Source organism: Oenanthe melanoleuca, chromosome 2 (assembly GCF_029582105.1).
Source record: "Oenanthe melanoleuca isolate GR-GAL-2019-014 chromosome 2, OMel1.0, whole genome shotgun sequence".
Lineage (NCBI taxonomy): Eukaryota > Metazoa > Chordata > Aves > Passeriformes > Muscicapidae > Oenanthe > Oenanthe melanoleuca.
The window spans coordinates 121882686-121954774 of NC_079335.1; the positions used below are offsets into that span (position 1 = coordinate 121882686).

The 72089-nt window shown below is 38.3% G+C and overlaps 2 protein-coding genes across 2 annotated transcripts; one reads left to right on the forward strand and one right to left on the reverse strand.

The window, feature by feature from the left end:
* Positions 1–5226: 5226 nt before the first annotated feature.
* Positions 5227–36326, forward strand: VWDE (von Willebrand factor D and EGF domains). The gene is made up of 30 exons (XM_056484321.1): positions 5227–5383; positions 6663–6894; positions 8804–8869; positions 9615–9874; positions 11227–11316; positions 11590–11734; positions 12321–12535; positions 12844–12917; positions 14837–15110; positions 15192–15400; positions 15850–16835; positions 18019–18155; positions 20923–21078; positions 21687–21791; positions 22120–22234; positions 23519–23769; positions 23888–24107; positions 24631–24768; positions 25366–25428; positions 26889–27569; positions 27894–27989; positions 28080–28175; positions 28693–28788; positions 30046–30141; positions 30477–30572; positions 31051–31146; positions 31246–31341; positions 32609–32704; positions 33279–33382; positions 34471–36326. Exons 1-30 carry the CDS (start codon positions 5339–5341, stop codon positions 34489–34491), a joined length of 5355 nt encoding a protein of 1784 aa, XP_056340296.1. The 5' UTR covers positions 5227–5338; the 3' UTR covers positions 34492–36326.
* Positions 36327–40181: 3855 nt separating this feature from the next.
* On the reverse strand, positions 40182–46083 carry LOC130248836 (neurogenic locus notch homolog protein 1-like). Its single transcript, XM_056482860.1, has 5 exons — positions 45423–46083; positions 42782–42877; positions 42131–42235; positions 41627–41722; positions 40182–40395 (listed from the first exon to the last, which is right to left on the reverse strand). Exons 1-5 carry the CDS (start codon positions 46081–46083, stop codon positions 40286–40288), a joined length of 1068 nt encoding a protein of 355 aa, XP_056338835.1. The 3' UTR covers positions 40182–40285.
* Between the last annotated feature and the right edge of the window lie 26006 nt (positions 46084–72089).

Below are 72089 nucleotides of genomic sequence, written 5' to 3' on the forward strand. Positions count from 1 at the left end.
ACAGGACACAGGGACCGGGACACACGGAACGGGACACAGGGAACGGGACACAGGGAACGGGCCCGGCACCGGGCACAGGTGAACGCCGGCTGCTGAGGGGCGCGGCCGGGCCGGCCATCGCTGCCGCCCGGAGCACGGGCTGCGTGCCACAGTTTCACTGGAACAGTTTCACTGTTCACAGCCAGTTTCACTGGCTGAACTTTGTGCCTGCCAGAGCAGGAGCTGTCCTTGTCACAGCGCTCTTGGATGCTCGGTCTCCCACCCGCTCTTCCTGGCGCTCTTCGCCTCCGTGTTGGATCACAGGCAACCTTGGCACATCCTTACCTGGGACCTCTGCTGAACCCGCGTCTGTTTATGGTTTCACATTTCCGACAGAAAAACTACATCAATTTTAGATACAGTAACGTATTGCATAGAAAACGTTCTATAAATATAAATTTTACACTTTCCTAAAGGTTACGTAGTTATTTACTACTTTTGCAAAGCACCTCGTAGGGTGCAAACAGAAATGGTTGAAAAGTCTTTTAACTTTTAATCCATTTGTCTTTAAAGTTTATCTATAATGCATTTAACTTTGATACAAAAATTTAACTTTCATATATTTGTAAAGATGTGTTACTTTGTGCATGTTGATTCGATTTTCTTTATCGGTCCGTGCATAGGAGTCACCATGTTTCTGTTCCGTGGGATTGCAATACTGTCATTTCTGCAACGTACTTTTATAGGTCTCATCAAAGAAAATGGTATTTTTTAGGTAGTTACAGTAATTTTTATATTCTCCCTTAAAAATATTACTCTAGAAAGTTGTTCCAGGATAACTTCTTTTTCTGTTTTATTGTTTTGGAAGAGTTTAGTTCCACAAATACTTTTGTTAAATTCAGTCATAGGTCTAATTTCTGCCTTGGTATGTTGGTATGCTGCATCCTTTGCAGTCAGTAGATGGAAGAAAAAGCATGTTCATGCTCACAGTAGGCACTTACTAAAGACACTGTTGGTTTATCAGTGATCATTTGCCAAACCCCAGCCTTTGGGCAGCAGGACATATACACTCATAAGCTATTTGTGCCTGAGGAGCTGGATTGCCAGTGCTACCACTCTGCCCTTTCCTGTCTGTACTCTGCTGTGACTCCTTTTCCCTTCTCTACTCCAGTTTGTACCTGGTAGTCCTCAGTTCCTTACTGTTCCATTGGGATGGAAACGTCCTGGACAGGTGGAAAATCACTGACCCCTCTTTGCACATGGATGGAATGGAGATGTGAACAGGAAGATGAAAAGCCCTTCCTTTGTGGAACTCATTTTCCACCCCAGTGCCTCAGAGATAGTCATCAGGAGCCACTTCATATCTCTGTGGCAAATGAGCTCCTGTGTTGACTTCAGAAACCTCTTTGACATTTGGTTCAGTTGTTCAGAGGACCTATTATGTGACTCAGTTTACAGCAGCCATGATAGAAACCTCAACGTGTTGGCAGAGATTTCATCTGTATCTCTCCCAAAAGGCTCATTCTCTTAACACAAAGCTGTGTGTTTAAGATGCTGCAGTTTAGGGTCACATTTCTCAGTATCCATCAGGACCAGAGGAGTCTGGGAGGGATCAAAGACACTGCACTAATCCTGAAGACAGTCAGGAAATAGCAAATACAGAATCAAATTCTTCCTGGTGTGCAGAGACACAAATTGAAGAACAGTAGAGTGCCATGTGCAGAGTAGGGTGTTTGTGGAAAGAAGCACAGAATATGATAGGTAAACTCAAATGCTAGGGAAATAGCTGCATATTTTCCCAGGATGGACTGCTCTTCTTCAGCAGACAGTGTGTAGTGTCAGGACCTCCAAACAGAACGGGAGAGTTACAACTTTCTGTGCTTGTTATTATCTCTCCTAATAACCTATCGATAACCTTTTGTATGTATCTCCTCTAGTTTAAGTGAAAACACAGGTGCACAATCTACAAAGGAGACTGGATATCATGTCTTATTTCTCAAATATTCATTTGTGTATTTTACACTTGGAATTTCACTGTTCTATAGCAAATATTTAAAATGAAAGTTATTAAATCAGTAGTACTTTTAAAGGTCCATAAAATAATTAAAAATAATATTTCAATATATATGTAAAGGTTTTCATCAAGAACAATCATGAGTAAATGCTAAATTTTGTTAAAACTTACATGAGTTTTCTGTTTTGTGTCAGAACACGTTAGGGTATTTTGTGATTGTGGATGAAGTCAAGTCACCAGTAGCACAGAAATCTTCCCCTAATTTAATGTTCCTCACATTTCGTACAGAGATGGTGAGTCAGCCTGCCCTGTAGGTAACCTTCCTTTACACTTTAAAGCTATCAGAACCTGTTTTCAGTTCCTTATAATTTTGTCAGATTTGAATCATCGAGAAGCCTACAAGGAAGATGGAGAAACACTCTTTACAAAGTGACAGGGCAAGTGGTGGTGATTTCCAGATGAAATAAAGTAGGTTTAGATTAGATATTGGAAAAATATTCTTTACTGTGAGGTGGTGAGGCACTGGAACAGGTTGCCCAGAGAAGCTGTGGCTGCCCCATCCATGGAAATGTTCAAGGTCAGCTCTAGTGAAAGGTGTCCCTGCTTGTGTCATGGAAGTTGGAACTATATAATCTTTAAAGTCCCTTCCAGCCCAAACTACTCCATGACTCTATAAAATTGCTGGGTGTTAGACACAGGCAAAGCTTTTCTGGAGCATTTCAGCTAAGTCAGTATTCATCATTCCAAGAATAATATTTGAAAGAATGCCTATATCAAAATCTATCTTTATTTAAGGCATCCTGAATAAGGAAATCATTATTTCAGTGGAAAATGTAGCCAACTCCCTCCTAAATGCTTCTGTTTGGAGCAGATCTGTTCTGCAGGGGTAACATTTTTGCAGAGAACGTGACATTAATTTTTTGTGTGTCTCTCCATAAATATGATTTCATTTGTTTCTGCTGTTGCTGAAGTTAGACAGCATTTCAGTTACACTCAGGTTAAAGTTGCTTTTATATGTGTTATTGATGATGACAGTTATTTTCAGTTGTTTTGCAGAATAAAAAAGAATAAAATATCAACCAGTGTTACACAATATAAGATTTTCAAACAACTATGAAAAATTCTAGAAAGGAGAAAAAGATACTGTGGATTCATAAAGAACTGGATGGCCTTTTAAAGTGATATGCATAATAATAAGAAACTTACAATTTGATCTTTAGTAGGATTTATAACCCTATTACAAGTCACTATAGTCAGCTGTTTTAAAGATCTATCAAATGATGATCTAATTAAACTGTGGAGGAAAAGAAAATAAAGACTTGTCTCGTGTCTAGCCTGATTTATTAATGGAGAAGGTAACAGATATTAATTGTTTCATGAGTGATTCAGTTACAGGAAAGAAAACTAATGAGGGTGCTGTATGAAAGGGAGAATTTCAGTAAAAAATAGAGGACAGGAAGAAGCTTTCATCATGGTTCATAAACTGCTTGTGCTGTAGCTTGCTTGGAAAACATTTCAATAACACACATGACTGACCTGTGGTTCTTCAAGGGCTTTTCTCAAAATTCCAGTGAAGGGTAAGTTCCCTGTAAGGTCAAATTGTATGGACATGAACAGCCTACAGGCTACTATAAGAAACTCAGAAACACAGTGGTGGCACAGTCAATCACACTGACTTCCAGCTGCCCTTAGAGGATAGAAGATAAAGCTATTGTTACCTGCCTGGGTAGCCTAAAGCTGTATCAGATTAAATCTTCAGTCTTTGAAAGACTGTAGGATTCTCATACTGTGCTGAAAAAAATAAAGCCTATTCTTTCACTAGGGCATCTCTCCATTTAAAGGTGAGGAATTACCTGATTTTGAAACTTGTTTTATAATTGTGGTTATCTAGAATGACATAAAAAAAGTGAAGATAGTAAACTATCTTATAGTAATAACCCAAAATGTTTCTAATCAGTGACACAATTGCACCATGCAAAATATGTGACAAATACAGACAAATCTGGGATTGAAAGCTGGAGATCAAGGCATTCATATTCAAAATGTAACATTGGGCAAACTTGCTTACAGCTTCATCTTTAAATTCAATAGTAGCATAATGAAGGTAAAAATTAAGATTCACTGTATCATACAGTATAACCCAAAATTCTGTTCACAATTTGCATCAGTTGGCATCCATTTTTAGAAGCAAGATAAATAGATAGGTATACTTTTAATGTCACTTATATATAAATGTTTCCTTACTTTATTTTCCCATTCTTTCACTTCCCAAGCACATTTCTGAGCAAGAATGGCAATTCAGTATGTTGCATGTAAATGTACCATTAGCTAGAAATTTTGTTGTCACTGTCTTCGACAGAACTCATTTGACATCAGAAATTCTGGCATTCTGCTTTATTTCTAAATGAGTTTGCAGCACAAAAAAAATCCAACAAACAAACAAATAAACAAAAAAACCCCAAAAAACTGTGATAAAGCTTTCTTCAGATTCTGATCCTTCATTTTATCTATCAATCAGAAAATCTGAGAGATTTTTTGAGGCCATAGGGTCACTTAGATGTCAAAAATATGTTTGGCAGTTGTATATTCTTTATTATAATTTAATATGTCATTCATGCAAGTTGACTTAAAATGTGTAATCAAGTGTCTCCCCATTTTAATACACACTTTTGCTATGTTCTGCATGTATACATGCAAGCCTCATGCAACTATCCACTACCTCTCATCCATTTGAGGGAGTTATTAATTTCATGCTGAGGAGTTCTGTAAAGTGGTAATTATTCTGAAAAGACCTGTGGATAAACCTCACTCCTCCTGAGTAAGTTTATTATATTCTCATGTATTGGACACTCCATTTGTATTCAGGTTTCTTAAATATCAGTGGAACTAGAAAAATCAAAATCCAGGTGGAATGGATAAATGTATTCCTTCCCACTGGTTTTGCATCCAGGGTAAATGCCTATGTGGTTATTATTGTATTTATTGTCCACTAAAAGAAAGAAGGTTATGGCATAATGAATTCTATTAAATTTCAGAGTGCTAACATGCGAAGTTGTTGTTACTAAGACTTCAATATATTCTTTCATAAAATTAGTTTTGCATGATATTGCAACATATCCTTATTTTCCTTTTAAAATGCTAACAACTTTTCTAAAATACTTGCTAGGCAGTACATCTTGATTCTCAAAATACTCTTGCTCCACAGTTCTTGAATGCTCTCCTGGTGGACATCAGATCCTGCAGAGCCCATACCGAAGTGTGGATTTTGATTCATCCCACCTCCAGCACTCAGCTATTCAGGATTTAATCTGTGACCATTCCCTCACACCAGGATGGTATCGCTTCATGATTTTTGATAAGCCTGCTGAGATGCCAACCAAGTGCGTGGAGGTATTGTTACAAATCATTTCATTCTGAGAAATAGGTATTTTGGTGAAGAATTTTTCAGTAGAATAGGTATAAAAAAAGAGTATGATTATGGGAACTTCTCTAAGTACTTGATTATATTAAAATATGCTAACTGGAAAATTAAGTCTTAAGCATTGAAAATTTTACAATGAATGTGTAATAGCAGCGGATGATAAATAAAATCGATTTTAGAGCTGTACACTCAAAAGCTGTAATTGCCACTCAGTGCTAAAGAAATTTTCTCCGTGGCAGCATAGCAGGGCTATCATGTTGTAAAGCTGGAACTGTGTGATGGTCAGTGTGTTAGGAGGCCAGTGAGAGCAGTATAAAGGCTTGCAGCCACGTGAACCCAGTAATTGTCAAGCTTTTAAAGTCATCATGTCACAGAAGAGAAATTACTCCTAAAGTGATTTGAACTAACAGAGCTAATTAAATATTGGTTGCCTTATCATCTGCAAGCCTCCAAAGACTCAAGAATGACTTGAAATATTTAATACTTCAGATGTCTAGTTCTTTATTTCAGGGCTTATTTGTAGCTTTATTTTGGAGCTCTGTTATATTCTAAGGAGATACATCTTTTTAGTTTCCCCTTTTAAAAACATTTCCTTCCTTAAAAAACCTAAAAATATTATTAGAGTATTGTAGCCTCGATTTTTCTAATGAATAGAAATTTCCTTGTCACAGTCTCTTGCAAAAATAAGCTAAAATCCAATCAACTAAGTGCTTTTAAATGAGCACAAAACAGCTCAAACATACTAATGCATCCGCTACCCACATCTCATAGAAGAAATCCAGGAGTTTAGTTGAGCTTTCAGTTGATGGCAAAGGGCAGATAAAAGGTGACAGTTTTAACACCTTTATTTGATACTCAGTGTACTTATGCTCTACACTGTTTGCTGTGTTCTGAGAGCATCCATACAGGTGTTAATGGTGGAAAGTAGCTCACTAAGCCATAACACAACTGTGAGCTTTTCTGAGCAAAACACTCTGATGTGGCTTCCAGTTTAGTTCTTCAGGCACTAAATTATAGCCTGTCTTTAGAAACAAACACAAGTTCACTAGGTTAAATAAAGGACTTAAGTGTCTTTTGTGTGCATTGGTATTCAGCCTTGAGGAGGAAAGTCAGCAATCCCTCTTATACTAGCTGAACTTTGCTAAAAGCTTGTGTGAGTAATTAATTACATAGGTACCTCTCATTAAAGCACAGCAACAGTTTGATGTAGCATTAACCATCTCTTGATGTTCTCTTCTGGTGCTGAAGATGAATCACTGTGGGACTCAAGCCCCTGTCTGGTTGTCTCTGAGGGAGTCAGAGTCCATGCCTCGACCTGGTGAGATCAAGCAGTTAACAGCTTGTGCTACATGGCAGTTTTTCTTCAGCTCTTCAAAAGACTGCTGTCTTTTCCGAATCCCTGTCAGGGTGAGGAACTGTGGAGATTTCTTTGTTTACTTACTGCAGCCCACCCAAGGATGCATGGGGTATTGTGCAGAAGGTGAGAAAATGCGTGCTCTAACTCGCTAAGTGTGTGTGTTTGTAAGTGTTTTTCTGCTCTATATATGTCTGATACTTGGTGGAGTGGAAATGTCAGGAAATAGTTTTGCTAAAATTTCTTGCAATCCTTACTTTTAATATTGATATGATAGAAGAAATGGTCTGAAATAGTGGGTTCACTTTGCCTCTCTTTAATATACATGTAGCATTTGACTAATTTTCAAAGACAGAAACTTAAGAATTTAAATTTTCCTTATAATGAGGTAGAGTTATGAGACACATCCATTAATCAAAATTCAGTATACCAAAATTCAGTGTAATTCACAGCACTCAGACTGTCCAAATAGCTATTACTGAACACGCACAGAATTATGTATCAGAATAAATTTTGTCTTAAGAACTTGAGCAACTGTGTTTATATCAGTTATTATTTAGTACTGTTAGGAATATTTTTGATGTTGCTGTTATTTTTATCATCTTTCTGGTGCATATACATGTTGTTGCTAGAAGAAAATTCAGCACAGAAATGCTCTACTGTTGCACATTTTATCAGTACTATGAGAAAGGAGTAATTTTGCAATGTCTCCTATTGTCATGGGTGCTTGTGCTACAAAAGTATGTTGGTGTTTGCAGCTCAAAACTTCAATATTTCATTATTCATGACAGATGTTTCAGATAAGCAAGGCAGGGTTAAATCCTTACAGTTATAAATACTGTGAAACAGTGACATATTAGTGTAGTAGGAAATTCTCATTAACTCATATAATACACATAATACTTGCAGTATTTTTATGCATGATATGCTATATTGCTTGGAGTCATAGTCTCTGTTACTGACTACTTTAAAAAGCTTAGTAGCAAATCTATCAGTGGGCTTTCTGGCCTATCATTATACCTTTAGATCCATTTGTTAAGACATTCTCCAAGGGTTCAGCAAGAATGTGTCTGGAACAATGAAGAACTCCTGCCCAACAGGACTTGCATTTACTTTGGATCCTGGTAAATGATGAGGAAAGAAGATATAAAACCACAGCTAGACATCCAGCTAGCAAATTTTTACTACCTTAAAACTAAAGCAGGCAAAAAGTGTAACTCTTACTTGTCTCTACTGAACACTGTAAATCTGAAGCACATTTTGAGTTTAAGATGATGTTGTCATGTAAAGTACATCATACTGTTGTACTGCTTTTTGTATCTACGTTACCATGTGTACTGTATTTTCTCTTTAACACTTGACAGCTGTAAATACCTGATGCAAATTTTTAATCTGTCCTCTACATGCTAAGGAATTCAAATATTATACCACTGAAGTGTGGAACAGCAAAATCTGTTTTTCGTTCCTTTTGGTGAATGAGATTTCCAGTGTTGCTGTTGCCCTTCTGATGTAGTTTGAGTAGAGTGACTGACATTTTCATGTTTAAGTCAAGTTCCACTTACTTTTCTATAGCATTCAAAATACAAAACAATAGCAGTGCACAAGCACTTTCTTTTAGGCTTCTGTAGGGAAGGTGAATTTTTTCAAAGCAAGTCTCCACTGAATTTCGCTGTCCAAGATTACAGTTAAAGGATAAGTGTTCAGATGTGAATTTGGAGAAGCAAAATATACATTCAAGATAATAGTATAATTCCTTTTTATTCCCTAGCAACATGTATAGGTATTGGCTGAGCACATCAGCTGTAAAAGTTGTAGAGGTGGTGAAATGTTCTGTACCCTTCTTCCTAGATGATTTCCAGCACAAGACATTGTGCTCACTGCTGTCACAACTGTACATGGATCAGATTACAAGATTGTTTCTATTCTGAAAATTTGCACTTCAATTAGTGTTTTGTGACATTTGGTCCATAATCTAAGAGCACTGGTGCTTGTTCTCTATATGAGTGTGAATATACAATGTAAAAACCCTGTATAGTTGTTTCAGATGCAAGGCCACAGAGCTGTGATCCTGAGGGAATGGAAATTGGAGGAGCCTGTAGCAGTGAGTATTTTGTTTTGATTTTCAAGATTTTCTGTGCATCTGTGACCCAATAATGTCAGCATTTAGTGATATTCTGACTTGAATAAAAATGTGTTATGTTATCAACAGTATTGCTTGGTTTGTTGCAAAATGAGCAGTTTGGAGGTAATTTAATACAAACTTGGATTACAAAAGTTCCTTCTCAGACTATTTTGAGTAGTTATCAAAATGTCAAAAAGTAACTGTAGTGATGCTGAATGACAGATTACTTTGATTCTTCAGTAGTAAAATATAAGTGGAATCTACAAATCATATTGTTGGTTATTCTGTTTCTTTCTGAATAGCCTTTTTCCTTTTTTCTTTTCTTTTCCTCGCTTTCTTGATAAGTAGTGCAATTATTCTTCTGTAAGGCACATTCCTTTGCATGTTGCTCTCTTCTGCCTGGTAAAATAATTAATTGCATTTTATTCTCTTGTTTATTTTTTTGGTTTAGGTTTATTTTGTTTGATTTCCCCCCCCCTCTTTAGCACCTTCCTGTTGTCTAGAATATAATCCAAAGCTCATAAAGAGTTTTTCCTCCATTTAATAATTATTAGAAGGAAGATACATATTTTTCTTTGATTTTCCTAAGAAATTATGTAGTATTTCCACATATAAAAAGGTAAATATTATTAGTGTATTAATTGGCAAAATATGTCAGTGTCGTCATGCCCAGTACTGATTTTGTGCAGAATAAAAAGCACAGACCACACTTCTGTTTGACTAGGTAACCTGGCTCCTACATCATCTCAATCTGTGTCACCACCACTTCCATCTGTTCCTGAAGTTGTAGCAGAGATGATCAAAGGCAGCATCTACCTAAGGTGTACCTTTGGCATTCCTTTTGCAAACAGCTCTGTTGGATTCATTGTAACTTGGTCAAGACTTTCTCCTGAAGGTGTCAAAGAAGAACTTACACATGAAACAGCAGTTCATACCTTCTCACTTCTAGAACTAGATGGGATAAACGTCAGACTTGGAGACAGAGTATGTTAAAGCATTATTTTGATTTCTTTGTATATTTGTAAATATGGCTCAGTAGATGCTAACAGTTTTTAGAGAGAGGTCCAGCATCTTACTGTATAATTTTTCTTGGCAGAAACCTACTGCCTTTAGTTATTTATGCCATATGAATATGTAAATATCACAGAAATATAATTACCACTGCCTCTGAGGTTTTGAGAATGATTGTCTCAATACAGTACAGTGTGCCTTCAGGAGGTAAATTTTTATTCGAATAATGTCAATTAAGAGGATTTTTGGATGCAACTGCATCTCAGTGAGAGGCTGTAAGAGACAGAGGTTGTGAAAAGCTGTGTTGTTGATTCATTAGATATGTATTGTTTCTCTGGATGAGCTGCTGCTTACTGGTTTTGTGTTTAGGATTTATATGCCTTGCCTTCCATTGGACCAGAATGAAGACTTAGGCTCTCAAAGTAACTTTGAGAAGCCTAAGCATTGGAAAATCAAAACATCTCTTACCTATACCAAAATGCAGGTCAGTTTTTCCTGGAGAAAATAAAAACCAAAAAATCATGGTTGGTATGCATATGCATGTTCAAGCCAAAGCCAGATTTGTGGTTGGCTTCTGGACAGCAATAGCAGTTGTTACTCACCAAAAATCATTTGGGGACTTCATGAAGACTTGCCTGACAGTCTTGGCTTGGTGATAGTCAAGAGGAAAGGCACAATCACAAGCTACCTCCTGCTGTGAATCACTTTTTTTTTTCAAGATAGGAAATACTGCATGTGTGGTCAACACATCTCAAAATGTATACAGCAAAATAAAAACAAACACTGAAACAAACAGCAAGCCAAAGCAAAACCACAGTGTCTAGTAGCATGAAACTGGTTCAGTGGAGGGAAATCACACTGAATTCCTCATCTTGAAAAATTTATCCAGGTCTATAACAACAGGAAAAACATAATCTAAGATCTGATGGTCACTAAACAAAAGGCAAAAACTATGAAATGAAAAAAAAGTAGTAAATAACTTATAAGCAATGTAAAATACATTTTCATAGATATAACTGGTTGCAGAAATGCTCCAGAAAAGATTTTTTAAGTATTCATTAAATATGATTTGTATGCAGCCATTAGTTGAAGAGGTCTCTGCACAACTGGTAGAATATGCCAGGAAAAGGTCCTAGGATGCTCAGTCTATTTCTGTTTTTTTTCTTTAGCTGTATTTACCAATTACCACTAACAACTGGTACCTTCTGGTGCCACCAGAAGAGTGGGCATGATAAATCATTGAACTGACCAGAGTGGCCAAGATTGTCTTCATGTGACCACTTCATACCAAAAATGTATTCTATTATTCTGGCTTTACCTTACAGGTCTACTGTAGCAGTTCTTCTTTTTTCATGGAGAATCCAGATATACAGAGCTCTTCAGTTGAGAGCAAGGAATTTTTTGCTGGAATTAAGGTAACTTTGTAAAAACATAATGTAGTAGGAATTTTGGAGTATGGCTGTATCAATCAGTCCTCTGAAATAGAAAGCACTTAAAATGTATAAATTGTGAATCTATTATCCTTCCCCCTTTACCCACCACTTCAAGACTATGGCTGCTGTGTCTGCATCTTCTCCTCACGCTGCTGCTCCTCAGCCCATGTAAATTAGCACTCCAAGCTGATTAGGAAGCAATGCTGCAGTTTACTTACAAAGATTGCATTTTAAGTACAATTTCTTCTGTGCTAGATACATCCAGAAACATATGATATATCAGAAGATGGGAAGGAATACAGACTGACAATAGAAAGTAGCATTCCTATTCCTTGTCCTCAATTTAGCCAGCTAAAAAGTGACTGCAAAATCTCACTAACATTAAACAGTATTGATGAAGGTAAGTATTACCCTGATTTTGTTACATTTTGTATATTTAATTTTTTTAAAAAATTTTGTATATTTTTATAAATACTGTGCTAGTTTCCTTCTTCAGAGAAGTTGTTACACTGTGAAATACTTTCTAAAATGTTAAAGTATTCAGAGTTTGTATGATGCTGCAGAAAATATTAAATCATTACTTGTTGAAGTTTGCAAATGTTTAACTGTTGCATTGCAAGTATTATATATGCAGTCACAAAGTCATCATTTGTTACTCTTATAGCCTTTTTCTGTAATATTTCCTCAAGCAAAAAGAGGAGCCTTGCCTATGCAGACAACCATTTTTTTTTTACATTATCAAGCCTATCATGATTTCCATTTGTCTATCAAACCGGGGAATGCCAAAACATTGTATTGGGTGTGTATAAGAAGAGGTAGAGAGGAGGTTTTTTTGCATAACCAAACCAAACCAAGAAAAATGAATAATTATTTTAATTTCTGATAGTGTGTGTAAATAGGTTAGTATCTATATTAACAATTATAATATGGAGAATATAGTTTATTTAGAGGAGGAACTCACTAATGATGTATTTTCTTTAAAACAGGTAAAGAGCAGTTAGGTCTAAACTTGGCTCTTTCTTCTTGTCATGTGGATCTTCTCCAGAAATCCTGCAATAATGGACTCTGTGGTCAAGCTGTAATTTATTTCACTGCTGTGACAGACTTCATGCAGGATGGAGACAGGATTACCGGAATTGCAGTTGAACCTATATCCAGTGAGAATTTCCTGTGGAATGGCTACGTTCCAGAAAGCACACAGGTTGAAAATCTCCATTTTAAGATCTGTAAACTGGTGTTAGTGAAGCTTTTATTTCAGTTGTGACTTACTGATTCACACCAAGATTTATAAGTGGCTGATTTTAGTTGCTTTCTTTTTTCTTGAAGTTCTGTGTTTTTATTTGAATTTTTTTTCATTCTAATATTGATGTAAATACTAAGACTGATTAAAAGTATAATATAATATAATATAATTATTTGAATGTAAACGAATATCATAAGATATAAGTGCACTCAAGTACATTATTTATCTTAACCTGATGTTTTACAGTTCTTTTCTTTGTTTTGAAGATTACAGTTAAGGACCTACCCACTGCCTACTGCTACTCATTTACTGACCCTCATATAATTACTTTTGATGGAAGGTAATTAGTGGCTTGCTGCTCTTAAGTGTGTTGGGAGGTTTTTTGTGTGGGTTTTGGGGGGTGTGTTTTATTTATTTAATTTTATTTATTCTAAGTCGGTGCTGGTGATACAAATAAGCTGTAGTTTTCTGCATTTGCACTGTGTTTACAATTATTTTTGACAGAAAGGATAAATTTTAGTTGGTAAAAGTTTGCCAGTCATGATGAAGTTTTTAATATTTGCATTTCTAAAGGCAAGTTTTGTGGTTGTGGCAAGAGAATGAAACAAATGGGCAAGAGGAATGGTAGCTGTGGAGTCTGTTGACTACAAAACATAGAAACGTTCATATATTAAATATGAACCATGAGAAAATGATTGAGTAAACAAAACTTTTAATGCAAAAGTGTTTCCAGACAAAAGTATAGTTTCCCTATTTCTGTGTCAGTATCTGAATCCTTATAAGGATAAAATTATGAGAAGCTGTCTGCTGTCTGTGTAGCATTTTGCTGGGTTTATTAGTGGCATTGAAAGCAACTTATTTGCTACTGTCACTTGCATATCACTGGCCAAAAAGGATTTTGAAGTGAAAACAGCTTTCTTAGCCACAGCTGGTTTTGGTGTGCTTCTTTCTCTCAAGGTATTTCCAATTCACAAAGGATGTCTGAACAAACACATGCTCCACACCTGGGAGTTTTATATTCTTTATTCAGCAGAAGCACATTTCAAGTGGCAGGGTGAGAAGAAGAGGATATGTTGCCTCCAGAAAAGGATGTTCAGCCCACACATGATAACAGAAGGGAAAATAAAAGTTGTGATTGTTTCTCTGATAGAATTTTGACTACTGCTGCTACTAATAAAGTCAGTGGGTTTATCCTGATCTTGCAGTTTCTCCTTCAGTGGAAGTTTTAGGGATTTCTTAACTGGGCATTGTAACTATGGATGCATTGTGATCAATTTTTCTCATGAAGCTGTGTTTTACTGCAATGTGATCTGTCTGGAAGCATGATGCTGCAGAGAAAGGGCTTTCTTTTTAAGGATAAATTATATTGGTACTTTATTTACAAACTGAGGGAACAAATTACCTACTAAACTACGGACAATCTGATGCAGTCCCAGTAGTGCAGCCATCTGCAGTTTGTCTGCTGGCCCATTATACACAGAGCAAATTGACAGTCTACAATCAGCTGTCAAATGCCATCAAATGCCATTTATAGCCAAGAGGCTATTAAACTTACAGCAAAAGTTTGGGGGTTTTCTTTCTGGTTTTTTTGTATTTTTTTTTTTTTTTTTTTTTTTTCTGCAGAATCATTAAATTGGCTATTTTAGCCTTGCTTCAGGGGACAGATGGCTAACCCTAAGGAAAAAATGCAAGTTGCTATTTATGGTTTTCATCTTAAATATCATTGGGAATAAGCACTCCCCATCTCTATCTTAATAAAGCAGACCTTTTTAAAAGGATGTGACTTTCTAAATCATTTTGTCAAGGGTACTTGTGTGGTTTTCAGCAGCTGCCCCCACATGCACACTGCTATGCATCTTACTGCTCTTGCTGCATAGGTGTGCCATTGTAGAAACACAAAGGTTGAGAAGTACCCTCCATATGCACTGTTGAAATCAAAGAATGACAGTAGGTTCATGCTTATGTGTCCGTTCACAGCCATTGTCCACATATATTCCCCTCATTATCCTTCTCTTCTGCTGTAAAAATAAGGTGTGTGTATAGTTAGAGCTGCTCAGAGGAAGATATGATGGCGTTTGCTCAGGTTAAAACTGTATTTTGCTCTGTGGGCTGTGCTGTTTTTTCTAACTTGGGAAAATTAGTTTCATTGTCAGTGTTCACCAAATATTAGAAATCTGCTTAAAAATGAAGTTGCTGACATGTAGTGATACAGTTATTTCACAACCAAAGTGATATCATGTGCTATTCTTTTGATTCCAGAGTCTATGACAATTTTAAAACAGGAACATTTGTTCTCTATAAGAGTACATCTCGAGATTTTGAAGTTCATGTTCGTCAGTGGGACTGTGGAAGTCTCCACTACCCAGCATCCTGCAACTGTGGCTTTGTTGCTAGGGAAGGAAGTGATATAATTGCATTTGACATGTGCAGTGGTCAGCTCCATGAATCACAGCCACACTTGTCTGTAATAAACAGAGACGCAACAGGAAACAATGTCAGAATCACTGAATCCTACCTGGGAAGAAAAGTAACAGTAAGTGGTAAATAATTGCTTGCAGAATAGGTAAAACAAAAAATCATGTTTCTCATGAGGCTATCTTCAATCTCTTTTTAGGTTTTGTTTTCTTCTGGAGCTTTTGTTCGTGCTGATGTGAGCGAATGGGGAATGAGCATCACACTTAGGGCACCCAGTTCAGATTACAGACATACAGTGGGACTCTGTGGCACCTTTGATGGAAATGCAGAGAATGACTATCACACTGCAAGTGGCATGGAAATCCCAAACCATGCTAATGTTCTTTTTTCTTTTATTAAGGAATGGAGGTAACAAAGTGCTTCTGTTGATAAATCAAATGTCATAATTTTTGGTTCTACCTTTCCTCCACACTCTTAAAAACTTGTCAAAATAGTAATAAAAAAATTGCCTTAAGTTTTAAAGTTGATATTAGAATATCATAATTACATTCTATAATTAATTTAAGAGAAAGTTGAAACTGAATGGCCAAATAAGTATTTAAGCACTATGATGTAAGATTAGTTTGGTTAAGTTTGGAACAAAGTACCAAGTTATACAGAAAACATCCACTCGTCTCAATTCTTTTATAAGTTACTCTTGAGGTTTTGTGTTTTAACTGGCATTTAAATATAGCTGTGTGCTGCAGACTTATGCTGTAGAAGTATGAAACAAAAAAGAACAAAAAGAAGTTAATACTTTGATAACACGAAGAAAATAGTTCAGATCATACAGTTTCACCTTTTCCATTCCTCACTAGAATTTTACCAGGAGAGAGCTTGTTTGACAAGACACCTGCTTCGTTAACATCTTCTAGGAAGATTTTCTTCTGTGACTGTACACTTGAAGATGCCAGATTATATCAACCAGCAAACAAACTGGAGACAGTTACTCAGTCAGAACCTCCTCTGTCTTGTAAAGAAAGTGAAAATGGTAGATTTCTTTCTTTGATACCAGGACTGGATGTCACTGCTGAGTATCTTGGTCCTGCTGATCTTGTCAGGGGCTTAAAGAAACGTTCATCTACACATGAAATGGATTCATCTACACATCTGCAGAGGCAGAATAATCAAACCAAACTTCACAAAACATCACTAGTAAACTCGCATCTCTCTGCCACCTCAGTGGGAAATACTGGGACAGAAGAAGAGAGAAGTTCAAGCTTAGACATTAGGAGAAATTCTCACCATTACAGCAGTCATTTTCACAAAAGTCAATCTGCTATGAGTAGAAGGAAGCGCCAGAATTATTATGAATACCATCCAGTATTCATTTTCCAAAGTCTCAGCCAAACAGATTTAGAGGGATATAGTTATTTTTTCCCAGAGGACCATGCCGCTGACACAGATGAAAAGCTCCTTCCTTCTTGGCCCACACCTTCAGGCCTCACTGAATCTAGTGCTTTGTTCCTGTGCCAGCAGGCAATAGCTAATTCCAGCATAGGGAGATCCTGTGGTGCCCTCCTTGGCCGGAGAACAGGGGATGCCATCGATATGTGCGTTAAAGATTTGCTGCTGAAAGATGACCTCGGCTGGGCAGAAGCGTCCTTAGCTCTGCTGGAGAACGAATGTGAAAAAAGAATTTTAGAAGAAATACATTACAACCCACAGGAACTTGAAGAGTCAGTTGAGAGCCTACTTACTGCTTTAAAGTGTCCCAGTCTCTGCAGTGGTAATGGGGAATGTACAGAATGGGGCTGTGCATGTTTTCAAGGCTACAGCTCATACGACTGCAGCATACTGTCTGGTAAGTGGGGGGAAATGAGATTAACTTCAAGTATGTTCTCAATGTTTGTGCAAAGTGTATTTGTTTTGCTGCCTTTCTCTCCTGCTTTTGTACATGGACAAGGGTTCTCAATTATTTAGTTACAGTTTACTGCAGCTATAATTATTTTGCATTCAACCTTCTTGTTTCCAAGGACAAAACATGAGCTTAGTTTCTAATAGGTCAGATTAAAATAGTTGGTTTACAATGCATAGTGTAGCCCCAAGAGACTGGCAATGTTTCCACATGCTATCTCCTTCAGGGAAAATATGCCACATTCATCCCTCCCCTAGATTTGTATAGTTTTATGTGATCCTGTTTATTAACTCTAAATGGGATGATTTTGTCTTCGGTGATGTTACATCTCTGTATGCTAACTGTTAAATGGGATGGGAGCAGAACTGGTGGTGAAGGAAAAAGAAGTATAGCAAATAGTGCTGGGCAAGGGTCTTTTTCCATTTTCAGTAGATAATATATTCACTAAAAATTCAGTTGAACAATTACACTGGAAAAATATGAACAGTGCTACCAAAATCAAATCTCTTTCAAAATACGTGTTAATATTCTGGTTTGCAATGGGGTTTTTGTTTTAATCACTTATTTAAGAGCAAATAGAGAAAGAGGAAATAGAATAATAAGAAATATTTGACTTCAAGAGGAATAAAATAAAATGGTTTTACATTAGAAAAACTGTTTTTGAGTGTTCTGATCTGTCAGTTTATTTCCTGAAATAACTTCCATCTGAGGTTTCTTATTTTTTTAGTTTTTATTTTAAAATAATCTCTATATAAATTATTGCTTAACTGTCTCTTTTCCAGTTCCTATTTCTAAGACCTTAGTATCATTTCAATGTCATTCTGGAAATCTGACATAAAAACCCATAGTTGAGAAAGCAAAACATGTATTGACGAACATTTGTTATCAGTTGAAATTCCTCTGCTTCCTAATACTGAGGTTCCAAGACAAGACAGAAGCCTAGCTTTAAATTTAAAGTTTCAGTTTAATAATGTAAAATCTTTCTCTTTATGCTTCCCTTCAGCTGGGTCCAGATTATCTTGTTTCCATAGTTTTCATGGTTGGATAGAAAAATAAACATGTTGTATAATGTAAATGCATATGAATGAGTTCTCATACGAGCATTTATTGTCTAATCTCTGCTTCCAAGACCAGGCTCCAGAAATTACAGAGCTGGAGAATGCTGGGCTCTGCGATATTCGACAGTATGAGTGCACATCAGTGAGAGTGTTTGGACATGGCTTCAGGGACTCATTGAACCTGAAATGTGAAATCATCAAATTGCAAGTAGGTCTCCCTGAATGGTGACAATTACATTTTAAACTTCTTAGAGAACAAGGGACAAAATGACAAACGTATTATTCATTGATGTGGGTACAACCCAATGCTTTAGTGGAAGCTAAAAGCAAAGGCACTCAGCACTTTGCAGCAAACACTCAAGACTTTGCAAGATTGCCATTTCCTTCATGATAAGAGAAATACACAACATAATGGGAATGTTCAGCAGCTGGGAGGGAGATAACAGCATACAGCAGCTATCCATCAGAAAAGGGCAAGGGCAGCCCTATTAGTAACCACCAGTACATCGTTGTATTTTTAAGTGCTTATGGAGGTGAATTGAAGTACCACTTCTTTGAAGAAGGACAGCAAGGTTAAAGCCATTACTAGATTTCTGTCTCAAATCTAATGCTTGAAATAGTCTTTTATAAACATAATAAATCTATTAGGAAAAGATAAAGGCGTTTTTGATATGTTGTCCATTTCCCAGAGGTAGAATACCATGGCTATTTAATGATATATTTCAGGTTTGAACAGGAGATTAAAAAATGTTTCACTGTAAACTTAAGGGGTATTTGTGTAAAGAGGCTGTTGTTGCTCATTCTTGAAAAAATTGTTCAAAGCAAATGTATAAGCAATTTACAAGTTGTAGCCTGGAATAAGTGGTCAGCAATTACAAGTTTTTATGTGATGTTAGACATGAGAACAAAAAAAGCTAAAAGTAAAACTGTATTTTATTGGTGTGATGATGGAGGAGGTGAGAGCTGGCAAAAGGGGAACCATTCAAAGGGAAATTTTGTTCCTGAGACAATAGTTTTCCTTAGCTATTTCCAGCAGATGCTGAAATTATTTTGACAGATTAGACAGTGCTGGCTATAGATTTTTCTTAAACCCAACATGTATCCACTCAAGTTGGCTTGAAATGATTGTCGAGAGAAGTTTACACTCCCCTTATATTAAGGACTTTTAGACCAAGCTCACAGTAAGACAATTACTGGTAGTTCACTTATCACAGTTTGAAATGTTTCAGTTTTGACTCATGGCAAGATACTCTGAAATCTCTCTTGGTGGTGCTGTGTTTGTCTTCGAACACAAAAACTTCCTAATTAGTCACTTCTAATGATGATATTCTCACTGACAAGAGCCATTTTGCTGCTGTTAGCTGCAATTGAGGAGAAAGCTGCAGATTTTTTAATCAGAGAATACAAAAGAAAGGAAGTTTGGAGTACTGTTTTTTGTTTAGTTTTTCAGGCTAGAGACATAGTGAATTTAAGGAAATGTCAGTGGACTTGCAACAGCATAGAGCTGCACATATTTTGAAATTGAACTTAAATTACCAAAATTGTGTAAAAGAGGCATGTTGACAAAATTTAGAATTTCTTTATCTTTTCAATGTTTTACTTCTGAAATGTTAAATCAAATTGATTGTTCATGGTTTTTCTTACCCAGTTTAGAGTAGATACTTGATAGAGGTTTGGGTTGGAAATGGCCAGGAACCCATGATTACAGAGACAGAGAATTCAAAGGTAAAGGATGAGTGTATGCTTAATCTCTGCAAAACAAATACAGAGTTTTATTTCCTTCTGTTCTGCATTGAACTCAAATTTCTATGAACCTTATGAGCTGGAATGCTTATAGATCTGAAGGCTTTTTAATTGGTTTTTGAAAGGCTAAACTGTTTCTGAAAAAATTATCTGAACTTGCCTTCAGCTAGTAACAAACGGTTTCTGAAGAAGTAGGCTGTGCTACATTTCAAAGGTCACAGTATTAAATGCACTCAAAATTGCATATTTAGAAATATTTAGCTTTTATACTTACCTTTGCTGTGAATTCCTTAAATTAATATAGGGTGAAAGAAAACAGTTGGAACTGTTGGAATTTGTTGGAACAGAATTAGCATGTATGTCTTTTTAACAAAAGTGTTTCTTTTACTGTTTTAAAAAAAAAAAAAAAAAAAGCAAGGCCTCTACAGCTGATGAGTCTTCATGTGAGGATTGGGATTGAATAAATGTTTTGATTAGCTCCAGTAAATAAAAAAATATGCCAGCTCAGTAAAAACTAGTCAAGCTCAAAATCCTTTTTAGTTGCTGTTCTCTTGATTCTTAGTCTGCCTAGATTCTTAGTTCCATCTAATTTTATTTATTTTCCACATGCTTATCCCTACTTCCACATCAATGCTTCAGTCAAATAGCATTATCATCCTTATTCTGTTATCTTGAGCTCTCAAGATGGATCCTTGGATGCCCTGTTCCTCACAGCAGTTTGAAAGAAAAGACAGTGGGTCAATGGTGTCTTGTTCTGTTGAACAACCTCTTGGCTTGTACAAGGTCTAAATGGCCAACTGCCAGTATTGTCCTGGCACCCAGAATGATTCCTGAGCCCTGCCAAAACCCTCATCTGCTCCTTTGACTAAAGCCTGTGCTCACATGGGAGCAGAGATGGAGTGGAGCAGAGGCACTTGCACGTCAGATCAGTGGTGTTTGAGGATCACCCTGTGCTTCACCCTCCTACTGCCTTCCAGCTGGAAGGACTGCTCATCCTTGGCAGTGCAGTGCCAAAGGGTTGTGTGTCAGGAGAGACTTCCCTGCCTCTTCCTCCACAGTGCCAGGCTTAGGAAAAAATCTGTGTGAGCAAATACTGTCATCTACTATTTGCCACTATTCTAATCCAGACACATCAGAGTGGTTCAAACACTGTGCAATATATGGGAAATTTTTCTCTGGTTTTCTCGTGTTGTACTTGAGGTGTAAAACAAATTTTCTGTCTTAACATTCAGTATAGTGATAGACAATGGATTCCTGGAGAACCTCTAACTATGCCAGCTGCCTTCCAAAATGCCAGGACTGTTCACTGCCAGTTACCAAGTGATGGCCAGCAGTCTGATGCCATGGATGTGATTGATGACAAACCCATTGCTAGATGGCAAATAAAGGTACTCTCAGAAATTTCAAATATTCACTTACAAATATTCCTATTAAGATGAAAGTACATCATGTATATATTATCCTTTATTTGATGGTACTAAAGGGAGAAGTCAACTTGCTTAGCGTGGATCTCAGTCTTGTCACCTAAGCTTAAGTATCAAGTGTTGTTTTACAGTGTTCTCCTGCAAATGGACTGGTAGATACAGCCTAGGTCCTGCAGAGACACACATTCTTCAAGAGAATATGTTAAAGGCCAAGTAGTTACCCTAGAGTACTTCAAATTACCTTGGATTCATCTTTAGTAGAACTGAGTTAAACTCAGCCACATGTAAAAATCCCTGTGAGCAGGTATCTGAGCTCTCATACAGCTGGAGTCAATAAGGTCAATAGAGCCTACACATAATTCAATTTACCTTAAAGTAAACACCAACATGTGGTTTGTCAAAATCTGCCTAGACTCCTTGGCAGTTTTGATTAGATTTCTGATGTCTGTTGTGAGAGTTTAGACACCTGCATGTGGATGTCTATAAATGAGTAGAAGCTCATGCTAGCAGATCATGTGGGTGATATATCTATACCTGTATCAGTTAATCCATTTTTACTGCTCACCTTGCAGATTTCTAATGATGGATTTGTTTATAGCAACTCTAAAACAATGATATTATATGATGGAGCCTGTCAGACCTGTGAACCACAAGAATCTGGGTTATGTACATTAAAGGTATGTGTTTCACTACTCTCTATTATGAGAATATGCATTTTTTTTGGCTGAAAATATTAGAAAAATTAGCATAACATACCGTGTTCTTGTTTCCAACAGGGATTTTCAATGCACAGAAAGGGAAGCTGAGACAATTTTAAATATAAAAAAATCAAACCAAAAACTCTTCATAGAATTACCAAGTAAAACCAAACTTGCTATCAGTTGTTTAGATTTGCAAACAAGCGTAGTTGTTTAATAGAAGTGCAGAATGATTAGATTTTGTTTGTTGCTTAAAAATTCATAAACAATTTCATAATAATTTTCAGTTTTTTTATTTCTCTAAAAGGAGAAAATATGCAACATAGATGGACTCTGTTATGGTGAAGGAGACACAAATCCAACCAGCCCTTGCTTATTGTGCAGACCTGACATATCTAAGTTGACTTGGTCCATTGCTGAAAGTAAGTTTTAAGTAGTTCTTTTTTAATACCAAGTAGTTAAAGTCTGCCAAGTTTTTACATTTATGGTAATAGTGATGTTTTGAGTTTAACTAGGTAAGTGTTTTGGCATTTCTATTAATTTCTGAAAATTATATTTTCATTTCCAGACCATATATGTAATATTTTAAGTTACTTCCCCTGACTCTCCTGCTGTAGCCATGGCAAATAACTAATGAAAATTAACAACTTTCAGTCTAATTAGCAATTTGGAGTCTTGATATTTGGCACTGCTTCATCCACATGTGTTTGTCTTCAACATATAGGTGTAACAGGTATTTTTTCAACAAATTATTCTGATTGCAAACAAGTGGAGATCACAAATTAAATTAAATTAGATATGTCATATTTATTAGACTTAATATCTGGGCATCATTTACATTGATGGTGTAGATATATGGCCTATATACTTTGAAAGTGCATCCAAGGCTGTTGTACTCCACTCTAATTAGAAACCACATTGTGAAGGGAAAACTAAAGTCTAAATATTTCATTTTCCTTCTCTGTAGTACAAAGTTTGAGCATAGAAGTTGTAGCTCTTTTGGTGCAGATTTTGGTCTTTGGATATGGTCCCTTCACCAAATGGAATGTTTCTTGGAGCTTTCATATTAGCCATCCAGTCTCTTCTGCCAACCCAATTCTACACATCACAAATGCAGGCATCCTATCAGTGTCCATGAATGAAAAACTCACTAAATCAAGACTTTGCCTTGATTAGGAAAGGTCCTGCCTGAATGGACTTCTGGTGCCTGTCTTGGTGAGTCTTGTCCCAGTTCAAACTTAGATTGAAAACCAAGGTAGATGTACCTATTCTAAAAGGATGAGATGTGAATGGGAAGAATGGCATGAAACTCATCCAGCAGACAGGGAGTCAAGGGATCTCCATGTTATGGCCATTTTATGGACTGGAATTCCATACAGCCAAAGTCAGAAATGAGCCAGAGCTAAGGAGCACAATGTCTTCTGCAAGGAGGATGATGTTAGAAATGAGAGAGTTCGACAGCTGAGATATTGATTATGCCTTCTTCTTCCTTCATGGTTTTTGCCACAGTGGGTGGATTCCTGCTTGCAGCAGTCACTCACTAGTATTGAAAATATCAAGTGTTTTTCCTGTGCCATTCAAATGGCATTAGAATTTAAAAGAAATAAATACATGGGATTTTTTTAATAGAAACATATGTTCCTTTTAATTTTTATAAGTATATTGCAACTTTTCCTTAGAAGAGGAAAATATCTCCTTTGTTACAGATAACCAGCCTCCAGTGCTTGAAACTTTTCAGGGTATGCTACAGACATTTTATGGAGAAGATTTTTTATATCAGTTTTTGGCTTCAGATCCAGAGGGCTCTGCTATTCATTTCACATTGGATTCTGGTCCAGAAGGTGCCAGTCTTTCCCCATCCGGTCTCCTTTTGTGGAAAGCTGTGTCAATGAATGTCCATAAATTAACATTTTCTTTGACAGATGACTGCAATGCAACAACTAAGGTAGAAATAGAGGTAATGAATATTACAGTAAAATTACACTTACTAATAAGATATCTAAGTTTTCTATTTACAGAACTCGTTGCTAGTTCATTAAAAAAAGGAAAACTGTCTTATTGGGTGTGTCTTGTAGGTCAGTGTAAAATCATGTGATTGCCTAAATAATGGCTCATGTGTGACAAACATTAATTTCCCACCTGGAAGTGGAAGATATCTTTGTGTGTGTGTGGCTGGATTTGAAGGTGATCTCTGTCAAGTGAATACTGATGACTGTAAACTTAACCAGTGTGGTATTGGCAGATGTGTGGATGGAATAAACAGCTATTACTGTGAATGTCCACATGAACTTCAAGGTAAATTGCTACTTTATTTCCATGCATTTATCATGTTTAGTGATAAATAGGAGCTTTTAATTTTATGTCTACGATTTTCTTTTTAAATTGTTCACTGTAAATAACTTACTGTTGTATTATGAAGAAACTTTATGGTCTTGTGGCACAGATATATGATATGCTTCAAGATTTTCCTGGCATGACTGTAATAGTAGTTTATTTTAGTTCATTATGAAAGCTAACTTGCATGGTTTTCCTCTGCAAACATAAATTCACCGACTCAGGGAAACACAGGAGATTCTTCCTTCAGATAAGCATGTAGTTCTCACAGCCCATCTTCTCCATATTCTACAATAAGCAAAATACTTGTTATGAGATAAAAAAATGTGAATAGCAAACCTTATCAGCTGTTTTTATTAGATGTACTGAAATTATTGGTTGCACTTTTTTTTCTCATCATTTGCATACATTTTACTTTTATAAACACACTACCAAAGTCTAGTGACACAATATTATTACAAAAAATAAATCTATTTCATTGCAGGTAGAAATTGTCAAGAGGACGTAGATGAATGTGCATCCAGTCCTTGCTTCCCTGGAGTATTTTGCTTCAATACTTTTGGTTCTTACCATTGTGGTCCATGCCCAAATAATATGCAAGGAGATGGGAAGTCATGTCATGGTAAAATTATTTGATTTTCAGAAGAATGGTATTGTCTTATTGTCATTCAGATAAAATATCTTTGATTGTGCTTCATGTTTCTGACAATAACTTAGAACTCTTTTCAGTAGTCAGCAAAGCAGGGCTGTGTCTCTGCTGATGGTAATATTAGTATTAGACTGTACTGGGTCAACACAGCTGTAAAACACTTTTTCTAGTGTAGGAAAAAATAGATACAAAACACACACCCATTCTTTTACATCAAAGTAGAATAATACAGTGGAATATTTTTGGCATTTTTTTCTTCATTATTTTAATAATATGAGAAATTATTAATAAATTATTGGAAAATATATATTTCTATTGGATTCATTAACATAGAACTGTTTACCCAAGTCAAGGCAGCTGCCAAACATTTGTTTACATGCAATTACTGAATAATTTGTGTTTTTAAAATGCTCTGTAAAAAACTTTAAAGAAACAGTTTTTAACTTTTATCTACTTTCTGAATTTTGAGTTGTTTTTATGTGATAAAATTTTAACTCTGTAATTTATTTAAATTTAAGCAAATGTAGCTATGTCTGTGCACTACTAATGTACACCTTCACATCTTTTCAGAAAGCTTTGACAACACTGATATTGGAAGGAAGGATTCCACGGGAGAAACTGGAGGGAATAAAGGTGATTTTTTTCTTGAAGAAAATAGAATTTCTGATTCACATACTGATAATAATATAGCTGGCAAACAAAGGTTCTAGTCAGTTTTATGCTGTTCACTTTATTTTTCAGTTTGACACAATTTATTAATTACTGAGGCTGTATTCTGATCTGAGAAATGAGACTGAAATGTCAATATCAACAAATCCCTTGGGTCAGTCAAGCGATTTTATTAACAGTGTGATGTATGACACTCTTACAGTTGCCTTTTGTTTTAGTGACCAACCACTGACATAAAATAGGTAACATGGGGATAGGGACATCTGTTATATGAGATAAACAAAAGTTTATGGCATTATGTTGAATGCCATTTTCCTACTTTAACTCGGAGGAGAGGTGAAGGATATGGCAAGTGAATGTCTTTATTCCAAAACTCTGTAAATGCTGTTGCTGGCATTTCCAGGTCTGTGCCTTCTGGGGGTTTCTTTGTGGGAAAATCTTGTATGTCTTTTCCCTTTATCTCTGAATTGTTGCTGGGGAAAGGGAAGACTCTCACTTCACTGCCAGAGCTGGATTATTTTTCATCAGCTGCAAAATGGTTTGCTTTTCAGCAGTGGGAGACCATACTTTATCACAATTCAATAAAGTTTAACCTTTTGTAAACCATTTTCTAGTTACAAATAGGTTAGGGTTTCATTCCTCCACTGCCCTGTAGTGCACCCCATATGAAGTATTCTACCAGGCTGGGATTACAGTGCTGTACTCTTTCCACAAGCCACACACTTTCCCTAGGCAGAATATGAACAACTTATCATTCATTTTGCACTCTCTTGAATGCAGAGACTGAGTTAGTCTCTGATGTTTATTAAACAGCTGAAACATCTCACTGCTAAAACCCATGCAGAAAGTTTAAGAAAGTTGATTAAGAAGTTTGAAGAATAAAATGTGGTAATACTTATGCTACAAGTTGGTGGCTTACTCCCCTAGAATACTGTCCATGGTGCATCAGCATGTATAAGCATCTGCATTCGTTGTGGTTTTATCTCTGCTTCTCGTGCTTAGACACACTGATGAACCATATGCAATAACTTTCCCTTAAATTCTTTCAGTTACCTAATTGAAAGCAATATATGGAGCTGATAATCTGCTGACAGTAAATCTGTTTATTGACTTAATATGAGAAAATATCTGCTCCTCTAAATCATGCCTCCTATAAATCATGCTTTGTCCTTATCTTCCAGCTGAGAAAAGGCCGTGGTGAGGGCGAGAGAGGTTATAATCAGAATACCTTGATCTTCTCTAATTCTCCCAGTTAGGTTTTACTGCATACTTAGGTTCTGACATAGCACAAGGAAAGATTTCCTGAAACACAGAATGAATGGGCTGTTTGTTTATCTGTTCAGAAAACATTCCCCACCTTCAAAGGGAAAAATGTCTGATGATATTCATATGCTTGTCCCCCCTTTCTTTCTAACATACTGTAGGTTTTCAACCATCATCCTTTGAGAAGGTTTTAAACATGTCAAGTTATATTCCCAGTTCTACAGATGTCCCAAAGAGATTTCTTTCTACAGAAATGGTCAGTAGCAGCATGCCACCAGCCTCCACAGCAAAAACATTCACTGCCTGGAAGACATCTGATTCTCAGAGAAGTTCTTCTGTACAACCTGTGGTTCCTGGAAACATTGTTCATGCTGTAGGCACCATCAGTGGTCACCTTGCTGACGTGGAAAACAGTTCTTCAGTACCTGCTGTAAAGGCTGCATCTTCAAGGAGCCACGCTGTATCACCTGAGAAGAAAACAAGGGCACAAGTTGAGGCCTTCAGCTATTCTGAGAGCAGCAGGAAGACTTCCCCTAGCAGCAGAGCAAGTATAAGCAAAGGACATTCTCTGCCAGACAAAGCGTTCAAAGGTGGAAGTGCTCAGAGAGTTCTGCACCTATTAGCTAAGCATAAAGCAAGTAATTTGCCTTTCACCCTTATGGAAGTCACTGTCCCACCAAAAATGCTTTCTGAAGAATTGAGTGAGACAGTGTTTCCTAAAGCAGTGACCTGTTCTGATTTACCCTGTTTTCCTGGGGTACCCTGTGAACCAAGTCAGGATGGAAGTGTCAAGTGTGGTCGTTGCCCTTATGGTTATTACGGAGATGGCTTCACTTGCAGAGGTATTAGAAACTTTTTTGATTGCTTTGAAGAAAAGAATCTTGAGATGTCTTTATAACTTGCAAGTATATTGTTACTGTATTATCAGTGGAAAGTGTGGTATATTGAATTTTCTCATTTTCATTATTAATATTGGCATAGCCTACAGGCTTTTAGTTGTATGGATGCACTTAAAAATACTTTTCTGATGTCTTAGACTCCTCATTTATGGGCAGTGACATAATGGATTCTCTGTGATCTGTTCACTACATTAGGCAAGACACAATGTGCTGAAATGCCACTTTCATTTTCCTTATTCCTGTCTTTGTTTTCTTCGTGCCTTTCAGCAAGATGTAGACAACCCTGTGGCAAAAATATGGAGTGTGTGGCACCCAATATTTGTAAATGCAGGCCTGGTTATGCTGGTTATAACTGTCAGGCTGGTGAGTATGGCATGTTAATTTTGCCTGTGGTAACTCATATGCACAAATTAATGATTTGCAGAGTGCTGTTGATTTTTTCTTTTTTTACAGCTCTATGCAGACCTGATTGCAAAAACCATGGGAAGTGCATTAAGCCCAACATCTGTGAGTGTTTACCTGGATACAGTGGCTCCACCTGTGAGGAAGGTAAATGTAGCAGCTTTTCCTTTTAAATCCATAACTACCCAAAGGATGCTGTGAACAACTCCCATGACTGTTCATTCTGACAGCATGAAGGCACCTTCATTTTACTGTCACTTTAACAGAACTCTTGAGTTACATTTTGTTATATGTCCTGATTTTCTTGGTATACACTGTAAACATTCCTTATGATTGGATATTCCTAAATTTAGCTTTTGCATTAAATAGAGCAGTTCACTAGTGAATTTTGTTGCCTCCAAGCTTAACACTCCTGAAGAGTGGGAAGCACTGTCTGGAAATTGAGTCAGCTTTCTTTTCTTCAGGGTGACCACCACTGTTGGGACTCTGTACTACTGGAGTGAAGTTGTTCTTTTTACTTACTCTTGTCAAAAGGCATTGCGTATATCTCCTTATTTTATTTCCAATTTTTTGCTCAGTGACAGTTATTAACATAGCATTTTTTATAAAGCATATAATGCATCTTTCTAGAGGTGATTTCTTGAACATGATTCTATATCTACAGCACATTGTAGACCACCGTGTCAAAATGGAGGCACATGCTTGGCCGGAAATCTCTGCACCTGCCCATATGGTTTTGTGGGACCAAGATGTGATACAAGTAAGCAAAAGAGAATAAGAGAAAAATGCACAGCATTTTCCCTGTTCTTCAGGAGCAAGAAGGAAAATTTTGGTTTAAGTTTTTTATGCCTTCTGTCCAATGGTAGCAAATGACATAATACCTGTGCCTCTTTGAAGATTCCCATACCTGGGCTTTTTGAACATCAGGTAGTATTTCCACATAACTGTGAAAACCTAATGCACTATAAAAACTGCAAATAATTTATATTTTGTGATTCATAAACATGGGAAAATGTAGTACATTTTGTATGTGGTATTACCTTTAGAAAAATACACAGATGTCTCATATGTCCTGAAAGCTTTTAAACTTCTATCAGTTCAGATTGATTAGAAACCTGGGTTAAGTTCTGAAGCTGCTGTCGGTGAATGGTGTGCCAGAAAGACTGGGATACAGGGGAATTGAATTCAGAACCACTTTGTGTCTTTTTTCCTTTTATCTGGTCTAAAAATTGAAAAATTTGCTGTGATGATAGATGAGAAATTGGAATTACTTTGCCTCACATAAATTGTCGGTTACCTATCAAATCATACATGCTGCAATTTGGAAACTTCAAATTTTGGGTAGATTTTTTAAGGGTATTATGTATCCTTCAGAGAATCCAAATTTAGACATGCTGTTTATATATTGCTCACCTGAATGTACCATTGACCCTAAGTTCAGAAAATCCTTTGTCTCCTCCTCAAATCCCAGGACTATTAGTTTTCAGTTTTTCTTGTTCTAATTTCTAATTCGGACAAAAAAAAAATAAAAATCCTGCTCTTTGTGAAGGAGTGCTAAAGAGAATGACATGTTTTCCTGATGATGTGATTCATGGTTTTCCCCAGCCATGACATTTAAATATCTTTGCTTGTCAGTCTCATGTTCCTGTGCTCCTGCAGCTGCATTTGCATCACATAGCACAGTCCATTTGTCTCTTAGCATTTCTCATTTGGTTTAGGATTTTTGTTTAAACTTCTACATTTTTAACACTAAATATAACCAGACCATGGATGTTTGCATGGAAAGATTTTTTTTACCTTTGTCATCTGTGCTTGCTATTACGGGTTTGAGATTAGATTATTCTGTTTAGCAATTCCTCTTCAGCTAGGAATTGAATGTTACTTCCAATGTTAATTTTTGGGGAAGAACTGAAAAACAACTCAAGAATAATTTGTAATGTATCTGTTTCTTGTCCTCCCACCCCCTGTCTCTTCCCCTGCCTTGTTTTATGTTTTTGCCCACCTTCTTGGATGGCAGTGGTTTGCAACAGACACTGTGAAAATGGTGGCAAATGTCTCACTCCAGACATCTGCCAGTGTAAACCTGGCTGGTACGGACCTACCTGCAGCACAGGTAATACCCCTGCAACTTCCATGTTCCTGGGAGAGCATCCATAGGTCCTCCCATTGTTTGAGATTTGGAACTGCAGGGCTCAGGTGGCAGCAGTGGGCAGCTGCTCTGTGCTGCAGAGCCCCCACACTCCCCTGAGTCTGCATGTTTGTTCTGCTACCAGCAGCACCTCTGGGAAGTCTTATGCTGATCCTTTAATTTGGGGTAAAGATTCTTTGGGAATGTTATTACCTGCAGTTGTCTTAAGTGTTTAACTCCTGTTCTTGAAACAGACACCCATGTTTTATAGACTTATTTGGATGTTGTGCTACCTACTCTTCCTGACCCTGTTTCTGCAGCAATGTGTAACCCTGTGTGTCTCAATGGTGGTTCCTGTACTAAGCCAGATGTTTGCCTGTGTCCACATGGATTCTTTGGTGCCCACTGTCAGAATGGTAATATTTTCTTTTTTTCTTCTCCCCACTCCTTAGTTGCAGTTATGAGAAAATCTGTGAGAAAACATTAGGATACAAAATTAACAATCAAATCATGTACCTGATGAGTGATGTGAAACAGAGATTGCATTATTTTTTAGATTTTTATGGCTGATTCAACAACTGTCCAAGGCGAATGAAGATTCAAAATTAGTCTTGTATTCCACTCAACATTTAAGGAATTTTCCAGCTCCATTGTATGTTATGTGTAGTCTGGTTACTTTTGTACAGTAGCCAACCTTGACTCCTTTTTATCTGAGTTTGTCTTTACTATTGGTTTTTACACCAAACCACATTAAAATGATTTTTACAAGACAGGCCTGATAGGGAATGTCCATACAAGCTGTCAAAATCTTAGTGTTGCACTCTTGTTTTCCAAAAGTATTTCACTAAGTCAAAATGCAAATGACAACCTTTTCCTCCTATTTGTATCTTTTAGCTGTCTGCAGTCCTCCTTGTAAGAATGGTGGTCACTGCATGAGAAATAATGTCTGTAGTTGTCCTGATGGGTACACAGGCAGAAGATGTGAAAAAAGTAAGCCAGTGTTGAAATCTTCCTGTGATCCAAAAATAGCCCATAAATTATTGTGTAATCAGTTCAATGTATTAAACAGCAGATATTTTTAATTTTAAGGTGTCTGTGAGCCAAGGTGTATGAATGGAGGAAGATGTGTAGGCCCAAACACTTGCTCTTGTCCTTCAGGATGGAGAGGAAGAAGATGTAACACTCGTAAGTACCTTGTAGTTTCCAGGAGAACCACACCTTAAAAGTAATATGAGATTCAGGGCAACTCTGCCCATACAAGTAATACAAAGTTAGTGCCAAAGAACTTAAGAATATAAACACATTGAAAAAACAGTTATCTATAACTTGGCAGCAAAATTTAGGATGGAGAACTAATACTATGCTCTTAGTTCTTAGGCTAAATCATGGGACTGAAATATCTGTGAAATTCTTTTCGAGCGAATATTTTTTGTTTCTTTCTGGATTCTTGTCTAAATAAAACCGTCTGCATTTTGGAAAAGACGTGAATAAAAAAGTGAAAGAAATCCGATTTGTGCTGTAGCACATAAAACCAGTTATAAATAGAAAAAGAAGTTCAGTGAAATATTGGAAAACTGTGGAAACAGTTGGATGTAATGTGAAAAAATGATGCAGTAGGCACAAGATTTTTAGGATAGGTAGAAATAGGACTGTGATGGTAGCACATCTTTGGGTCACATTGTATCTTAATAAAGGTATTGATGGTGCATAAATAAATTGTGCCAGCATGGATAAAAGCATATTCTGCAGGAAAATCAGCATAAGGATGTGTGAAGTGTTAGTGTGTGTCAGAGTACCCACCCGAGGCTTGAGAACTGATGTGGGTAAAAAAACCTCTCTAATGGCATGGAGGAAAAATAAATTTTCCTGTATTATTTTCTGTAATTATTGGAAAGGGATTGTATTTTGAAAAATAAATATTACCAGTATTTACAAGAGTGAGATATTCTTGGACACGTAGGAGAGATTTGATTATCAAATAGTCAGCTATGAATGGATGGAAATAATGATGGGTTAGATCATGGCTCAACAAGCAGGGACAAATGTGCAGATAAATGGGCCATAGAAAATAACTTTGGATCAAGTAGGCTTGAGTTGGGTGTTCAGCTGAATGACAGACAAACGATCTGTTGCCAAGATGTGTGCTTTAGAAAGGCAAACTTGGAAAAAATGTAGTTAATGGTGCTCTCTTAATTCAATATTTCAGGCTTTTGTACCAATCTCTGACACAGCAGAACCTCTGAATGTGGGTTTTGGTTGTAGGGCTTTTTGTTTCTGGTTGCCTCTCTTCTTTAATATCCTGTTGGTCTTAGACACGTATTTGAGTGAAGATGATGTGACTCTTGTGTATGAAAAGCACTCCACCTCTTGTGAACGTCCAGAAATCTGAATAATAATGTAACCAATGTAACCACTTGGGATATAACCATAGTTTGTGATGATATTTGTGCAGCAATCTGTCTTCAGGAATGTAAAAATGGTGGGGAGTGTATTGGACCGAGTACCTGTCATTGTCCTGCACAGTGGGAAGGAATCCAGTGTCAAACACGTAAGAATGATGCAACCTGAAACCTCTTGCCTCTGCACAGCTCAGAATGCTTCAGCCATGCACAGTGCAGAGAAGTCCTCATATACCCTGGATGTAGTTTATCCACATCTGTAGTCATTCACATGTGTCAAAGGCAGGATAAAGAGTAGAGATAGCTCTGCCCCTTCTGAAGCCCTCTAGGTTCTGATGGCACTCTGGGACCATGGAAGCATGTGTTGGTTTGCTCCAGTGCTATGTGCTGCTGCACAAGCCCTGTGAGACCATTATGACAGCTTGAAATAGCAAGATGTGCTAAAAAACACCTTACTCATGTTCTTTGCTGTCTCATTCATGCCCTCAGCATGTTCTCACATTAAATCTGCATCAAAGTAAAAGGGGGATGGGATAAGATACAAGAATACTCTTGGCTCCACATGACCTTTAAGTCTCCCTATGCTGAGGGATGTTACCCTGTGAAAATGCCTTCCAAGGTCTTGGTTCCTATAACAAATAGAATATATAGAGATAGCATCCACTTTTCCTTCACCAGGATGTGTGCATGAATAAAGCCTCATGTGTCCCTCTCTTGTCTTAGCTGTGTGCAACCAGAAGTGTCTGTTTGGAGGGAAGTGTGTATTGCCCAATGTGTGCTCTTGTCGTCCAGGTTATACTGGAGTCCTCTGTGGGAAGAAAATTCAGGTAAATGTAGAGCCAAGACACCATCACAATTATTTGGGAGTTAATTAACTAATCCACCTATGTCCAGTGAAGCATCATGATATACACCAAATGTGTATTTTGGCTGATTTCTTCCTTTCACTCTGCAGTGAGGGAAAATTAATGGAATTCCTAAGACCTTTTCTAGTAATTTTTAGACTCTAATACTTAAAGAATTGTTCTCAGCACCAAATGTAAATTCCTTTGTTTCAAATTAAGCTGATTGTCTCTTGTCATGCAATAGGAATTGATAACTATCCTCTTCACAACAACCACTACTATCTTTTCCAGCATCTGGCCTCATTTTAGGGAAGATTGTCCTACTGATGACTTTCTTAACTTGCAGCAAGTCAAGCCCTGATCTTTTCCCAGCTAACTACACTGCCAGTCAGTTCATCAAGGATAACTTTACTTTTTTGTATCAGAGGGGATGATGACCATTTCTATGTTTCATCATGCAATTTTCTGTTGGATTCCCTTGCTTGAGTGCTGATATTCACTGAAGTAATTTGATTTAAAATTTTGCTGCAACTAAATGTTTTGTGATGTCTGAAGTAAAAGCATTCTGCTCTTCTTGCATCATCTATGGTGATGCTCTTCTTTTAATTTCAGTGTATTTAGACACTTTGGAGCTGCCAGCAGAATTGAGAGATGAGGTAGATGTGTTTCAGAAGTTGAAACAAAGAAATGCTCATACATATTTTGAAAGTATGCAACCACACATCCTATATCAATAAGACTGTAATGTTTGTAATATGGGTTTCCAAAATGTGACCCAAAGAGAGAAATAATTTTGATTTAAAGAATTTCATAAATATGTCTTGCATAGAGCTAGTCTATTTAGTCTAGAAAATATATATATTGTTGGTCAGTTAGATAGTGCTGTATCATACATTGATCAAAATGGCACATTTTCTTAATGAAAAAAACTATAAGCACAAGTTTAACTTAATATTGTGATTCTGCATATCAGAGAACTAGAGATTCATTAACATTGTTTCATACACTTTATTATAAAAATTGGTTGCTTCATTAAAGTCTGGTTTTAATATTTGTTTTCTCTCTCCAAGGTACAGAGACATCATGGTTGAAGAAGTGTGGCAATTCAATTGCAATGCTACATGGAAGTATGAGACTTGAAAATAGCAAAAGGGTTGAAGGCAATTACAGGGTTCATTTAAAGGAAAAGAACATTCAGAAGCTTATTTTAAAAGATGCATATTAATCACAAATGTTGGTGAGCTTCAAAACAACAGTCTTGTAGCCATTAAAACATATGTATATTCCTGTAATTTTTTGCTACCTCATGTATAAACCCCACAGCCTCTGATGTCTTCATTGAATTCCCAGATCTGATGACTGAGCTCAAAATTCTGCAGTTTATTCATGTAGTCAACTGGACTATGAAATTTCAGTTGAGGGAACAACACTGTAGTAGCTGTTGGGTGTCTCTAGCAAGGAAGGCAGCACTTCTGCACTTGTGAATGGTACCTCCTGTGTTTATAAACACTGCTTATTTACATGCTATATGGCTGCAGACAGAAGGAAAAGCAGAATTGTTTTTTCTTGTTTTGTATTTACATTGGTCATGTTGTAATGAGAAGCCAATAACAAGGAAGGAGGGGAAACCATAACTGAGATTGTGCTACTAATGAAGGCAAGGCCTCCTGTCCTGTTAACAGTCAGACAGATGCAGAATCATTCTGATTTATCTATGACAAGCCTTTGCAGTCAGAAGCCAGATCCCAACTTTCCTGTTTTGACTTCATTACTTACAGTCACGAATTTGAAGAGCCAGCTACTGAATTATTCCCGTGTCTGTAAGACTTTTATGCCCATCTTAGATGGCAGTCAGTAATATGAGGAAATTTTGTTCCCAAGACTCCTTGACAAATTTTACAATGCTTTCAGTAATGCTGAATCTTAAAGTAGGAACTAATAAGAGGAGAAATTTGTTGCACATTATGCCATCCATGCTCATCATGTCAGAAAGTATTTGTAAAGACTTAGCAGAGGAATTTTTTCCTGTTGCCAATTGCTCCAATGAACTGTGAGCACCTACCAGCTGCCAGATAGTTTTTTAAAAAATAAAATTCCAGTTTTTCTGAAGTTTCCTACAAAGGACTGCTATCTTCTCCTAGAGCTGTGAAAGGCATTTCAGTTCCTGCCATAACAAAGTGAGCTCTGGTAATAGACACAAGCATCCCAGTAGCTAAGCCATTGATGTTTACTGCTTTGGTTTTTCAAGATGAAAATAAACATCATGACTTCCTGTTTTCCTGAGCAATATTCAGTTTATATACCCTAATTTTGAATAGGAAGAAAATAGAGGTAATTTTGCCATTTACTTCCATTCTGGGATGCTGATTATCAAATTATAGCTGTTAGCAGCTCTGTGCCTAGATTTCTCTTCACGTTTTGTCAGTCTTCTTAAGTCATCTTGCAAAGTAAGCTGGCATTTTGAGAGCTTAGCATCATTCCAGAATGATACCTCATGGATTTCCAAGTGCCTAGCTGGTGTATTTTAAAAATGTTCAATTTCCCACTTGCATTTTAAATTTCAGTGTTTCCATAGTTTCTTTCAATCAAGCATCCACGTGGCTGATAGCCTGATGTCCTGGGAACCATTACATTATTTAAAACCTACGCATCTTGAACCATTTCCTTTCCTCCATCTCACAAATGTCAGTGAACAAAATCTGAGTAGCTCTTGGAACTGTTTTGGATACACAAGGTACTGAAAAAGTTTTTAGAGTATAAACCACCAATATCACAATCTCTTATTCCACGTGTCAGTTACAGAGGTGCTGTGCAAAGAAGAAAGATAACATCTGCCTGGAGCACTGCTAATAGTAATTTGGCTAATGAGTTTGTGCAATCCTTCACTCACAAAACTTAATCACGGCATATATGTGAATTTCTAGGATTTCAGGCACAATAAAGGATTTCTTTATTATAATTGTTAGTGTTTGCTGTTTATTTTCAATGGTTTTAAAGGCAGAAATTATTTCTTTTACATTTTCCAAATGCAAGCTGTGCGAACAAAAGCAATCCAGAGTTCTGCTACAGTGGCTAAAAATGCTCAGTGCTAAGCTGTGCTGTTTTTGCTATTTTCCAGCAAGCACATGGTGCAGAAAAATTATTAGTACTTGCAAAATGCCAGACATCTACTTCAAAACTGCCCAGTAATTATGTGATTAGTTGAAACTGTTTTGTTACTACATTGTCCATCATACACATGAAACAGAATTCACTGTAATTAGAAAGCACATGGCAACAATACAGTAAAATTGCTCAGTGTAACAAGATGTGGATTTATATACAGGGCTTGTGTACAGAGCTGCTAAAATTGTAACCTGAAATTAGGCCTAAAAGAGTCAGGGGATGTGGAAGTGGGAAGAGGGGTTGAAGTAATGAAGGACAACTTGTATCAAACTGAAGATTTTGCAGTGATTCTTACCACATTATGTACAACACTGATATGTTTGTTGAATTTTCTTGCATGATTTTTTAGACACTAAAGAGTGCTGGAAGGTACCTATGTACATCATCCATTTGTTACCTGGTTGTTCTACAGTTGTTCTGCAGGCCAACAGAAATTCTCCCAAGTGCACATTGATTTTTGCCTCTGATCTTGAAAAAACTTTTAAAATGCAGTACAGTGAATGTTCTCTGAAGGAAGGGCTTGTATCACAGAAGATACCACAGATAGTCATGTTGGCTGTGATTTAAAAATAAAATCACAAGTGGACCCTATGGGAAAGGCGTTTTCTTTTTGCAAAAGTTAATTCTATATTTTCATAGCTGAGAAAGCAAGTTAATGTTTCCATTTACCAAAAGCAAACTCATGAAGAAGTCCTAAAGTAAATAGGTATAAAAACTGAAGCTTCTTGACAAATTGGCTACACCCACTCCATTATTTGTCCAAATGGAAAACTTCAAAGTTTAAATTCTCAAAATATAACATTGAGGCAAATGTAGAGGCTAGAAACTTTTGCTAATAACTAAAGTTGTTTATACAGTTTTTTTCATTTAAAGGTGTCACATGCTGGTATCAGGTCATTTTATCCAGCTTCTAACCACAGCTCAGTTTAGCTAGCAAATGATATTTTACAGCTGAACCAAATAAATCCATTCTTGCCAGAAGCACTTAGAGCAGAAAAGAAAACATAAATAAAAATGTGCAAGTAAGTAGACTGCACCTTTCCATGCAGATGCTAAAAAGACAGAGTATCAAAAATGCAACCACTGCAATACCCCTAACATTTAGAGTTGTTTTAGTGAAAACCAGAGTACCTGTATGAAGTGTTACAGTTAGCTCTAATGAGTAAGACAGCTAGGATGTTCTGTGTTGCTTTTCCTCACTTTTGAGCTGCATATGTGACTTATCTCCCCACAGGAAGGCATAGCTATAGCCAAAAATTACATGCTGTAACTAGTATGTTCAATCCTCCAGCGAGCAGAAAACAAACAAAAGACAAGAATTACTGACACATCTTTTACTCTTTTTAGTATGTTTAACTGTGGAAACAATAATATGGGGACACAGGCAGTCAATAATGCATTCTGAGATTGTTCAACTCTTACTAGAAAAATCACTTTTAAACTTACTTTAATTGAATGAGAAGAAGAAATCTTTATTAAAATCAAAACAAAAAAAAAACAAGCCCCACTAAGAACACTGTTGCCAGTAGATGGTGCTATGTTCAAGCAGTATTTCTGAAATATGCCATTGCATTCTGTGTGGCATCAAATTACTGCTTACTTCAATCGTTTCTGAACAGGAAACTAAATTAGCATTTGTGTTGGCCTGTTCAGAAACACCAATTACAGGTCTCTCAATGACTGTTTCTGGTCTCTTGTTCCTGACAATGCCAATATCTCTTCCAGCTTCTAGTCACTATTGCTTTTGTCTTTATTAGTAGAAGGCAATCTTTTTGGGAATAATACTGAGATATTATGCCTCTTTGTATTTACATAGTACTGATGGTTTATTCTAAATGTTGGGTCTGGTGCAACTAATTTTTTTCCTATTCATTCCCCTGCAAACAGTATGTCACCTAAGGTATTCAACCTAACTCGTGAATTTCTAAATTATGGCATGATGTAGTGGACTGTGAGACAGAATTACATCATCATCATCATCACTATAAAACTTCAGTATCATTGATGAAATCGTCTTGTTCTACACATGAGAATCACATTTTCACCAGCAGGTGTGAACTAGCCAGTGCATCCCAGCAAAAGCAGCACAAAAAAAGTGCATTCCTCTTATGCTGTGCCCTGTCCCTGCAGGAAATCCTTCACAGCATCTCTGCAGCAGGTTTCCTCTGAGCCAAAGGCAGCAGCCTCCAACACAAGCACAGGAGAAAGCTCAACTACACCACACAGCAATTGCTCATAACAGGAAACAGAGGTCTCAGGAACTAAACCTCTGCCTTTCAATTGCCCTCTGCACGCTTGGGCACTCTCTTATAGAGAAGATTGGTAGCTGAGAAGGCTCCATTACCTTTGCCTCTTTGCTCAGTGGCTTGTAATTCCAGGAGAAACAGGTCCTTAAGTCACTGCCCATGAGAGCTACATGTTCTGCTAGTTAAACACAGTTAAAATGTTGTTCCAACAAATGAACTAAAGTAATGCATAGATAAAATTCTCCCACAAAAAAAAAAATTAAAAAAAAAATCCAGTTTTATCTAGATGACAATGAAAATCAATCTCTCAAAAAAAGTAAAAATTGATCTGAGCATCATTCGGAAAGTTGACTGATTCAGTTTGCATATTTTGGCAAAACCTTCCTCAACAAGAAGGTTCATTCAAGAAACAGCACAAATGAGACAAGGAACAATGAATATAGGAGACTCAGTCTGTTCTGCAGCCCTTTCAAAAGGCTCCAAAACCTAAATGAAGGCAAACAGGAACATCTCCAGAAGACAAGTGTCAACATCCTGCACATGTGTGATTTGTGACAGGCACAGCTTTTTCTCACTGCAACTCTGCAGCCTCCCATTATACTGCTCCTGTTACAATACAGTCTTGAATAGCACAGAATTATCAGTGTCTGCAGAAGAAAAATACATTTCCCTGTCTCACTGGGATAAGGAAAATAAATAATTGGAAGTCAAGAGATGATCAAATAATATGAGCATAGAAGTAGTCAAGATAAGGACTCAGAGTATCATCATGGATTAAGCTTTTAGAAAGTAACAGCAGAATTGTCAGAACAAGTATTGGCAGGGCAAGTATTGTTAGTTGTTGGGGTTTTCTTAGAAATACTGTTCAGCTGATTGAGATCCAGATCAGATTGGAGGGGGATGGACAGGAAGCAGACATAAAGTGATAACCATGATTTAATTAAGATGCTTTGCAGTTTGGTAATATTCCAGAAAGATGCAAACTCTGCAAGTTTCCTCTTGCAAACTAATCTCAAATAAGGCAAATTATATTTGAACTAACATTTACTTCTGATGATTTGAATTGAGGGCTCTTTGTTTCATGTGCTTTTTAAAAATGTAATTACATAGCACAATGTCTAGTCAAAGGGGAGAAAAATAAAAAAAGAGCACAGATGTATTCTGAAGTACTTGATTTGAAGAAAATTTTATTTCAAGGTCAGCTGTATTAACCAAGGCATAATACTTCTGCTTATGAAAGATGAGAAGAGGAGAAAGTGTGTGATACACTACACATAGTTGGATATTTGTAACAACTTTCCTACAATTAGCAATACCTTCCTTTTATATGGAAAAGCATGTACTTAATATAGTGAGGACAAAAAGCTGTCTGAAATCAAATTACCATGTTTATTTTAAGGTCCCCCACTGCTGCAGACTTCTTCTCTGTATAGTTACATTAAAAAAAATGCAATTTATTTTGGCTGAGGTTGCTTCATTCCTTCCTTTTCTTTGTGCACTGTGGCCCAGAGTACGGCAGTCGACACCTACACACATTTGGAGCGATGCATTTCCCTCCATGCTGGCAGGGCAGTTTACATACAGCTGAAATGAGACACCAGATACACAGCATGGCTTCAGCACAACACAGGATCATTTTTCTTTTTGTCTCACTGCAGCAGCAGAATTGTTCCCTGGTGACTGCACTGGGACAGTATAAATAAAAGCGTAATGGAGGAACTGAAAAGAAATGTCTCTCAATTTATGGCATTGTGGCCTTCACTGGAATACAGGCACAGTACGTCTAGTCTTATTATGCTCCATTTCCCTTTTAAAATACTATCATTTCTGTTCTTTAAGGCACAGGCTCTTTTTGAGATGGATGCTCCCATAAAAGTGAGAGAACCATAAAAATTCCTGCTGAAACTTATTCAAGCCAGCGCTGGATCCACACCCATGAGGAAAGAGCCACCTCATCCTAGCAGTATCTCACATACTGCCCTCCTCTTCCCCCTGTTTACTTGACCATATGTATTGTAGAAGAACTAACACTAGCTGATTTAGCCACAGCCATGCCCACAGCCATGTGAATATATCAGATTCAGAAAACTTAATCAAGAGACCCTGCACCCACAATATCCAGTTCAAAACCAGTGTTTGTGTAAGGGCTTTTTCAGTCTCCCAGAGAGAAAATAAAAAAACCCTTTCCTTTTGTAGTCCCAGGATTATTGTCTTTAGCATCAGGGAAGTGCTGTTACAAGGATACAAGGCCCAAGAAGTGTAGATTTAAGACTTTATAATCACTTGCTTTTGTGAAGCAAAGTTTGTGAAAATGGAACTGATTGTTCAGCAAGTGTGTCAGTACTTATCCTGATTACAGGCAGCTTTCAGAGTTCTAAGAATACATGGAGTTGATTCTATCAAATTATCCTCAAAGTGAGAAGCAGGTTTCAATTCACATCTATAAAATTTAATTAAGCTTCTAACCCACACCAGTACTAATAGTACTTCTGTAATTTTCAGTTCCTTATAATGGGTCTCAGTTTACAGACAATATTTCAGAAATACCAACAAAATATACCAAGTAATTAATTTGTGACAACCAAAATCTGAATCTCTTCCAAAGTGGAAAAGTTCTGTGTTTCTGACCAAATTGAACAGTCATCCACTCCCTATGCATATTTTTAAGAGCCCCAGTATTTGGAAGCAGCTCTCAGTTACTCTCCTAAGATACTTTCCCTGGAAGCTTTGTTCGGCCCTGAAGACTTGAACACTTTGATTAGTAAATCAAACAAGCAGAGGAAAGGATAAATGAGAAATGTCAGAAGTCATTTACCTAAGTGACACGCTCTACCGACCCATCCAGCTGGACAGCTACAAATCCCAGGAGCCACACAAGCTCCATTATTGCGACAACCTTGAGGACAAATTGCTGCAACAGAAAGAATGGGTAAGTCAGCAGGATTTATAAAACTGATGTAAAAGAATCCTGACAGAATGAAAGATTCAGGATGATACAAGTCAAAATGGCAAAACACATTTTCTTCTAGGCCAGATATTCAGCTGGTGTAACTCCAAAAGCATTTCCAGGACCATGGAAATGGAAAAAAAATACAGGTACTGAGTTATCCATCTTGGTTTAAATGTGAACAGTTGTACACCATAATGCAAAATGTTTTCACACTATTTTATCTGTATAAGTACCCATAATGTAGGTCACTCATTTCTATAGTAATGCAATGACATTTCCATACTTATTAGGCCCTTAATACTTTTTAAATGTTTCTGTTATTGCAGTTTTAAAATTAATACAAATATTTGCATGAATGTAGACACACACCTTCCTGGCATCTTGATCCTGTCCAGCCAGAGGCACAAAGGCACTTCACAACTCCATTGACAGAGATGCATTCCCCACCATTCTGACAGCCTCCTTCACAGCTTACTGTGGAAGACAGCATACACCAGGCATTTCAGAAGCAGCACAGGACTTCAAATTATTGTCTTTAAACAGCTCATCTGGCATCAGCTGCTTGTTCTATCCTTCTCTGTCTCTCCAATTACCTCTTAACAATACTTTGCCATACATATCCTCAGTGACTGGCCCTCAATGTTATGCAGCTACTGCATAAAAGTTTCAACCACTTAGTGCAGAAGTATGTATCTATACAAGCCATCTCAATAAATTATTTAAAAAGAATCTGTTATGGAGCTAAATGGAATATTTACATAGCACATAAAAAGAATATTTTCAAAGGCAAAACGTTTGCTCAGATTCTCACAACACATTTCAGTTTGTGTACTCCATCCCATCCTCCTGCAAGCAGGCAGATCCTCTAGGCCATGCATGTCTTGATAGTAAGGTCAGAGATTTACAGAATTAAGGTCATTATTTCAAGTGCATTTGATCCAGGACTTGAGACATCCTAAGTTAATTTAGTCTGTTTTCAAACTCCTTGTGTTTCCAAGCTGCCTCTTCCTTGGGTCTTACCTTTATGACAGTATCTACCCCCATACCCAGGTGGGCATCTGCATTTTCCAGGTCGGAGGCACTCTCCCCCATTTTTGCATTTTGGATAACATGTAGCTGAAAAACAGACAACAAAGAAAGGTTGGATAGATACTGGTGAATCTTATTAAAGTTACCACTTAAATACATAAGAAATTTGCACATTTTAATATTTTCATCAGTTTGTCTTCATATTTTCTAAGATATGTCTGCCATGTCATCTTACATAAGATGAAATAATTTCTCTGCACAGAGAGCACTTCACCATACTAAGCTTTTAAGCACTCAAAATTAAGGGATGTTTTGGGCCTGGACAGAACAGGCACAAGAAAGACTCATATTAAAAGGACCATAGCTGGACTGCCAAAAAAGCTTTTGATAACTGAAGTGGAGAAATAACAGGTAAGAAAATAGGTGATAAGAAGAAATTATTCAATAAAAAGATGTTGCAGCTTGAGAGGCATCATGATTTTTAAGATGAAATATTGAACTTTTTACTCTTTACTGGATTCCTACATTCCTCTTCAGGAAAGTTACATACTCTATTCCTTATATCTCTTCTCTAAAATGTCTCCAGAAGTAAGCCAGGATTTCTTTCTCCCCCACACACTTTTCTCCCTCCTTTTTGCTTCAGCTGGCTTTGCAGAAATCTTTCTGAAATGTACAGTGATTGTTTAGCTAGAATCAAGATAAATGTAACTTTTCTCATAACTCTAAATCATCTGTTGGAAGAAAAGCATCTGACAGCTTGGACAGGTTCGATAAGGTACAAATAAAAATCTTAATTCTGGATAAATCCAGTCAGATTGAAAATAAATTACCTATCCCATAGACTCTTTGCTAGTCATAATCATCCCTGAATCAGTCCTGCTGTCTGCTGTCACTCACACACAGGTTTTAGAAACCTATCCATCTCAGGGAGTCTCATCTGAGTTAGCTGGTGGTGTGAAATGAGCTCTCTACTTATTCTTTGACTGGATGGGTGAAAAGTATGGAAAAGATGAACAATGAGTAACACCATCCTGATTTTGTCCTTATAGACTTATTTCACTCTCAAAAAACCCAACTGAAGAATGGAGGACTTTTGTACCTGCAGAATGAGTATGGGCAGGCAAAGAAAGGACAGAGATGTATGAAAAACCAGCCAGTGCTCAGCTCTCTGTAACTTTTACCAGATGCTCTCATTTCTTTGGAAGTGCCCTACAAGAGCTCCCAATTTAAGAAATATTCTGTTTCTGTGTTATTTCACACAGTGTTCAGAACAAGGGAAGAAACTTCATTCAGACAATTTCTTTTCTACACTGATGAGCTTAGGAGCACAAGGATTCAGTGGTTTCTTTAACAATTCCAGACAGTTCACCTCACCAGTTCAAGAACTGATCTGCCTCTCCACCAATATTTCACCTCTCCCCTAAACCCCAAAATATCTAGGAACCAAAAGTTCCTACAGCTTAGTTCATACAGCATAGCTGTTAATCTCCACTACACAGCACATTAGCTACAGATCTTTTGTCACCACCTGCTAGCCTCAGCCTCAAAATGAAACAACACTCCATGAATGATTACAGAGCTGAATGAAATATTCAGCATCTCATTTCAGTGTTAAAAAAACTCCACGTTTTAAATGAAGGACGTGGAAAATTAGAACAAATATTGTACAATTTTATCACCTCTTCACATAGGACAACCAGGCAAAGCAAAGGAGCTCCTGACACTGAGTGATTTTTTAGCATTTAATAGCCAGAAGTTCTGTGGTTAAACTTTTAAAGAAAATTAGAAAAGTAGAAATCTAACATGTTACATTGAACAGAGTTTAAACTAAAACTCTTCTTCACAATGTTTTCTTTTGCATATTAGGTGCCATTTCCAAAAATACTTCTTCTTTCCATGGAAACCAGCAGCAACAGACTCCACTCTAGCTTTATGCCTCCTACCATGGAAATGGGATGTCCAAATGACTCTGTGCATTAGGTGACATCCAGGGAATAAACGACAGTACTTCTACAAGCACAAGCTGTTCTAAATAAAATGAAATCCAGAAAGCAACCTACTTTCTACACACCCTTTTGGTGTTTTTGTTAGTGACTAATCCCGACTAATTGTACCTAGAGATGTTAGGTGTTGCTGTGGCTTAGAATGTTGTCATGACTCTAAAAGCATTCAAGAACCATTTGGATGCAATCCTGTGCATTGTGCTCTAGGATGACCCTGCTTGGGCAGGGAGGTTGGACCGGTGACCTTCTGGTCCTTTCAAAGCTGACTGTGATTCTTTAAATACTTCCAGGCAAGTATTTAAGCACACAGTTAAAGCATTAGGAGGAATAAAACACCAAAGCCTGTCCGGGGAGCCGCCTCTTACCCAACATCCAAGCGGCAAAAAGCTCTTTATGGACCCACGGCCCTTTCCGACAGCGGGGTCTGCTTACCACCGTGAGGAACTCCCGCTGGCTCCGGCTGAGCTCCACCACTTTGCCATCCCTGCCTCACCTCCCCAAAGGCTGTCTTAACTCTCTTCCTCCACCTCGCCTTCTGCAGCACCGCCCCTCCCTCACGCACACGCCCAGCAGGTCGGATCCCGAGGATGCTGCGGCGTGGGCGCCCATCCCCGCTCCCCGCTCGGTACCGTGCTGGCAGCGCTCGCCCTCGTAGCCCTTGGAGCAGAGGCAGGAGCCGTCGGCGAGGCACAGCCCTCCGTGCCGGCAGCGGGGGCTGCAGGATGCGGCCGGGCCGGGGCACGGGCACAGGCACAGCCCCAGCCACAGCCCCAGCAGCAGCCGCAGCCCCGCCATGGCCCGGCACGGCACGGCACGGCACGGCAGCCCCGGGCTCGGCACAGCACGGCACGGCACGGCCCGACCCGGCAAGGCACGGCACGGCAAGGCTCGGCTCGGCACGGCACGGCACGGCACGGCTCGGCACGGCAAGGCACGGCAGGGCTCGGCACGGCTCGGCACGGCAGCCCCGGGCTCGGCAGCGCGTCCGCTCTGCTCCGCTGTCCCGCCGCTCCCTCTCAGCCCCGCTCCGCTGCTTTTACCCCCTCGGTCCGCTCCCACTCCCGCTCCCGCTCCCGCTCCCGCTCCTCCCCCGAGCGCCCTGACCCCGCGGTCACCGGGCGCGGAGAAGGCGGCTCGGGGTGACCTTATCACCCTCTGCAGCTCCTGGAAGGAGCTGGAGCCAGCTGGGGGCTGGCCTCTTCTCCCGGAGGATGCGCTCTCAAGCTGCACCAGGGGAGGCTTAGGGTGGACATTAGCAGGAATTTCTCCACAGAACGGGTTTCTGGACATTGGAACGGGCTGCCCAGGGAGGTGATGGAGTTGTCATCCCTCGCGGTGTTTAAGGAAAGACTGGATGTGGCACATAGTGATTTAGTGGTGGTTCGGTCACAGATTGGACTCAATCTTCTCAGAGGTCTTTTCCAGCCTTAGAAAACCTCCTCAGAAGTCTTTTCCTCTGGCAGCAGAGGACAGCCACCCCAGCTTAGCACACCCGAGATCTGCTGGCGCTGCCACCGCCTCCCGGACAGCGCGGCTCGGAACTCCCGCCCCGTCCGAGACCCACAGACCTGATCAACACACACTTCCACCTTTAAGGGTGCCATCCGTGAATATCATGGCAGGATGTTCACAGGATCATTTCAGAGAGAGGGCTGATGGATTGCCACTGACAGAGGAGAGGAATATGGGTCTCACGGAATCAAAGGGCCCTTTTAAGGGCCCTTTGTTTGGAAGGGACCTTAAAAATAATCTGGTTCAAACATCACCGTCGAAAACAAGCACAAATTCCACTTCAAAGCCTCATCCAACCTGTCCTTGAGCACTTCCAGGGATGTGACATCCACATCTTCTCTGGGCAACTTGTGCTAGTGCCTCACCACCCTCACAGTAAAGAATTTCTTCTTTATATCTGATCTAAATTTACTCTTTTTCAGTTTGAAGACATTTGCCCATGTACTGTCACTCCACGCCCTTGTCAAAAGGTCCTCTCCAGCTTGCCTGTGGATGGGCCTTTAGGTACTGGAAGGTGCTCTAAATAATTCCCAAAACATTCTTTTCTTCAGGATACATAGCCACAGCTCTCAGCCTGGCTTTATAGAATAGATATTCCAGCCCTCTGAGCATATTGACTGCTCTTCTCCAGACTTGCTCCATGCTATGTTATCTCTGGGAATGGCTTGAGTGACAAAATAGCAGTATATTTCAATTTGATCATGAATATTTCTGTTGCAAGGAATAAACATATAGATGGCCAATTTTTTTTTTCTCTCATTTCCAATATTCACAAGCCCTTCCTATAATTTCAGAAGTATCCCAGAGAAAACACATGCTTTCAACACCAAGACTCAGCCCAACAAAACATTTTCAGATGAATTGGAATGACCAGTAGTGAAAAAAGAGAGATTATAAGCACCTACACAAAGTGTCCACAAAAAACTGAAATAAACCCCATGCCTTTTGAAAAACTAAAGGAAAACCAAGTCTTGATTTCAACTGTGAGAGCTGACTTTGAATTACTTTTGCAAGTGGCAAAAAACAGCTTAAATTTTTTTTTCCAGATTAAAGCAGGAGTATGATTTGGTAACTGCTTTAACTTTGACTGGAAATTAAAATTTGTGCAATTGCCTTTTAATTGACAGAATAAAAGTCAAAGGTACTTCTGTTGAGAAACTGTTTTTAATCCCTTTTTCCACCTACAGAGCATGGAACATACAGTTCATAGCAGGAGCAGAATACAAGGCAAATCTGCTGCCAATAGCACGAGGTGCTGTCTGGCTCCTTGTAAAGGTTAAGGCACATATATCATTATATTTGCAAGACTGCATTTAAACTTTCAAGTAGCAAAATACCATCAAATGATTAAACAGGAGTAAACTGGAAGCACAACACTGAAAAACTGCCTAAAATATGCACAATTCCTTCTTGCTTGTGCCCAGGCAACCAAATAACCATTTAGAGGATGCATACATACAATTACACACAACTACACGTGTCCTGTGCAAACCCACATAGTAAATATCCTTTCAAGCTGTAATGATGAAGCAAAAAGCCCCAGTGATTTAATTACTCATGCACAAGCTGCCATAGTGGGTTGATTTGCTGTCTAGAATTAGAACATCCAAACCCCATCCCTACTGCAGTTCCAGTTGTGGTGAGAACAGGGTCTCCTGTTTTCACATGCAGTATTCCTTCTTGCAAGGACAGGACTAACAGGATTATGCAGTGATACCACTTTTAGTAAAACTACTTGCCAGAAATATACTGTGGAATAAATTCTTCCCAAAAGGAATAGCTTCCTTTATGCCATCCCCACAAGAGCAAGAGAGAAGAACTGAGGAGACTGACTCTGGGCTGTATTGTTCTCTGGGTATATCATAAATTTTGCACCTCCTTGATTTCTGCCAATAATTTTGTGCATATTGATTTCTTCACAGAAATATTTTTTCCATTACTGTCTTTCCTCTCTAAGACAGTTTTATGTGGAAGTGTGCCTTTCTGATATTAATGCCTAGCAACAATTCCTTCATATGGAATTCTTTTCAGATTTTAAAAACCTATTCGTCATTATTCATGATTTTTAAAGCACTATTTATTTTCTGTTTCGTATCCCATCTTCTCTATTCCAGAAAGATGACTCTTGGTGCCTCAGGTTAATTAAGACCCCTTTTTTTATTTCTCTCCTAGTTTCCTTTGAGGATCTTAAAATAATTAATACTAAAGAAAATAATCATATTTTTAAATATGGCAAGTACCCCATCCTAGGGGATAATTAAATGCAAAGACTATATTAAATAAGCTTGCCCAGGTGTTTCATTGAATGAAGTAAATTTGTTTAAACATTATCTTCTGTAGGAAGGATTAGGCTGCTTCACCATTTTTGTGCATCTAAATTCATCTCAGGGCTTATCAAATTTGCTGAGCACATGTCTGCATTTAGAAATGATTGAATCATATTAACAGAGGTTCTCACTGAAAACAGAAATGCTTCCAGGAATCCAACATGCTTTAGCCTTAGAAGTACAATCTGATTAAAAAAAAACAACCAACCAAACAACCCAGCAGGTAATGAAGTTTTTAAGTAGAAAGTTAGACAAAGAGAATTTAGATTAATTCATTCTTGTCATAATGGCCATATTTAACACTTATTTTCAAAATAAAACCAAAATAAGGCAGTTTTAGCAGTAGGAAATTCACAGGCTGATATTCCTTTGGCAACATCCTCCTGATATACTGTATCATAGGAATATGTAATAGCCTCTTGGGGGACATTGCTGTCCAGTCCAAAGAAGAAGACAGGGAAGAAATGAACTCTCCTTTACCATCAGAGTAAGGTACTCTGTATATTATATTGTGAGAATAAGGATGCTTACCTGGAGTCTGGGATTCTGCTCCATGTAAGGCAAAGCAGGCACAAAACTGGGGTCCCCAACAACCCTGTGGGAAGACACCACTTCTGGCCAGCTTAGAGCATGTGTCTCTTGCCTATTTCAAATATGTATTATTTTATTACAGTGTGAAAAATATTCAGGAAGTACAAGCTCAGATCTTCACCTGCCATGGGGATTTATGAGCCAGCCAGCTGTAATACAGCACAATCTCCTCTCAATTGTAAAGAAATATAAGAAAACAATAAGCTTAGGAATTGGGATACAAAACCTTAGAGGATGCTTGTGCAAAGGTGATGCACAACCATGTGATAAAATGTCAGTATCTCAATAATCAAGTAGAATTGCTGGGATGAGATCCACCCTGCACTGTTACAGCTGCACTGGGTGCTGTACTAAAGTACATCTAAAAAATGTGTCATGCAGAGACCATGCTTTGTTTGTCAGTGTCACACCACAGGTAGCAACCCCATTAAAAGTGCTTTTCAGCATAATTTGGTCTCTGCTCTACCACGTGTAGATGAGCCATCAATGGTAGAGTTAAGCAGCATTGATCACAGCTGTATCTCACCTCAAGCCCACATCAGGGCTGTCAGATAATGGGACTTATGACCAACATCAGTCTTCTTTGCAGACAGCTTGAATACTGATCTGTCTTCCAGTGCAATTGGGCTTCAGTGGCATTTGAATGAAAGTCACTCTAGTTCTGCTGAAAGAAGGAAAATGATATATGGGTTTATTTTCGAACATGCCCGTGTGTGAATTAGGTGAGCAGAAATATTATACATGGACAGGCTATGTACAAACATTCATCCACAGCTCTTCTTGGTGTCCAAAATTAGGGGCCTCTGTGGGTTGCACGTACAGATTGTCCCCGTTAGTGCACCTAGCCCTGGTTCCATTATATGAAATCTTATTTTAATTTATATGAAATGAATACATTAATCCAAATGATGCCAGCCCTGTATGCAACTGCAAAACCATTATTCTAATAAGTAATTTTCTTCACATAATAACAAACTCTCAATACATGATCTTTAGTCAACAAGACTGATGTGCACAGAAGTTCCTGTTCACAGATTTATCTTGCTTACTAGATAGAAACATGAACAAGGTATATGTCAGTGAGATACTTCAGAATTAACACTTCAATCATTATAAATCTCTCAGACTGCCATCTAATATAGGTATTTGCAATTAGAGTGCAGAATAAATCTGTGCCTGTGGACTCTGTAACCCAAAGCAATACAAGAGTGTTGTCAAAAGACCAGCCAGGCTCACTAGGAACAGTTTAATTCTATTTGAAGCTTTGTTCTGTGCAAGTCAAGGTCACCCAGTCACTACTCCCTCTTTTGAATCTTGGATGTAAATTGCCTGATGGGAAAAGAAACAACATTTTTTCTGCCCATTAGAAGAGAACAGAAAAAAGATCAAGGCTTGTCTTGCTGCTTGGCAAACAGCACAGCTGTCAGCAGTAACCTTAATTTGTTGTTGGAGCTGGTTCTATCTTTTGGGATAGTTTGGTGATGTCTGAGCTAAGAAACATTCAGTTTCTACACAGCCCCTAGACCAGTGACTCTGATGCCTTAAGTTTTAGCTTTCATATTTTTCAGATTCTGTACTGCCTTAGTGTGTGACTCTGAACTTCACATACAGTGCTACTAAGTTCTCCTCACAGGGTAGTTTGACAAAACAATCCTTTTCCAGCCTGAGAACCAAGGACACTGTTGCAGCTTCAGGCCCAAAAAGTGCAAACACAGCAAACTGAGGAGAGCAATTTGGGAGGATGGGACTTCACTACCCAAAGCTGCAATTGGACAATTAACCCAATATGGAAATGGATCAAAACTTTAAAAAGTGTGAAAATTCATGACCAGCTGTCCATCTTGGGTTCATCTTGGGTGTAGCCACAGCCAGGCTCTTCTAGTGCCCAAGGTGTATCTTAGTAGGCTTTTTAATAAATACCTGCTTTATTCCTTTAACACTGTCTAGCCTCTGTTCCTCTTTAGGCATTAACTCTTTATCTGATTTCACAAGCATAAAGCATTACTTCAAAATTTCAATTTTATAAAACAAGGCCCTAATATTCCACTGCAGGCCACCTTGGTTAGTCCCTGCAACCAGGAGAGACCAAATGTCCTCACAAATATACCACCCAATTTAACTTGAAAAATAAGGCCAGTATCACCTTAATTAAGGGATTTTCTGCTCATGCTAAAGGTGTTGAGGTCAGCCCCATTCTGTAGATTCATCATTTGGAACATGCTGAGCAGGTACCCATCAGTGGAACCCCAAACCTATGATTAATATCCAAAAAATGGCTCTTAAGGACCAAAGTCCAGATAAAGCAAGTCTGCAAGACACTTAAGTATCACATCCAGCTTCTTTTAGAGACATCTGGACACCTCCTTACTTTTGTCAGTACTACAGTAGCAGACCCTATATTCTGGCAAATAAAGATCAAGATACTGCAAGGTTATCTTGAGTTTCTATTCAGCCTGGGGTTTAGAGGACTCAGTATCTCACAATACCATCAAAGCCAAACTGAAATAGTCCTCATCTGCTTTTCTTTCTTCATTGCATGAAGTTGGCTTGTGAATAAATGAAAATAATTCGATTTTCTCACCAGTCATGAGCTCTTACCCATGTTCCTCAGAAATAAATATGGGGGTTTTTGGGTCATGGAGTCTTTTATTTTCCCCTCAAAGAAATCTGGTATAATATTCAATGGAAAGAGTTATTGAATAGTACTTGGTGTAACTACTGAGTATAACTCAAATGCCACACTACTGTACACACTATAAATACCAGGGGCCTAATTAATGTTCTGTAAATTAGTTAAAGTGGAAAGTCCATATTCACAATTCATCCTGATTAAACAGAGAAAAAAAAAGCAAGAGGATAAATACTAATTCTAAGATAGGTTTTTTTTAATATTGAATAGTGAATTTTACAGAATTCAGCTTTATATCAATCAGCTTCCTGCAGTATCAAGTGCTATTGATGATTTAATATCTATATAGTTGTTATTGTATCATAATTCCCACACACACTTATGCTGCTGTAAGTCAGAGCAGACACTACTGAAATTGTCCCAGAGTAAAACTAGTGTGAGTGGAAGCATTCAGAAAATCATCCGTAATTCATAAAGATATCACTTTGTCTGCCACAGAATCCCTGCCAGCTTCAGGGTGAATGTGGCTACTGTTCAACAGGGCACAGCAACCTTATCCAGCAGTGTGAAACAGGAAATGAATTTAAAAAAACCCCACATATAATTGATATTTAAATATGGTAGGATGTAATTACTCATGCTGGAATTCATTCAAAGCATCACTCTGAATGCTCCCTTATTTGAAAAAAGAAAAGAGAAAAATGTACAATCAGTTCTTTACTGTCCACCAACAGAGAAGACTTAGGTTTGGCAGCTGATTGTTAAAAAATTGGTTCAAAACATATTTCTCTGTTTTTCCTGTCATTATTGTGAACAAAGAAAGTGGTAGCTCAATTAAACAATACTTAGAAGTTTAGAAGCCCTTTACAAGTTTAAAATTCATGGTAAATGTTTCCAGCTTGTATTAATTTTCCCAGCACTTCTGAGAAAAAATTAAATAGCAGAACCACTTTACAAATGGTGAGACAACAAAAAGTGTTTTGGCAGCTCATGTTTAGAGCTAATAGCAAAGCTGAAGTATACATGGTGTTGTTTGGTCCACAACTGAAACATAACAGATGACTAATGCAAGTATGTCTTCATGTGACCTGGGGTTGTCTGGCCAGGAAATTATTATTATTATTATTAGTAGTAGTAGTAGTAGTAGTAGTAGTATTAGTATTATTTTTATTTTTATTTTTATTTTTATTTTTATTTTTATTTTTATTTTTATTTTTATTTTTATTTTTATTTTTATTATTACAAATTATCTACTCTGATTCAATATATGTAGGTAATAGGTGGAGGAAATTAATTTATCCAGAAAATTTTAACACTTGTAGAAAAAATCTCCATCTTTGTGACTGTCCCCCTTTGAAGGTCACACTACATAGGTGATCTCAGCTCAGCTCTCTCTGCCATTTATACAACACTGTGCTCCATTTAAACTCAACCCCTTGATGGACACCAACTCTGATGGACACTTTTGTCTGCACTGATTGAATTTTAGAACTTGTGACAAAGAGTTCAGAACGTAATCCTAGAAAACTCAAGCAGATAAACTTTAAACCAATTTTTACACTACGAATTCTATTTGTCACTTTTATTTATTTATTTTTGTGTGTGTATCAAAATTACAATTGCAAGTTATATGTGAATCTCCAGCGTGGAGAGAGGATAATCCTCATTTTATCACCTGATCATTTCACAGCTTCTCATTTTGTCCATGATTATTCTTAAGTGGTTTAAATCCAGCACTGACATAGCTGGGAGATACCAAAGTCTGGGATCCTGGTCCCCAAAACTGGCAATTCAATGTAAATGAAAGAGATATATTTCTGCACCTAATTGCCATCCATTGGGAGACTTAGAATCCTTGGGTGAAATGTGCCCCATGGGCACGAAAGGATCACACATCTCTGTGCTGATCCTGCCCAGGGCTGCATCATGGAAGCTGCACCACGTGTATAAAACTGAGATGCTGAACAGAAGAGCACAGAGCTGTGGCAAACACGGTAGAAAAAAGCTCAGCAAAAATGTTTCAGGCAATTTAACCCAAAGCACTGACTGTACAAATTTAACTGAGTACACTTGATAAAGATGAGACTAATAAAATCCCAGCTGCTTAGCACTTTTGACTTTCAGCTCACACTGCTTGTATGCAAGATGATTTTGGTTCCAAACTGAATGTTGCTGGCTGGAGATTAATAGGTAGGCTGAGCATATGCTTGCTGTCTTGTTTTAGGAGAAAAGAATAAGTTAAGTTTAAAATATGAAGTCTGAAAACCAGCCTCAATAAAGCAAACAGACCTTAAGGCAGCCTCCTCCTCTCTGCAATGATTAATATTAATGTCAAAATCTTTCATTTTTACTGATTTCAGTGATGAAAAAGTCCAGTCCTGCACTATTTAACCTCTTCTGTGCATTAAACCAGACAACCAGACAATACCAAATACTTTTAAAATTTTTTTACATATTTTCATTAAGAGTCTTTCTAAGGCAAAACAGAATAAAACAGCATAAATACCATTTATTTATTACTGTTTGATTATATCTCCATCTTCTCTTGAGAATGTTGCCCAGTGGCAGCAGTTTTCATTTCTAAAAATAGTTTTGTACCTATATTTTTATTTTGCCACAATTAAAACAAGTAACAAACATGCCACCAATAGTATTTGCCAGCAAAATCTTTCACAAGGTAGCATATCTGCATTAAAAATTTGTGTAACACTCTCATACATATTTGCTCATTTTTGAAGACATGCAGTTCTGTCTTAAGAACCTATATTGGTGACCACAGAGGCTGACAAAAATACTACAGTAAAGGATGCCAAATGTTGCCCTGTGAAGTTATTTTAAGGGCTTGTAAAGGTAGATTGTAGGATTAATGTAGGTTGCAGGACCCTGTTTTAAGACAAGGGTCTCATTATTAGAGGGTGCTGGACTTAATTTTTATGGGGTTGATATTTTCATGCTTTATACTGTATTAGCTTATGAGCTGAAATAAACCATGTGGATGATGAAGTAAAGATGAAACTTGGTTTTTTGCTGTCTAGTAGAATTTCTAGAGTTGGTCACTTGCTTTGAGAAACTTGGTGTCCTGCTGCTCTGGCATTTTAAATTAAAATGGCCCTGCATGTGCAAATCAACACATATTTGCAAGGAAGAAAGTGACAAAACAGGGATGCTCTTTTCTATAAATCACACATCCTCCAATTCCCTTTCTTTTTAATGGCACTCAGAGGAGCACACAGGCTGCAGATCACAAATGGGAGGCCATCACCTCCCTCCCCAAACTGCTCAAGGGTGGCATTCAAGTGTCCCAGATGCAGTTCAAGCTGCTCTTTACATTTAGTAATCAATATGAAACATCACTAATGTGTGACTCACCATTAGAAGTGTTTTTGACAGATAAGGCTAATGGGATCCTACACAAATAAAAACTCCCAGCACATAAAATCAACTTCTCGAGAAAATTGTGGTTTTCCTCAGAAAGAAAACAAAACATATGAAAGACATGGTTAAAGCTCTCTTAGCTTAAACCTGCATGGAATTATCTTAGTGAAAAATTAAAGAAGCCAAATAACCCTAAGAAGGGAATGTTTTCCATCATAAAGAAATATCCCACCAGTGGCTCCCTGCCAGCTGAGTCTGTGAGAAGGAAGCTCCTCCAGAGCAGCACCATCAAATCCAGCTAGCAGGCATTCTGCCTACTCAAAAATCACCCCACTGGAGTCTCCCCAGTGCAAAGCCACTGCTATGGCCCAGGCCAATTATACTATTCCTGGCTATGCTTGTGGATATAGCTTTCATTAGCTACTGTAGGATAATCACAGAAATAAAATAAGCAGTATATAGCCAAAGGCAAGCAAGACTGATTTTAAAGTAGTATCAAACAAGAGGAGTTGCAAAAATTAAAATTGTAGAAGCATGTTTCATAATAAGAACAAAAATGTTAGTCTGAAAAAAGGTTTCATTTCCTATTTTCAGTGCTAAGAACACTTACATGGAATAATTCCATATTCATAGCTGTTTCTCCTCTACAGCCATTATCTGTAAGCTGACATGGAAGTCAACACACAATACAGTCTAGTGCAGTGAATGGAGTTATTATGAGACTCTAAGAACTTCTGTCTTCTTTGCAATCCTCACACTAGCTACTGGCCATTATGGATTTGCAAGAGAAGGAGATGACCCAGCAATCTGCACAGCCCACATAGTGCATCCCATTGTCTCACTGGGACTGGTGAGCTGCTCACACATCATGGATACAGCAGAGCTGAAGTGGAGTGTGAATACCTTCATGTCTTCCTTGCTTATGTCACTCCTGAGCATTAGCTCCCCATCTGTGGAATATTGTCTGAGCTGCTACAGACATGTCTGTTCAAATGTGTCGTAATATTCAGCTGTCTGTGCCTTTTTGACATGTCCCATCAAATAGCCAATAATGATGTCTTTTTTGGCATTCCTAAAACTGCTTCCCATGTCTCTCAATTACTTGCCCCCAGCAAAATGGCTGCAGTTATTATTGTGCTTCCCTGAGTCATTTGTGTTATTCTAGCTCAATGTGAAGTATGACTTCCTGCCACTTATTGCTGATGGCAACAAGCTGCCTTGCCTTCCCCCCTGAGGTTTTGTTCCCCTTCCAAAACATACTAGATTTTTTGCTGGCCAGAAGCACAATTATTCTGCACTGTCAGTAAATCCCTAAGTTTCTGTTCTGTTTAGGTTCTGTTCACATCCAGCATATAGGTGCTACACTTACTTAGTAAAAAATAAACTTCAGAGTACCAAATCCAAACAGCATACAATATGCTATCTGACATGGTCAAAAAAAAGAGCCATAGAAAAATTACTTGGAATTTATGATTATGATTTTTTTTGTTGTTGTTTTTGTTGGTCACCTTGGATTGTAGTTTTTGAGTCCAAAATACAATTCCATATTAACATATGCACAGTAATGCTACAACCTGCCTTGGCAGAGGTTTTTAGTTTGGTTTTGTGAAGAAGAATGAGTGTTTAATTTAATCAGCTTAGAATCAGCCAGAAATAAAGCCCACTGAAAATCATTCCTGTCTGTGTTATTTCCATTTGTCAGAAGAAAATAACAATTTTGGAGATTTTTAAAATTCAATCTCCATTAAACACTGGTTACAGAAAAAATGTTTTGTCAATTTCTGGGCATCACATGTAGCTATCCTGGATTTTCTGATGAAACTGGTGGGGGACTGTGAATGTCTAACAACAAACTGAAAATAAAGAAAATCCAAATAGTGAAAAAAATCCCAAGACACAAACAGCTGAAGTCAGGATAAAAGGCAGTCAAAGCATGGGGGCAACAGAAGCATGTCTATCCCACATAATCCCAAACTCTGGCCTACTTCATTATCCCCTTTACTGTTTTCTGTGCATTGTATTTGCAGACTGTGCAACTGGATGATTGTTTGTTGACTGTACATATCACAAGCGGTACTTCAGCATTCTAGTATTTCCAGATCTGTTTAATTGACAAAGTGTGCCCAGGCCTCTCAGTGTTCAGCCTTGAATCCCCTCCCTGTGCAGTCATCCCTCCATTCTCTGCTTGGCAAAGTGGCAATCCAATCCTTCCAGCCACAAATGGGTCTGGCAGGATGAATTTGGGATGTGGTGAACATGTCTATAGGTGAGCAGCAAGAACAGATATCAAACCAGGACAAAGATCATGCTGAACATGTAGGTTTGCATTAAACAGTGCCAAGGACTATTACTGGGAAAATGATAAATTCTGTGTTGCAGGACACTGTTCACATGCTCAGGCTGGTCCCTGGCCATATAAGCCAGTGTTCTCCCAGGCCACCCCCAGGACACTTTCAGGGATGGTCCTTGAGGACCATTCCAGCAGGCTGTGTGTGCCCCACCATGCTGTTTTACAGCCTGCTTATATTGGCAGGGGAGATCATGCCTCTTGGTCTCTTTACCAGTAAACAAACCAGCAAAAATTTTTAAAAATTAATATTTTTAATACCCTAGTCTAGATGTAGCTTCACAGCCCCTAGCATCCCCTAATGAACCATAGGGGTATCCACCCTAGATTCACTACTATCTAATATGTCACTGTATTGAGATTTGGACACAATTGTGTTCCATTTCTGACCAAAAGAGCCTTTTAGCTCAGTGGAACAGCAGGCAATAGCTTAATTTTGTGCCATGTGCTATTATATTTGTATATACTGGGTTAGATGGGTAAAGTATTATCTCCACATTATGTTGTCAAGTAAGAATTGCTCAGCACTCATTTGATATTCTGCATAATATCTGATTCAAGAGGTTTAGGATGAGAAGTGTAAGAGAAAGTAATATAAACAGATTAATAGAGACCAATTTGTATGGTGTATCATCTAAATAGATATTTGTTTAGTTATTATTCATATTGTTTATTTGCTACAATATTCTTCTCACACTTTTTGTTTCGGTAGCAAAAATTCAGCATTTCAGACTAGATAGTAGTAAAAATGTTCAGAGTACATTGCTTTATTGCTATGACTGTTTTTAGAGGGACTCCACAGCTTGACATGATTTGGGAAGAAGACATTTACAAGAAAGCTTGTGGAAGAATTAGAGACCTGTCATTTAGAGAGACCAGCTATTAACCTGAAAAGAGAGGCAGCAGGAAATCACCATTGGCCTGTCTATCACAGCTTTGCAATTCCTTTCTCACAGTAACACATATTCATTCCACTTATGATTTGCTCCTAAAATCAGGCTTACAGTCTGCAGCCTTACATAAAAGCAACACAGAAATAGTTGCAAGCTTTACAAAGCAACACAAATTACTTTTCACAACATTAATCAATTGTCCTACATTTTACTGGGGAAAAGTCATCAGCATAGACAATAATCATTAAAAAAGAAAACAAATCTGTTTCTCCATCAGGTTCAATATTGCTAAAAAGCAAAGAAATGAGAAAACAAAACTGAACATTGTGAAAACTCTTTATAACCAAGATAGCTGGGTAAAACAAGCAATTTGAACACATTCTGGAGGCAGCAAATGTCCCTCTAAATTGCCTGCATAGAGGGTACACATGCATATGCAATTCACATAGAAATAAATGTAAAGCTCTAGCTAAACTTTCTATCGCTCAACAGCTCAGAGAGACTCAGCATGAGTCCCACAGAAGACAAAGAGAGGGTGATACTTTTAGCTTGGCACCCAGCATTTAACACAAACTGTAAAGAAAATGGATATATTTTAAAATGTTTTATATTTGTTCCAACAACATCTGAAAAGAAAGGGTTGTAGACTTCAGTTTGAGTTCAGTCCTGCAAAGTGCTAAGAAAGAAATCCTGGTGTCACCTCAGGCACAGATTAAAGAACCACAATCCAAAGGAAACCTCACATCCACCACACTTACCTTACTTGCTCTAGGATAAGGCTATTTGTCTCCACTGAAGTAAATGCAGCAAAATTTGGCTTCATTTTTAGCACAAGAAATGAGCACTCACTGCAAAAAAAAATTCACCCTCTTATCTGTATGTGAGGGGTTTGCAGACCTTCAAGCATTTCACTGTAATGGTGCCAAAGGATTGGTTTTGGTAAGTGATTTTGAACAAGCTCCTCTGAATGAAGGCTGCAGAAGCTAATTGCAAGCCATATTAAATTAAGAGAATCAGGTGGCAAAGTGGGGAGACGTTAAATAACTTTAAAGCTACAATGGCAAGTTTGCCAATTTCATTAAAAGTTGCTACCTATAATGCCACAAGGGATGGAAAATCTGGTTTTCTCTTGCAAATTATTTCAGCTATCCTAGGCAAAACCCTTCTTAATAACCAGGTGACATAGATGTAGTCTTTGAAATCGGGGTGTCTGCCCACAATAATTACACCTGCTTCTAAAAGATACAAGTCTAATTAAACAAAACGTTGGGCTGGGTGTTAAATAAAGCAGGAAGTAGAAGCTCCCTGGTGTAGCTCTGCTGCAAACAGCTTTCAAAGCTGTGAGGTTTCAGAATGTTCCATCTTGGTGCAGGTACAACGGCAAGAGGGACAGGTAATAGGGAGGAGGCTGAGAGCTGTCCCTGCCTGGTGAGCAAAGCACTTCTCTGCTGTCTAGGAGGCCAGCAGAAGTTGAGATGGTGACTTTGGGGATCAGCATGCCTGTGAAATGGCCACAGCTCCTCCCCTGTGGAGCAGAGGCTCTGGTACCCAGCAGGTCATAGGATGAAATTGATTTTGTACTGTCCACAAAATGCATTTGTCCTTATCAATGCTCTGGGGCACAAAACAATGGAAGGGTCATGCAAACATGAAAGGGAGATTAGGAAATGAGTTTTCCAGTTTTGACTGCAAAAGGATTTATATTGCCCACTACGGGCACTTACTGCCCCTGCAGCTTTGTTGAGATTTTGATGTAGTTATGTGTGACAGTGTCACTGTGAGGTGAGGGAAACCTGCTAGAGGAGCTGGAGCTGCTGTGGGGTGAGGGCAGAACTGGTGAGAAACACCCCAAGCCCTTTCCAAGAGCTCTTGGGCAGAGAGGGAGGATGGTTTTCATCAGCATCATAACCCAGAGGTCTGGACTTTAACCTAACCCACATAAGCAGTTTGAGAAGACTCAGCTAGCTTGAAGGATGTGCAATAAAATCCAACATATGTAAGGTGGTGAAACAGTGGGATTTTTTGTGTCTGGTTGAACTTAAATCAATGAATTATGTTTTTGTTTGTGTTGCACAGTTTGGCTGATGTAGTTTCTGGCTGTCAGCAGCTCATGGCATTGCAGAAACAGTCCTTGTGACTCTAGCAGTGACAGAGGTCACAGCATTCAGAATGTATGATGTATTTCAGAAACCTAGCTCTGCTCAGGCTGCTCACTGCTTCAGCCTCTGGCACAGCACAGACTGGAAAAGCATTGCTGTGCCCTAAACCCACCTCAGCCCACATTTCCTTCAGTCCCACATTCCAAGCTATCCAGTTAATGCTTCTCCTCTTAATACTGAAATTGTGATGGGATCTGATTAACCTGCTCCTGATGGGCTCAAAACAGGCCCAGCAGCTGTGACTTGCACATTCAAGAAGAAGGAATTATCTTTCATGTTTGGGGGGGACTGTATGTTTATCTGAACAGGCTGGTATTTCTGAGCTTAGAAATAAAACATGATACCATGAAAGATGTCCAAGTTCCACAGTACTTGTTAGATTTTCCATCACTCCATGAAGGCAGGAAACACTTTCAGCCCATTTACACCTTTGTGGCTCAGAAAGGAAAGTCTTTGTGAAGGAAAAAGAAAAGCCTAGAAGGGCTAAACCTAGAAGTTAGTCATTACTCTTCTTGTCAGTGGCTGCATCTCAGTGAAATCTATAAGTAATTCATGGCAGTCCTTTTTGGTTTTCTTACTCCACAGCATAGTGGGACTGTCCATTGGGACTGTGATTCCTTGTTGGGCTGTACAAAGAGTCAATGGTTGACCAAAAAGAGACAAAGGAGGTTTGTGAATCTGTTGAACTGAGGGGTTATTACATTTTTAGCTAAATTTGAGAGGAGGAAAACGTCATCTAGAACAAAAGGAGCATACTCAACCCATATATCAAAGCCTAATAAATCCTGTCTCTAATTTTAGGATTGTGAATGGATCAATTAAATGGATGTTACATTCCTGAATGAACCCTTGTAGTTTTTACCCATTTGTAGCATAAAAGCATTTTCCTGACTGGTAACCAGGGGCTCAGAAACAAAGGACTCTTGAGCCCACTTTCATTTCCTTTTCCCAAAGAGCTCCAGTCTGAAATAGCCTTCAGATTAAACCAGAAATGAGGACTTGACACTTAAGCAAAATAATAAATGAAGCCTCTCCACAACAGTGGCACTTCTGGCTAAATGATAAAATATGTAGAGAAAAGCTTTTCATTTGGAGGATTTCATGAACATATTTCTAACAGGTAAAAGCACTTCAGAAGCTGAGAAACATTTTTTTCCTCCCTTTCACAAGAAATAATTCTTCTATGGAGGATAGAAAGTGGCAAGGAACATGACTTAGACTTTCTTCAGAGCCAGGAAAACAGATCCCAGATCCGTAGCTCCAAAAAAAAATCACCAAGAGAATAAAAATTTTCAGCACTTCCTATAAGAGACAGGATGATCAGGACATTAGGGAAGAAAAATTATTCATAACTTTACACTGGGCTCTTCCTTAGTGTCCAGGCACCAGAAAAGGTGGGTTCATTTTCACTCCTCCTTTTTCAGACGTGGGAAGACTGCAACACTGAGAGAGCAAATAACTGCACTGAGGTCTGTCACCTGTGGAGCAGGACACAGGAGCTGGGTTTCATTTATACCATCCCCTGCCACCAACACACAGAGACTCAGCAGTGAAGCGAGTTTCAGAAACCAGCTCCAAATCTAGTGCTTTAAAGCCACATGGGCTGATGAGAGATGCCTGTGTACCTCATGGCTAAGCTTGTTTATTCATGCTCCCCTCGTGACCATGTCCCTCACCTGCAAGGCATGGTGCAGGGAGATTTTCAGGTTTTTCACATTCACTGGCACTCAGTTGTTTGACTCCTACATTATGCAGAGTTTCATTTGCATAAGGAGCTTTGCAAGGCATCTCCAAACCAAAACCACATGAAACTAATCTGTGGGTGAAGTAGCTAACAAGTACAGTCATAATGGAACTGGGATGATAAGATTTTAGCTTGGTTCTAGAAAACCAAATAAGCATGCACACAGTCTGCCTGACTCCAGCTTGCCTGTTGTCTTTGAACCTGCTCCACACCACCCACCAAATACAGAAGTGAAGACAAGTGAGATATCAGGCCTTTGCAACTGCTGCAAAAATTGATGGTCATGTAAAAGACAGCTGTCAAAAGTATTTCCATTGCAGGAAAATCCACTTTTTATGGACCACAGAAAACTCCACATAGAAATGGTCCAGTGGCAAAATATCTAATCTAAAGGACTTACTGATTTATCTGACAGCATAATTACTGTTAAAAAATGGGAAAGAAGAAGTTCCTGACAGTGTAATAAAAGTTTTAAAGGCAGGAAAATTAAGGGTGCCTAGATTTCCAAACATAGCATCCCTCCAAGAAATAAATCCCAAATTAGTCAGTGCCATAAATAATCCCCTAAGAGCCCATGCTTCTGAGATTGTGGGCTCAATTATTTTTGTCATGAGGCTTAGAAGAGATTAAGCAGATAGGGGCAGAGCATGCTGATTAAGGAAAAAGTGGTTTGCTCAGCAGATGTCTTGTCAAAACCACATCCTTTAATCTGAAGTGCAAACACACCAAGACCAGCACTGCAATGATCTGGTTTAACCATTAGAGTGTTCTGGGGCACAGCAGAAGGGAGTATGAAGGAAGTATGGTCACTAGGGTGCAGAGGAGCTGGATGGAAAATGTCTTTCTGTGCAAGGATAAATGTGCCTGCCCAGGCAGCTTCCCATCAGCAGGAGCTCAGGCACAGCCCCCCTTGCTGTTAGCACTTCAGAGGCTTTGGGTGCCCTGAAGATGTGCCAGGGATGGACTCATCTCTCTGCCAGACCTTTTTCAGGAAAAGGATGCTCTGTGCAGAGCTGTGAGCCAAGCAGCAGGCTGAGAACAGGACCAGTGGTGTGAACCCACAGAAACCACCCAGCTCCAGCAAGGTGCAGACAGAACAAACTCATCTCTCTCCAGATGCCAGTGACAAATGCAGAGGATTAACTTGGGCATTGAGCTCAATTCCGTGGCTGAGGCTTGGCAGGCTGAAGAAATCTGTAGCCTGAGAGACTGAAGATGAGGCTAAGAAAGTGGAAACTTTAAGTTCTGTCAATGTCATGTCACATGTCACATGACATGTAAACTCATCTACATGAGAAAATCTCCTTTCATTTCTATCAGCTGTAATAAAGTACTTTAAAGTGTTTGTTGACACAAATTAAAAATAGCAATTTTTTTGTCCAAGTGTAGGATAGATTCAACCTGCTCTTCCACAGTTCAGAGGAGACTTTGTGCAAACAGGAGCTGTACAGTCAGGAGCCAGAGACTATAGACGGTCTTTTGCAATGTTAATTCACAGTTCAATCATAGCTGCAGGAAAAAGTAACTTTTTCAGCAAGAGAACCTGGGATAGAATGCCCATTGACAATTCTAGGGCTTGGTTCAAGCTGGCTGCAGTCAGTACATTCCACCAAGCTAGCTCCAGGAGGGATGGAAATTACATTTCTCTGCAAACTCTTAGTCTAAGAAATAACTTTGTTTCTTCCTCCTAATGTAATTAAATTCTGTGTAGGATTTGTCAGAACTTGCTTGAAGGCTTGAATTTATGATGGGACACTAACTCATCCAAGCACATGTTTAACATTATAAAACAGCATGGGAACCATATCAGCAGTATAAAGTCCCCACAGCTCTTTCATTTGTCATTTCTGAAAATGTAGATACATGGTAAAGATTATCTTCTGTAGGGTATTTTATCTATCATATATAATATTACATAAATCTAGTTCACCCGAGACTTTAAAAGATAATGATGGTTGCCTTTTTTTTTCTAATCTGTTCAGTTTTCTGAACATTAGTTTGGTGGAAATCTCAATAGGGTTTGATTAAATATTGGCAGTGTATTAGCCATACATGTGTTTTTTCCAGCTAAATGTACAATGACCCAAGGGTGCAAGAATGTGAGCGTGCATATTTGAGGGAGTAAACATCTGCACAAAGCCATTGCCTTGAATGCAGGCATGAAATTAGGATTAAATAAACAAAAGACTTCTGTCTGTGGACATGAAATCCCCACACTGGTGGGGTCTGGCAAGCAGGGTTTGTCACACTGGGTGTGGAGGTTTCCTGAGGAAAGGCTCAAGGGACTTTGCTGCAGGATGCACACCAGATGTGCCACCCCATGTCCATGGAGAACCTGCAGAGCACCTGCTGGGAAAGCCCTGGGGACCCAGGCAGAAGGCACAAGTGTGTAAGATGGGCCAGAGCACCCTGCTCACTGTGTCTGCACCTGAAACTGAGAGGACACTGCCACCCTGTCCTGTCCCTGCTTTGCCAGTGGGGAATGTGACTGGCAAGGTCACCAGAGGAGCAGCTTGAAGGGACACTGAATGACCACAGAGCTGAGGGCTGTTTTCCAGCTGTCCAGCAGGGATGTCACATCCAGTGCACCAGCAATGGAGTGGGTCAGAGTGTCCAGACAGCACTTCACACCACATTACAACCTCTGCATAGCATTTGGATCCAGCAGCCTCTCCTGTTCAACTCCTCCCCAGTTCCAGCTCCATGCTGCTTCTGCAGGAAGCAAATGTTATCCTGGCTCTAGAGGTGCCAGCCTTTCCAGATCACATTAAACTCCTTGGCAGAGTGAAAACTGCCCAAACCAAAAATTTAAATAAGCTCATTATCTAATCTACAACATTCTTCTTGGCTTTAGAAGAAAAAAGCACCTTATTGTCTTATTTAAATTTTATTAAAAGTTTCAGTAACATAACATAACATAACACAACACAACATAGCATAACGTTTGACCAAAGATCTCAACAAAATTTCATAAACTTCACAAAACTCTCAATAAAAGTTTTAAAAAATCAGATACCTAATAAAAGCTATCCTTAAATATATAACCAAGTACATGAGCAAAATTTAGAGAAAAATAATTTCCTTGATTCAGCTAAATTGTGCTCCAAAATCCCAGCTCAGTGAGTCTTCTGCTGATTGTATCAGGGCTTACACTTAGTACACAGCTAGTTTCTAGAGCAATGAGCATTTTATTCTGCATTGACTGTTTGCCTTGGTACAGAAAAAGATGTTTCCAACTGAACACTTTATGTTTGCCAGAGATGTAGAAATAAGTTTTGCTAACAGTTTTTTAAATTAATATTATTGGTCTCATACTGTTCATGTTTCTTGCTGCAGATTCCACTACAATCTGATGTATAAGTCATGTATTCTGGATGCATTCACAGGCATATGCATATATGAGAATAAATAGAAACAGACAATATGGAAAACAATGTGTTAAGCAATCTCCAGCCAGTAAAAAGGTGCAATTACTTTTGCTGGGAATGGCAAAAATTTAATGTAAGAAAATTAACCTTGAGATGGCTTTTTTGGAAAACATCCCAGCAGAGAGGAGAAATGGGAGGTTAGAAACCTGTAAGGAGGAACAGGTTTGTGTTCTAATTTCCTTCCTTCAGGTCTGTGAATGTGTTTTGTGGATATCAAGTATTTCACTCACAGAATATAGACAGTTTTAATGTTTGTTCTTCCCTCCTCCACAGTCCCACTCCAGCTGCTGGCCTTGCCAGCCATTGGACATCTACTATCAGCTGATTTACCTTTGAGCTAAGAACAAAAATTGTACCTAGATAGGACAGTGTAAGGGCTGTGAGGCTGTAAGACTCATTTTATACATGAACAGATGGAAAGTACTGTCCTGGATATCCCAGGAAAACACACTTGGGTTGCTTGCATGAACATTAACTTTCCCATTCACTTTCAATGCATCTCAAATTACAGTTAAACCAGAAACTGTATTTCCAGCATCATCCACCTGACATGTCCAGGCTTATGGCTTGCAGGCACCACTGTGTTTTTGCTTAGCATGCTTTGAGATACAGCCTACAAGGCAGACACTTCCACCACACCTTATGAATGGATGCTGCACCATTTGAAGGCAGAAATTAGGCCAGAGGTAAGCAGGAAAGGCTAGCTGAGTAAACTATGCCAGGAAATTATTTGGGTAACAACACACTGAGGAGAGGTGATATACACAGAATCTGCCTTTAGTGTGAAATATTGTTGTATGAAACCTTCAGTCTGTATGTCAATTCTGTGTGAGCCATTAGCCATTTTTCCCCAGCCACCCTGCTCTGGAGGGAACATCTCTCTAGAGACAACTCTGGGTGATACAGTCATTATTTATCATCATGACACCCCTCCTGGGACTGTTGACAAATGGATCCTGAAAACCTGTCAAGACCATCAGTATATTACAAAGATGGCAGAGATAGTCATTATATAATAATTCTTCCACAAAAATGTAGTTTAAACAATGTGATATTAAAGCCTAATAGCCTATTCATCAGCAAAAAAACCAGAACAATCCTTAGACTCAATGACCCCATCAATGTTTACGTTCTCTATCCTGGGCCTTCAGAGCTGATTAACTAAAATGTTCACTCATATTTGTGTATCCATACACACATGCACCTCTTCCTGTGCTGGAGGTGAAAATTACAGTGCACCTTTATGCACAGAAGGGAAACAAACCTCATGGGTGGAGGCTGTCAGAACAGCAGTGGTATCACACACAAAGTATGTGAACATTATTTATATGTTATATAGCACACATTTTATAGTATATTTATTATATATATAATTCACTTTTTAAACTTTTTGTTTTCCAATAGGATTCATCAACATACTTATTACACAATGTATCACATCAACCCCAAAGAAGTTAATTTGCCATTTAAGAGAATTTTGTTTATATAAACTTAACATTTGCTCATACTTATATGTCCAGATCCTTCCTGATTATGACAATGCTTTGCTAGTTACACAAGGATTCAATATTTGTCGTTTTTTATGCTTTTTTTTCACAGGGACACTCAATGTTATTTGGTGAAAGTGCTCACTAATCTCAAGCTAACAATACATGACTAGTGGTGATGAGCAGAAATAAAGATTTTCTGTGATGTCACCAGTTGCAAATCAGCTCGATACTACCCTGATGGCATCACTATTTAACATTTGTGGAATAGTCATGTTTTTCAGAGCAGGACTTGTATACATGAGCTAAAGGATAATCACAGAGAAAACACAAAGCATTGTCTAACCTTCAAATTACAGGCCTGAAACCATCTTTTTGCAAACAGTCTTATGCTAATGACAGAATGTTTTACAAGGAGTTTTCAGCATAGAATTCACAAACATGAAGGGAAAGCTGCAGATGCAGTGGATCAGAAGCCCTCATGGGAAAGTGTACCTGTGGCACAGGCACATAGGCATGCAGGCTCCAATTCACCAGAGCTCATGGCAACATGATCACGTCTGCTGGAGCCTCACAATGGAAGCTGCCAACCCAGATCCAAACTTTCCTGAAGATATAATGGCAAAGAGTTGGAGTCTGGACTGCTGGATGTAGTTAATCATACATACATGGACTATTGGTGTTGAACAATTATCCAGAAGCAGTAATGCATGAGATTCCACCCACTTTTGATTCAGTTTCAGTATCACATCATCAGTAGCACAGAAAAACTCTCCATAAGACTTTCCCAGAATAAAACAGGAATGCCAGGAATGTATTCAGTGAAGCTAATCTTAAATGTATTAAATTGTCAGATGAAAGCTCCACTGATTACCCTCTAAGGTAATACTGCTAATATTTATTATTCAAATAGTTCAGGAGACTAAGGAAAGAAATAAAATTAAACAAAATGCTATTCTTGTCAGCCTAAAATCCAAAACCAGTTTGTCTGTTGCATGGTCACATGGTGGAAATTTTTTACAAAATTAAGTGTCTACAGAAAATAGAAGCCACTCCAGATGCCCTGGTACATGTAACTCTCAAATATGGTCTTGTTCATACAGTAGGAAAATTGCTTTTTATATTCTGATTTGCATTAATAATGATGATTAACATAAAGGTGTTGATAATATTGCATCCTAATCAGTCTCTGTAATGAAGGAATAAGAATATCCAAATCTTCACAATAAGGCAGTTTGCTTTTTAAAGGTCACAATTCAAGAGCCTGGGAATGAATTAAGGAATTTCTTAGTTGTGAAGGCTGGGTCAAGCCACTAAGCAATATGATATGACTGACTTAAAATAAATTACTACATACAAAATTCAAGTCTACTATGTGAGTGTGCTAAAAATGACACAGGAACGCATGTCTGAGAAATAAGATTTTCCCAGAGAAAAGAGACTGAATTTGGAATAGGTTTTTCAATGTACTTTTATCAACTCACTATCTAAGGGTGATTATGTGGCAAAACTAACAGTCTGAGCAGGTACAATTGTACCTCCTTCCCTAGGTAGCAGCAAAAAGTACATTTTGATGTTAAATATTGATTTTATGTACTTTAAATAACTGATGAATACATCTAATTAAGAACAGGATCAGACATTTACACCAAGAAGGCACATTTGCACAATGAAAAAGAGATTATTTACATATTAGTACTAACACAATATGTATTTAAAGCCATCTCTGACTGCTGGGGAAGCATGCGGAGGGGTAAGGTGATGGAGCAATATGTGCCCCTAGGACAGAGTCCACAGCTATAGCTTTTGACCAAGATCATCTCCTAATGGTGTTTTCCTAGTCCAGAGGATGAACAGAGTGTCTCACAGAGTAGCTCTGTGTCCAACATACATTTATCCAACTCTACCTACATTCATGTTGGTATAATGGTATCAACTGCTGTGCCAGCACCATTGACTCCCATACATTTATAGTGACCTTGCAGAGGTCTGGATTTAGGAACAATTCAAATAACTGAAATCAGAGGCAACTTCAGTAGAATATAAAGTATTGCTCATTTACAGGAAATTAAATTACTCTCTTTTGGAGTAATCTTGAAATTCATAACTGTGTAACTAAAAAACGTTTCTCAGTAGTAGAAAAGCTTCTCCAAAATCTTTCCTTCTGCCTGGAGTCTTAAATCCACTGCTTCACTCTTCACATGCTGGGCCCTCATTGCCATTCCGGAGCTGTGGACTCACCTCCTGCAATTCTGCATCAGGGGCACTGGGAGAAGCAGCTGATGCCCTTGCAAGGCCAATCTGCCATTTCTGAGTCTGTGGAAATCCAGCTACAGACACAAACAGGAGTTGCTCATGATCTTTCACTAAATTAAATGTCTCAGCATCAACATAATTCTCTCCACTCAGACCTCTTACATTTTAAAATCTGAAGTAGACCTCTGAGTGGGAGTATTTCACACATTCAGAATGAAAGTCATATACTGGATTTATTAGATTGAAAGTCCGTTCTATCTGAACAGTTCAACCAGGACTACCCTGCTCATTTCTGGGAGGTTGTTTTTGCTTCTGGCTGCACTTCAGTACTGGAGTGGGGTGGGCAGTGAAGGGCTGGGAAGCAGAAACACCCTTTTTTTCTTCTTCAGAGAGCACTTTTCAGCTCCTCAAGCACTACCTGAACTACACTCACCTCACTAAGGAGGCTACTGGCATCACTGATGGAGGCCAGGCAGCAGAAATACCTTGGCACATAGCTCTCCACATTAAAAAAACCCTACAACCCATTCCTCCCCCTGCAATAAAAACTAGGGTGCCTCAGATTGCACTATAAATTATACATATAGGTATATTTATATATTTATATATACAAAAAAAAAAAGTGTTCATAATAGAGGTAGGGATTGTTAGTTTATTAGGGTCTTTTAAGGGGTGTCTTAGATGCCAGGGGGCTTCTTTCTGTTTTTTTAAATCAAGGACCCTGCACACACCTTCCCCTGGGCTTAGCTGGTCTCATCAAGGTTACTTAGTAACCTTGAGTTGTATTCAGCGTTTCTACTGTTCTTTTGAGAAGGAAATTGAATCCCTCCCATGTTTGAGAAGCCTAGCTTTTAGTTTAAATAGGATTTTTCAAGTATTAGCATATCAAACAGTATAGTTGACAGCATGCAACATAAGATTAGCACATTTTATTTTTTCTAAGTCTTAGCTTCTTCCTATTTTGCATTTTTAGTGGGAGCAAACCAAAGGCAAGCTTGGTAGCCATCTGCAGGAGCAACACACCAGGTATATTTACACAACAGACTAATTTGCTTTCAGGACTCAAAGCCTGGCTTTAATCTGCTGGGTCCCCCGTGAACACTGCTGCCCCTTGGGAGTCTACAAGGCAACAACATTTCAGCCCTGACCCCTGAAAATATTTACCAGCACTGAAGAGCTGGACCCCAGAATGACACAGAGGATGTTGGAAATGTTAAAGAAGACAGGGTCCTCTCCTGACAATAAATTGTTCAGGGAACATGCCAGGTCACATAGTATGTTAAAAGGGACATGGAAATAGCAACTCTGCTTCATCTCTGGATTGGCAGCAACCAAAAATGGTTGCAGACAGTATGAGTTTTAGAATCTATGTTCTACAATATTTTGTGCTTTTAAGTCTTATTTTAACGTTTTGTTGCACATTTGATGAAAAGCTCACAAATTCAGTGTCAGTGTGGAAAGTGAAGTAGTTGCATTGATTATCTCAATATGTTTAAACACACTGAATGTAAAATCTGGTCACAAGTTTAATGTGGGTATGGATCTCAATGTGGACAGCCACTAACATTCCACAAACATAAATGATTTGAGATACACTTCATAATTAAGAAATAATATCTATTAGTAGGACATAAGCCTCCAAAACTAATGAAAAACATAGTTGGTCTTTACCTGCTTTTTTAGATATTACCATCTGTATAGGTAGCTGTTATATCACTTTTCTGACTAGTACCAGAACAAGAGTCTTATGGGATAATTGGCATGAGAAAAGACAGACTGAGGCAAATTACATTCATTTCTCAACCTCAACTATATTTCTAGGGCTACTAGAAGCATTACTTCCCAAAAAACCTCTCAAGTATGACATACATCATAATCTTCCAGGTATCCATAACTGCAGTCAGTGAAATGTTACATTACAGTGATGCCAAAGCTCCCTAATCAAGTTCTACTTTTCCTGCATTAGATGATTCACTGGTTCATGAAAAAGCAGCTCCATTATGGAGCAAGGTCAGCTCCACAGTGCCCATGACAGCTCATTAAACTGTGTGGCACCTGCTACCCATCCACAGGAAAACCATTTCAGCTCTGAGGCTGAAGCATTCCTGAAGAAAAACAAAAAGATAAAAAAAATCACAACAGAAATGTAGCAGGATCTTTACCTAATCTGACATCAAGGGATTTCTAGCAAGATTAAATGTGTGATTTGGTATTCCTTAAACTGCCAGATAGACATCACCTTTACAGTGGCAGGCAATCAGTGTCATTCATAATCAGGGTACTCAGAGTACCTTCAGGTGAACATATCCCAAAACCACATCCCAAGTAGCACTCAGTTACACAGTTATACTGAGATCTGTATGAAATTTTGAAAAGTAAAAGGAAAGCAATGTACAGACAGCCAGAAAAATTTCAAAATCTTTCAGAAGTTTCTGTAAATTAGGCCTTTGAAACTAGCCTATTTCAAGATGTCAGACCTTTCAGTAGTTGGATCTCAAAAACATCTGCTTTGGGTGTTCCAGAATAATTTCTGGGTCTCTAAATTTGT

What these genes read in the sequence shown, in the direction of transcription:
- VWDE (XM_056484321.1), top strand. Translation starts at nt 5,339, where the DNA reads ATGATTTTTGATAAGCCTGCTGAGATGCCAACCAAGTGCGTGGAG. An exon ending in ATAATTACTTTTGATGGAAG is followed by an intron (nt 12,918 to 14,836) that starts GTAATTAGTGGC and finishes TTTTGATTCCAG; the next exon opens with AGTCTATGACAATTTTAAAA. An exon ending in TGGCTCCACCTGTGAGGAAG is followed by an intron (nt 28,176 to 28,692) that starts GTAAATGTAGCA and finishes CTATATCTACAG; the next exon opens with CACATTGTAGACCACCGTGT.
- LOC130248836 (XM_056482860.1), bottom strand. Translation starts at nt 46,083, where the DNA reads ATGTCCAGAAACCCGTTCTGTGGAGAAATTCCTGCTAATGTCCACCCT. An exon ending in GGGCGAGCGCTGCCAGCACG is followed by an intron (nt 42,878 to 45,422) that starts GTACCGAGCGGG and finishes TCTGTTTTTCAG; the next exon opens with CTACATGTTATCCAAAATGC. An exon ending in AGGATCAAGATGCCAGGAAG is followed by an intron (nt 41,723 to 42,130) that starts GTGTGTGTCTAC and finishes TTTCTGTTGCAG; the next exon opens with CAATTTGTCCTCAAGGTTGT.